Source organism: Nuphar pumila, chromosome 1, assembly GCF_984573655.1.
Source record: "Nuphar pumila chromosome 1, dmNupPumi1.hap1.1, whole genome shotgun sequence".
Lineage (NCBI taxonomy): Eukaryota > Viridiplantae > Streptophyta > Magnoliopsida > Nymphaeales > Nymphaeaceae > Nuphar > Nuphar pumila.
In genome coordinates this window covers 7,227,462-7,299,550 of record NC_143249.1, presented here as the reverse complement: position 1 = coordinate 7,299,550, position 72,089 = coordinate 7,227,462, and the positions used below count along the sequence as shown (strand labels likewise).

The window sequence follows — 72,089 nt, the reverse complement described above, 5'->3', positions numbered from 1 at the left end:
AAATAATACATGCATCACTTTTAACTTTGCAATAAACATATTTATCAGATTCATTGACAACAAAGCCAAATAATAAAATAACCTTATCAAACTTCTCATGCCATTGTTTAGGGGCTTGTTTTAGTCTATATAATGACTTAACAAGTCTACAAACTTTATTTTCATTACCAGGAGCCACAAAACCCCAAGGTTGATCCATATAGATCTCTTCTTCAAGATTGTCATACAAAAAGGCAGCCTTCACGTCCATTTGATGGACCGAGAGATCATAAATGAAGGCCAGTGCAATAAGCACCCTAATTGTGCTTATCAGAGTAACCAGAGAATAGGTGTCAAAATAATTTATTCTTTCCTTTTGTTTGAATGACAACTAGTCTAGTCTTATACTTATCAATAGATCCATCCGGTTTTAACTTCTTCTTAAAGATCCATTTGCACCCAATAGTGGAGCTACCATGAGGGAGGTCAACCAGTTTCTAAGTGCCATTAAAGACAATGGAGTCCATTTCACTCTTTACGACATCTTTCTAATGCCTTGCTTCAGGTGAAGTCATTGCATCTCAGAAAGTGGGAGGATCATCCTCGATCAGGTAAGTGATATAGTCACTTTCCAAATCCTTGGTAATTCGTGATTGCATGTTCCTTCTTGGTTCAACTACTTTCTCGGACTCAATTGGTTTAGAGTGGGAACAAATTGGCTCAACCCCTACATCTGTCAACATTTCCACATATTCGAGAATGGAACCAGAAGTTGAAGGTACATCTGAAGAAGAAAGATTCTGAGGTACACCATCTTTCATGAAAAATACATCCTCAAAGAATGTAGCTTCTCGAAGCTCAACAATAGGGTTTACATCTATGTCAGATATCTTAGACTTAATTACTAAGAACTTATAGGCATATCTGTTCTCTACATAACCCAAAAAGACAACATCTATAATTTTAGGACCCAGCTTCTTCCTGTTGTGCTCTGGGACAAGTACCTTTGCAAGAAACCCCCACACTTTGAGGTATTTTAAGCTAGATTTCTTATTTTTCCAGAATTCAAATAGGCTACTATCCTTATGCTTTCAGAAAACTTTATTTAGAATATGGCAAGCCGTATTCAGAGTATCCCTCCAGATATAGGTAGGTAATTCAAAACTCTCAAGTAAAGCATTTATCATGTCAGTTAGGGTTCTATTCTTTGTTTCTGCAATCCCATTAGATTGAGAAGAATATGGAGTTATAAACTCATGAACTATGCCAACAAATTTGCAATATTCATCAAGTTTGTTAGACGTATATTCTTCTCCTTCTATTATACCTCAATCTTTTAAGTTTTCTACCAGCTTATGTTTTTGCTTCATTCTTAAAAATAAGAAACTTATCAAAAGCTTTATCTTTTGATTTTAGCAGATACACATAATAGTATTTAGTGTCATTATCTATAAAAGTAAAAAATACTTTTTATGATTTTTAGTTAACACTCCAACAAACTCACAGATATCTGTGTGCACCAGATCCTATGTTTCAGAATCTCTAACAACCGTATGGAATGATTTTCTACATTTTTTTGCTTGCACATAAATTCTACATTTTTTAGTTTTATCTATGGAATGTTCAGGAATCATTTTCAAGTTCATAATGCGTTTTACAAAATAAAAATTCACATGACCCAATCTATTATGCCATAAATCAAATAATTATATATTATAAGAAACATTAGACAATGAATCAAAAGAAACATCATTCTCTAATTTATTACTGCAAACATGTTCAACATGAAGTTTAAACAAACCATTATCTAAATACCCCTTGCCAATAAAGGTTCCAGAATATAAAATAACAACTTTATTACATTTGAAATTAAATTTATAACCCTACATAACTAGATATAAACCACTTAAAATATTCTTTCTAACTATAGGCACATTTTGCACTCTATGTAAAGATAGAACTCGTCCTGAAGGAAACTTTAGATCCACAAGTCTAATCCCCAACACCTTTGCAACTGTGGAGTTGCCCATAGTCACGAATCTGCTTGCAGTAGTCTGGTATGAGACAAATACAGACTTATCAGCATAAATGTGCACATTAGCCCCAGTGTCAACCAACCACTCAATTGGCTCATAAGCATGATAGATTTATGGGTTAACAGAAACATACCCAGTACTGGTCCCAATGACCTCAGTCACCATATTGACTTGAGGCGTTCCATCTGTGGTCCAATGAGCCTTGACCTTCTTGGAAGAACATTTTTTAGCCCAGTGCCCAACCTGTTTACAGTTTCAGCATGGTTTATTCTTTGTCTTATTCTGGATTTTGGCCTTAGGTTTAAATTAGTTTTTCATTGCAGGTTTCGCTTTTTGTCCCTTTCCTTTAAAAGATCTAGTCATCATATTCACTTTAGGCTGTTCAGTTGGCATCACAACCTGTTTCTGACTTTTATGCTATTTCTCAATGGCTATGGCTACCATAAGATCATCCAGAGAGATCTTTCCTCTACGGTGCTTGAGAGACATGCCAAAGTCTACACAAGACTTAGGAAATTTTTTCACGATGGTCATGACTTGAAACTTCTCAGGAAGTTTTATATTAGCCTCAACCAAACTATGATGCAACAACAAAAACTCATGTGCCGGTTCAGTGACCGACTTGCCCTCAACATTCTGATATTTCATAAACTTGGCAACCGAATACTTCTCAAGCCCTTGGTCTTCGGTATTGTATTTTTTGTCAAGTTGATCCCATAAGGCTTTAGCATTGGTAGATGAAGAACAATATACATCAAACAAAGTGTTGGACAGGGCCAACAGAATGCAACCACGACATATATCATCCTTCTCTTTCCACTCTATAACTGCATTAACAGCAGCAAGATCAGGATAACATGCCTATAGTTGTGAACCAGATTTTCATGCGCTGATGCCAGCGCTTGAAATTCTGACAGGCAAAATTTTCAGGCATACCAGACATGTCTACTTTCGGTATAAAACCCGATGCAATCGACATGCTTAGAATCTTCTCTAAGATTGTTAGAATAAAAAACAGTATCAGTATCATGTTGTAAATCTGACTTTCATATAACATGATATAGAAATAAAACATTTGATTCAAATTGTAACTAGGTTCAAGCATGTCATATACGGTTTTAAAACAAAATTCAAACAAAATCAACAGATCAAACATATGCATTGAATAGAATAAAAACAACAAAGAAAACATGTTATTATTCTGCAAAAGGGTAAGGCGTATAAAAATACTTCCTTTAGAGAAGATTCACCTCCAGATACGGTGCAAATGGTCTGGCGTCCTTCCCCAAGGATACAATAGCCTCGATGATCTGGATCGGTGCACTCCGATGGTAGATCATCTTTTGAAGACAATATCAGCGAACGAATAATGCAGAACTTTCCTTTCAGGGGAACACCCACAGGGAAAACCGAGAGAGAGATATAGCAGGGAGAGAGAAAACAAAAAATGCGAGAGTCACTTGCGTCTTCGTATCTGAAACCCCAGCCCTCTAACCACATTTTATAACCCCTGAACGGTTACGAAACGAGGAAGAAACCTGTTACAAGTTACGAAGTAACGTGTTCCGATAACGGAATGATCTGTTACCCATTTGTCTTATCCCATTATTTAATCCAAATAAAAACAATAATGCGGGACAAAAAAAAATATTGGACTTAGAATGAATATGGCCCTAAAAGTCCAATTACCTGAACCCGGACCGGCTCCGCACGGTGTGGCAGGCGATCGAGCGCATGCGTGTATGTGTGGTAGCCATCCCATCCCCTTGTTCTTTGGAACAAGTGTTAGAATCTTCATGTAGGTTATAAAGCCCATAACCTTTTTGAGATTCTTCAATATGAGACTATTTCACATCATCAAAGTCTAAAAGCACTCCATAAAAAGAGTGGTCCCCAATTATTTTCTTTATTTGAATTACCTCCTCATCTCTTCCTACATCCAACATTTGAGACTATGCAGAGGATGATTTTGGCTTTCGAGTTAGGTAAGCATTGAACCCTGTGTTTGTTAACAAGGCATCAATCTAATTTTTTTGCTCTAATATTTAGATCCTTTTGGTTGTTTGGGCACTCACAATGACACCACTATTTTGGAACTTCTTTCTTTCTTTGTGTTGTTTTGTATGAAACTGAAACCTATTTATAACAAAACATGTGTATTTCTTTGCAACCTTTCGAGGATACTACACAAACTATACTAACTCTTGCTGAAGTTCATCGCGGGTACCTCTTTCACGTAGTTGGCAAATCTATTACATTACAAAAGTGCTTAAATATATTATTACATGAACGTAATAACAAAAAACACAATAGAGGACAAGGTAGTAGTTTCTTACGTGGTTCCAAAACCAAGTTTAAAAGTTGGCCTTATGAATGAGCTCAAATTTACACGGACCTCAAAAGCGTTGATTTCGAAGCAATAGTAACTGTTGCACATCCAAAAATTTGTCTAAGCTTTAGGAACCTATTTAAAGAAATTGCAAAAAATAATTGAATATTATCGAAGAAGGTCAGTGCAGTGCTTATTGAATACTATGCATTTTTCAAGAAACTGTGCTCGAAGGCTGTGAGAAAGGATGGGCTACAACAACTAAAAGTGTGTATTGTTTTGATAGTGTAATCTAGAGAAGATCTCCCCCCCCCCCCCCCTTATTTTTTTATATCATAGTGCATTTACCCATGCATCTAAAGCGAGAGGTTAAGTTAGGTGGACTAATTCAATAATAATGGATGTATCTCATCGAAAGATACAAAAAACAATACTTTGTAAATTAAATGTACATTATCATTGATTACAACTGATATATATATATATTAGTGACTTAAGTAAGTTGAAAGCATAGGTGTGTAACAAAGTCAGCCTAAAGGTTCAACCGTTAAGAGATACATGGCTTAAGAAAGTTTAACATTTTGCTTTGGTGAGCCCTCCTCCGCCAAATTCCTTCCCTGATCCACTGTTTCCTAGAGAACCATGAAGGGATTCCCCAGTTGTCATTGTGCTTGTCCAATGTGATTCCAACAGGATCGGTGAGTGATCCTAACCTGCGTTTAGCCCTCTTCTGTTTTTTCGACAACGCCTCCTCCACTGTTAGGGTTTTGATGCAACCGCCGGAGGCATGGGTGATCGATCCACAAATTGCACAAAATTGAATGTTGGTTTCATAAACCATTGCTTGAGTAAGAATCTTCTCTTATTTTACTGTGATTTTAACCAATGGTTGGGAAAGAAAGTTGAGCGGCACCTCCATCTGGGATCTCGCAAATCTGCGTCGTTCTTTGGAGCGTGTGTATGAATCAATTCCCAGGTAATCTCACCCTAAGTCCGAAGCAATATCGTCGAACACTTCCTCTCTCCAGAATTTCGAGGAGAGGTCGGAGAGTTGGAACCACAGTGGCACCTTTGTGTCAATCCGGAGGCGGATCAGAGAGCCTGGCTTCCAGCGGTTAGTTACCAAGGTTCTCCTTGCCGCTGCTCTCCAAGCAAAAAGGAGTTAACCGCTACTGCAAGCGAAAAGGGGTAATTAATACTCCCATTCTCATTTACGAGAGCCGCATTTCTTGGCTCCTGATCCATAGGTGCACTTCCCCACGATCCTCTTCTTTCTCGACGTTGTCGTTCTCCTTGCTTTCCATTTTCCCCTTTATTCTCTGGTTTGAGTTGAATTATGGGTTTTTTTTGCAGGACAGCAAAAAAGGGATTTTAGACTTTGAATGCACTCTCTTCTCTTGTTCACAAAACCATGATATATACTTACCAGCTCTTATCCCAGTTTTGTGAACAAGAGGGTGCAGCCAAAACCACCTAAGATTCTTAAAAAAAAAACTGCATTGGATCATGAATTGGCTGCTGCCTTTTCGTAGCTTTGCCAACAAATAAAAAATTGCGTGAGAATTTGAGAGAGAGAGGGATGGGGAAATTTTGGTGCATTAAAAAATAAAACAACAACAACAAACAAACAACAACAACTACGCCTTCATCCCAAAACAATTGGGGTCAGCGATATGAACCAAAAAAGAAATTCATTTTGGGTCTTCCACATGAATCCTTTTCCTCCAATCATTTCTATCCAACGCCATGTCCTCGGTGAGGTTCAAAGCATTCATATCCTTTCCTATCATCTCCATCCAAGTCTTCCTAGGCCTACCCCGACCTCTTTTAACTAATATATTTTTCCATTTCTCCAACCTTCTAACTGGAGCATCATTAGGCCTTCGCCGAATATGTCCAAACCACCGTAAACGATTCTTTCGCATCTTATTTTCAATGGGTGCAACACCTACCTTCTTACGTATCTCTTCGTTCCGAATCTTATCTTTTATTGTATTTCCACACATCCATCTAAGCATCCGCATCTCAGCTACACTCATTTTTTGAATATGATGTCTCTTGGCAGCCCAACATTCCGTACCATATAGTAAAGCGGGTCTAATAGTCGTCCTATAAAACTTTTCCTTCAACCGCAATGGCATTCTACGATCGCACAACACTCCAGTAGCACTTTTCCATTTCATCCACCCAACCTTTATCCTATGATTTACATCTCCATCAATTTCTCCATACTTTTGAATGATGGATCCCAAATATTTGAAATAATCATTCACCGGTATATCTTGCTCACCAAGCTTCACTACACTCCCATCACTACTTCGTTGCTTACTAAACCGACATTCCATATATTCAGTCTTACTCTTACTCAACTTAAAACCTCTAGCTTCTAATGTCTGTCTCCATAATTCTAACTTAGCATTAACCCCAGCTCTAGACTCATCAATCAAAACAATATCATCAGCAAACAACATACACCACGGTACATTTTCTTGAATTGATCTCGTAAGCTCATCCATCACTATCGCAAATAGGAAAGGGCTTAAAGCAGATCCTTGATGTAACCCAACCGTTATCGGAAAATTGGTTGTCACCCCTCCACAAGTGCGAACATTGGTTACTACTCCTTCATACATATCTTTAATTATACTAATGTACTTGAGAGAAACACCTTTCTTCATCATTGTCCACCAGAGAACGTCCCTAGGTACTCTATCGTATGCCTTCTCTAAATCAATAAAAACCATATGCAAATCTTTGTTCCTCTCTCTATATCTTTCAATAAGTTGTCTAAGAAGATGTATAGCTTCCATAGTTGATCTTCCAGGCATAAAACTAAATTGATTCTCCGATATCATGACAACCTTCCTCAACCTAGACTCAATCACCCTCTCCCAAAGTTTCATAGTATGACTCATGAGTTTTATACCACAATAGTTTGTGCAATCTTGTATATCACCCTTATTCTTATATAAAGGCACCAAAGTACTCTTCCTCCACTCATTAGGCATCTTATTTGTTCGCCAAATCAAGTTAAAAAGATTTGTCAACCATTCTAAACCTTTCTCTCTCAAGCATTTCCAAGCCTCGATAGGTATACCATCTGGGCCAACTGCCCTTCTTGATTTCATTTTCTTCAAAGCCTCTGCAATTTCTTTCTTTTGAATCTTGCGCATGAAGTCACGATTTATCTCATGAAAAGGAATGTAGAAGTCTCCAAGATCTTGAACATGACTATCATTAAATAGCTTATCAAAATAATCTTTCCATCTCTCCTTAATCTCCTCATCTTTGACTAAAACCCTTTGCGTTTCATCTTTGATACATCTAACCATACCCAAATCCTTCGATTTCCTATCTCTCATCTTTGCAAGCCTATAAATATCCTTCTCGCCTTCTTTGGTATCCAACTTGTCATAAACCTCCTTATATACCTTAGCCCTCGCGTTTCGAACAACTTTTTTAGCTTCCTTCTTTGCTATCATATACTTCTCCAAATTCTCATTATCACGACTCTTAGATTTCTATAACACTCTCTTTTAACCTTAATAGCTAATTTGACATCCTCGTTCCACCATGATGTATCCTTACCTAGTGGTGCACCGCCTTTAGACTCACCCAATACCTCCTTAGCTACTTTTCTCATACCACCCGCTATCTTATTCCACATTGATTCTGAATCCTCCTCGAGACACCAATCAACTTCCTTAACTACCTGCTCTACAAACATTCCTTGTTTAGCTCCTTTCAGTGCCCACCACTTAATTCTAGGATCTATCCTATGTCTATCCCTTTTGCGGCATTGTCTAATTCTAAGATCTAAAATTAAGACTCTATGTTGTGTAGCTACACTTTCTCCTGGTATAACCTTACAATCGATGCAACAACCCCTATCTCTCTTTCTAAGTAGGAAAAAATTTATCTGACTCGTATTAACCCCACTTTTAAATGTTACTAGGTGAGACTCCCTCTTCCTAAACCAAGTGTTTGCTAAGATCATATCATAGGACAAACAAAAATCTAAAATCCTTTCTCCACTTTCATTTCTTTCTCCTATACCATAGCCTCCATGGATATTCTCAAATCCATCCCTACTAATGCCTACATGTCCATTAAGGTCACCGCCGATGAAAAGCTTTTCTCCATAAGATGTCTCTTGTACTACTCCATCTAAATCTTCCCAAAATTGATGCTTAATGGAATCATCTAAACCTACTTGAGGTGCATAAACACTAATAATATTAATAATATCCGTACCTAATACTAATTTAATAAGTAAAATTCTATCACCCTTCCTACGGACCTCAACTACATTATCTATAAACTGACAACTCAACAATCCCTACTCCATTCCTATTCCTATTTATTCCTGTATACCAAATCTTATATCCCCAAGGTTCTATCACTTTAGCTTTCTCACCTACCCATTTGGTCTCTTGAAGACATAAAATATCAATCTTTCTCTTACACATAACATCTACTAACTCTACCAACTTATCAATTAAAGACCCTATGTTCCAATTGGCTAACCTAATTTTATGGTCTTGGACTAACTTCTTTACCCCCACCCGTCGAACAAAGTGAGGGAACCCTTGCCTATTTGACACCACACCCGGGCGCCGGTGTGACGCGTCGCTTCTGGGCGACGACCTAGCAACCCTTGCACATTTATCACTGCCTCCGGGCCTAGAGAGTACAGCACGTCGCTCAGTAGGGAACGCCCCAACGAAATTCTCATATTGGTTCATTTTCATAGGATATGACAGTTTTTATGCTGGCTGTCACAGGCCTACCGCAACCCTCCTCCTTTATCCGGGCTTGGGACCGGCAGTGTATAACTACACAGGCGGAGTTAAAAAATAAAACAACAATAAGTAAAAATTTAAAGAGAAAATTCCATTTCTAACCTTTTACTGTTGATTCCAAATATGAGCCTCATGTTTCTGAAATTTCAAATACGGGCTTCTGTTTTCGTAAAAACTGCCTAGGGCCTACATTTATTATTGACCTTCAACTCAAGTTAAATCATAAGTCAAATTACAATAACAACCTTCATCATTAAGACTTTGAACTGTTAAATTTCGTTTTTAATGAGCATGAATGAGTATTTTTCAATTTTCAAGGGAGGAAAACAAAAAAGAATCATGTTTTCCAAGATGATAAATGCTGACACGGTTAGAGGGTGCACAACGAGCTGAGATAGCTCGAGTTCGACTCAAGCTTGGTACACATAAAGGCTTGATCAGGAAAAAAAACTTGGTTGAGCTCGATTAGCCCGATTAATCGCAGCTTGTTTAGTTATATAATGCACCGAATATGGTATATGAATAATTTATGTTTGCAAAGTAAACATATTACAAAGCTTTGCTTAAACGGGTAAGGTGTTAACCCTTTTCAAGGATGGTGGGCAGGCTCGAGCCGAGATGAGCCAAGATCGAGTTCAACTTGAGCCGAATTTGGACAACAGTTGTTCAAGCTCAGCTCGTGTTCACCCCTTGACCCTATTTGACTGTTTCACAAAAAGTTTAGATATAAATGAAATTTCAGAAAAGTGTGGCCCATTTGTGGAATTATAGGCAAAAGGTTGACCCCTAAATGAAATTTTCTCAAATTTAAAATGTATCTATAAAGAAAATGTAAAACTAAAATGACATAAAAAGGCAACAAATTGGATTTTAGCAACCGTCAGACTTTGTGAACTTATCGTGATAAATTCAAAATATCAACAATATTTATCAACAATAATTCAAAAGCCAAGGTTATGAATATCCTTTTCCTTTTTCCTCTCACAAGGAACGAGTCCAAAAAAAAGAATATGATGAAGAACAGTAAATAAAAAATGGACAACCCTGGCGGCATGCCAACAAACATGTCCTAAAAAAAAGAGAACAGATCAGGAGATCCGAAAGTGATTTGACATCTTTACCGCCCACTGCTTAATACCACGAGGACCCCATGGCAGGTTAACGGTGAGGATGCCAAATCACCTGAATCTGCTCTCCGGAAAAAAAGAGCAGGGAGGCACTGGTAGCATGACGAGTTGGTAGGTGTGAGAACCAACCTAGATATGAACTTCCCATTCCAAATATGATCTAACATGCTTGGTTTTATACGAATCAGTTTTTAAATCGTTTGAAAGAAAAAACAAATAAATGAGAAAAAAATCAAAAGGATGCTGTTGGCAACTCAAGCCTCATCTCCACTCCCTTTATGCATTTGATAGATACATGGCAAAACTACCTTGGCAGTGGTGTTTGGAAACCGGTAGCTGGGATGAGAGTTTGTGCATTTGGGAGAGGAAGACAGGCCGTCTCCATTTCATATTTGTACTAAATAATGGATTTGGAAGCTACCACTTTTACAAATGCAAAAACTCCCTTGGACTACCAGTTTCCAAAGAGAGCCTAAAACAAAGCAATTGAGGGAGTCGATGCATTTCCGATCCTCACCATAGGGAGACCGCAGGGAGGTGGCAATTTGCAATTGACACATTGCCGCCCACTTCTGACGGTGCCTCCAATTCCCTGACTGTTCTCAGGTGGTAGTTTCTATTTGGTTCCATGGAGGTGGTCCTCGTTTCCCAAACACCATACGAATGGAACTGACAAAGGAGTGGCAGGGAAAAAGGGTGCTCCCGAATGGGGATACTTGGAAGCCTCATATACATAAATTTCACTAATTACGGAGTACACAAAGCTACCAAAAATGGTTAGAGAAGCAGCCCATAAGCAGCCTGGCCTTTGCACTCAAGATGCCAATTTGGCCCTAACTCGGACAAACAATTGTCAGGTCCACAGTCAGACCAGGCTCAGGCCTGATTTTCAGGCTCACCAAGCAAAAGACAACATGTCTATGCAGATCACAGACCATTCCAAAATTAGCCTGTTTCAATGCTTAGCCAGCCAGGTCAAGCCTTCAACTAATAAATCCAATCAAATCTGTAGAAAATGCATAATATATCTAAATACAAAACCTTCGTTGTAGTTTGAATAATTAAGTATCTAACCATCAATTGCAAACCAAAAGATCACAGAATAGCTGACACATAAATGTACCCTAAGTACAAAAGTCTAGTTTCTGAAAGATGAACAAAACCAGGCAGCAAAATTGGAACTTGAGAAAACATCGATGTTGAAGAAAGAAATCCAGACCATATGAAGTGGATTAGTAACCACCTTTGAGATCGTTGACGACATCGTATGGGATTGGGGTCACGGTCTCCAGTGTCGCTCCCTCTACCAAAAACCCAGGCTTCGGACCCTCGGGCTGTCGCTTAGTGCTGATTTTCTCCCCACGAGCTTTGGCCTCTGCCTTCAACTTCTCATTCCTGATTTTCCTTAGCTGAAATTCCTCCCTGCACCGTGATGGCAGCACATGCTCCACTCGGACATGGATCCTCTTTCTTATGATCCTGTTCCCAACCTAGAATTCCACAAACAGATTTTAATCAATAATCAAACTTTTATGCTGCATATCTTCCAACGCCCAATATGATAAAAGTACTGAAGACCCACGTATGCAAAGATAGAACAAGGCATACTATTTGCAAATGAATGTTAAAAAAAAAGAGAGAAATCTAAGATTCTAGAACAACCATTTTTCCAGGCTCAAGCCAACTGGGGCTCCGCTTGTTTGGTAGGAGCAGCTACTGCACGTCACCTTGTGTTGGGAGGTTGCAAGTTCAAATCCCAATGGTTGTTGTATAACTGGTAGGGGTCTACCTAACCCCAGCTTGCCTTTCAACAAAAAAGATAGAACAATATTTCATGCCCGCCAGAAATGTAAGCAAACAGATGATGTGGTTTTGATTTTAGGAGGAATGGGCAGTAGATGACAGTAACCACCACCATTGGGTAGATGATGCCAAATAATTGAAATTAAGCTTGCAGCTCGTTTTCAATTGGCAAGGATGGTATCAATACATCGACAAGATTCACGCCAAACAATAACAAAACTAATTCTAACCAAATTACAGACATGCTTGGGTGAAGCAACCTATCCAACAAACAGGAACAAGTTGCGACATTAGCAAACAATGAAAGATCCCAACTTGCCCAATTTTTCGGGATAAGTGAATGCATCAGTCTTACAAAACTGAAACTAAATAGCGCACCCATACCGAATACTAGGCAATCGGGAGTGTAATTCGAACACATACACCACAACCAAAAACAACAACAGATTCCAACATCGCAAAACCGTCGAAACGAAGAAAAGAAAGCAGTGTGTGTGTGAGAGAGAGAGATGACCTGCTTGTTGATCTCGACGCCGATGGCTCTCTTGTTGATGTCCCAGACACGGCCGGTGCGGCCGTGGTAGAACTTGTGGGGCATCCCCTTGTGGACGGCGCCGTTCACCTTTATGTCAACGTAGTCACCGGTCCGGTAAGTGCGGAGGTAGGTGGTAAGTGGGATGTAACCCTTCTTCCTGAACGGACGAGCGAACAGGTCGCGCGTCCGTGACCGGACACCGTGCCCCGCCGGCATCCTTCTTCCACCGCCGCTGCTGCTCTCTCCACCACCTCCACCTCCACCTCCACCTCCACCTCCTTTTTTCTTCTTCCTCCGCCTCTGGTGGCGTTGTGGCTGCGAGTGTCTCTCTAAATTGAAGGAGAAGAGGGGAGAAGTGCGAAACCCTATAAATAAATTTAGGGTTTTTCGTTTACGCTGTTGCGTTAGTGGGTCGGGTTCGCATTCTTTTGGGGATTTAAATTATCCAAACCGGAATGAGTGACTGAATGTAGCACGAATGTCAATGGGTCGGTCTTGACCCAGATCTGACATGTACCAAATCCATAAGATCAGAATTTGGTGATAAAGAAGGAGGTCCAATTAGAATCTGGGTCGGACAAAAACAGTCTGATTAATATGTGGAGCCGGGTCTGGTTTGTGAAATTTCATCTCAGCTGTGAGCCCAACTTGAGTTTCGACTAAGTTCCATATTTTTTAAATATACAAGAGATAAAATTTATTACTTTACCAGGTATGTTCCGAGTCTGGTTCATGCAATCCTTATAGGGCCCGAGTATGGTTTCTCAAATAGTGGATCTGACTAGATTCGGGTCTGAACCTACCTCAAATCAGAAACAGGTTCGGTCTCACCTGGGTTCAAACTGGATCCAACCCGTTGACACCCCTAGAATGAAGTGAGATCTGAAAACTGAGAACGGAAAGGCTGAGGTGTAAGTGGGGCGGGTCGGATTTCATCAGACGATATTTTGAAATGAGTCTCGAGTTGGACGCATGACTTTGAACCAACGTGAATTTGTTGTGGATACGGGTATGGGTTGGTTTTCTGTTGGATTTTGCGTAAATGGATCAGGTGGACATGGATCATCTGTTTCATGTGTTGGGTCAGGATCAATGATAATGTGATTCGGTTCAAACTCATAGTTTGGTTGAATTGTGTTTCGAATGGATCGGTTCGTGTATAATAATAGTTCACATCCGGTTCAGTTCTGGACTTTACAGATAAAGTGGGTTAAAGAGGGTTATGCTCATACCTGAACATCCATGTTTAGGTTGGATTGGATACTCAACACAATCTCTACCCATTGACAGCCCTCGAGTCTATGGATGTTTGGCAGTTTGGCTACTCCCAAATAAGGGTGTCAACAGGTAGGGTTTGGTTCAGACCCAGGTGGAACCAGACTTGGATCAGATTTTCGGGTATGGTATTGAGTCCGGGCCTGAGTCTAATCGGATCCACTATAAAAAATATATCAGGATCCGATAAAAACTACATGAACCAAACCCGGACCATACCCTGTAAAACCATACTTTTTATCATTTTACATTGAAAATTTGCCTGACATGAGCATCATCTCTAACTGCCTCTGACGGGTATTTAAGAAACTAACCCTAAATCCTTTGGCCCTTTCCTACGCCAATTTAAGGAGATTGGATTCCAATTCACCCTAATATTTAATTATTTATTGGTAACATTATATATATATATATATATATATATATATATATATATATATATATATATATATATATATATTGACTACCCAAGTTGGTTCTAAACCCTTTCATTTAAAGTGATAGAAGGAGAACCTTTTAAACAAATTTGATCAAAATAGCAGGAATTAACCTTTGATCATATTTTTTCAAGTTTTGTTAACTGTTGAAAACATTTTTAAATAAATGATATTTTGAAATAAGTTTTTTTTTAGGACGAAGAACAACCCTCACATAAGTGAGAAAAAGTCCGGATGGGGCCCCACAATCACCCTGCCTTAAGTGGCTCATCTCTGAAAGCCACGGACGCACCCATGCACCAGTGGGGTTTGATCCGGTGCCTTCATCTCAGCACCCTCACAACCACCCCCGCTAACCACGTTCCCAAAACAAAACATCGCGATATTTTCCGTATCATCTCATTGTTTGAAAATATCGGAAAAAGCCGAAATATCTACAAAATATCGGAGATATTATTTACGTACTACTCGGTCTTCTATTTCTCATCGGAAAAAAATCGGTCTTCTGCAAATTACCGATCTGATCTCTCCCGCCTTTCTTGCAAGCCAAGGCTCCTCTCTCTCTCTCAACTCGATCCGAAGAAACCCTAAAACCAGAGAGATCGAAGGGTCCCTAGAAGTAGATGAACCGGGGAACAGGAGCGGGTTACGATCGCCACATCACCATCTTCTCCCCTGAGGGTCGTCTCTACCAAGTTGGTGCGTGAATTTATCTTTTTTCTTTTCTTTTCCTTTCTTCAACTTTTCCCCCTTTTTCATGTTGCCCATCGTTAAAGTAAAAGTACATTGCATTTGTTGATGAAGTATGAGGGTTTTGGTGAATACATTTTGATCAGAATGGGTTCCCCCCCCCCCCCACCACACACACACACACACACATTTGGATCGCCAAAAACGGTTGGGAATTGGGAATTGCCTCAGGTACAACAACGAGGGTTCTCGATAACCAATATATATATATATATATATATATATATATATATATATATATATATATATATATATATATATATATATATATATATATATATATATATATATATTGGTTAGCGGGGCGGATTCCGTCTGCGTAGTGACACAGATAAAGTGAGTTTAATTATTTTTTAACACTTCTTAATTGCAGTGCTATTGGTTCACACTATGGATATAATTGCCTGCTTCTTTAATATTATATCTTGTGGGCTTACTCTTTGACTTTTGGTTACTCATTTACCATATTTCATAGTCATAATTGCAGATTGGATGTCCATGAAATATTTTACAGTTGGACCTTATTTCTAAAATGGCTTGGACTGTTTAACCTTTAAATATTTGTGCAGGATTGCTGACAAATCACAAATTTATACACAACATGCCTGTTAAGTTGTATATATATATATATATATATATATATATATATATATATATATATATATATATATATATAATGATGTAATAGGTAAATACCCTCTAGGGGTATTTTCATCATTTTACTCATGTAACAGTACTGTTCACTAGCAACAGTTTTTCTCTTATTTATTTTTTATCTTTTTATTTAGTGTCTTTTTTGTAAAGAGCATGGGATCTATGGTCAAAAGACCATAGATCCCAACGACTCTATTGAGAGCTCCCCAATAGAGCCCCATGCTCTCCCTTTGTGTATAAATAGGGGTTGAACCCCTCTCTTGTAACCAATGCTTTTTTTTAAGCATTTATGCTCAATAAAGATGAATATTTTTATATTTTGTGTTTTTTTATTTAGTTCCTTAATGTTTTATATGCACTTAGTGCTTGTGTTGTTGCCTCTTGTTGGGTATTGTTTTGTCCTATAGTGGACTTGTGCTTGTGCACATTTTGATCGTGATCTTGTAAGCCCTTAGTGGCATTGGTTTGTGCTTATGAACTTTTGTGATCGTGATCTTGTGAAGCCCTTAGTGGCATTGTTTTTGTATTTTCCGCTATTTCATTACAATGCCTATATGCTGCCTCTTGATGTATGTGTGTTCTTTGCTCTTCTATTCTATTTTTTTGAGCGGGTACTTTCCTGTTATGAATTTCAAGGGTTGTGATAGCAGATTCTTTCATGAATCTCTTAAGAATTTTTTATGCTTGCTTAGCTCATCTGTTTGTTGTTTATTTCTTTTTCATCCAATGTTAAAGTGGCTATGGTTTTGGGGATTGACGAAGAATTGGGGCCTCAACTCTTCAATGCAATCCAGCTGGGAACTATTTTGGTCACAGGGTATGCCAGTGTCAATTTTTAGATTGTTGATTTAATTATGCATTCATGTTTTATTTTTCATGCATATATTTTATGCTAATGCTTATGAGTTACATGATTCCACTTCTATCTGCCTCTTGGATGTTCTGTTGTCATTTCTATATTATACGTCTAGAAAACTAGTTAGTTTCTAATGCTATAAAGCTCTTCTGCTCTTTTTGTGGAAATGAGAGACGTGTTGCAATAAAAGTGTATTGTGAAGCTCATGACATAAACTAAAGAAAATAAGAATTACTTTAAGATAGACTGTCAAAAACTGAAAAAATTATGAAATGCCTCTCCTAACAGTGCAACAATAACAACAACGACCGCAGTAGTAATCATAGTCATTTCACTTCAGGATGTTAATGTATTGGGTTTGTTTGAATATCCGACCAACCGATCACCATTTAGTCAGGTCTGGTAGATGTTACACCTGATTAGGTATTTGGTTTGGAATTCAGATTTATGTAACAAAATCTGGTGGGAGTCTGTTGTGGTTTCATTTTTATTCTGATACCTGATTAGATTCTTGTAAGCCACCAAAATTTATGTAATTCTTGAGTTTTGAACCTTGCACATGGGTGCCAGGTGGGACGTGCACAAGAATTGACAGCCATGTCATCCTTTTTCAAATGAAAAGACAGGGAACCATGCTACTATTAAAGCATGCCTTTTCAAACATGTGACTTAAAAAATATTTAATAATTTAAATATCAAAAAATGACAACCATGTGATTTCTTTTATACATAGTTCACTTTGTTTTTAAATTTTTGCAGGCAACAAGTATAATGAAGTGCCAAATGAAAAGAGGCAAAGTCTTCAAGCGAAAGCACGGAAGCACGCACATACACAAGAGGTACCTATTACATCATTATATATATATATATATATATTACAACAAATATATATATATATATATAATGATGTAATAGGTAAATACCCTCTAGGGGTATTTTCATCATTTTACTCATGTAACAGTACTGTTCACTAGCAACAGTTTTTCTCTTATTTATTTTTTATCTTTTTATTTAGTGTCTTTTTTGTAAAGAGCATGGGATCTATGGTCAAAAGACCATAGATCCCAACGACTCTATTGAGAGCTCCCCAATAGAGCCCCATGCTCTCCCTTTGTGTATAAATAGGGGTTGAACCCCTCTCTTGTAACCAATGCTTTTTTTTAAGCATTTATGCTCAATAAAGATGAATATTTTTATATTTTGTGTTTTTTTATTTAGTTCCTTAATGTTTTATATGCACTTAGTGCTTGTGTTGTTGCCTCTTGTTGGGTATTGTTTTGTCCTATAGTGGACTTGTGCTTGTGCACATTTTGATCGTGATCTTGTAAGCCCTTAGTGGCATTGGTTTGTGCTTATGAACTTTTGTGATCGTGATCTTGTGAAGCCCTTAGTGGCATTGTTTTTGTATTTTCCGCTATTTCATTACAATGCCTATATGCTGCCTCTTGATGTATGTGTGTTCTTTGCTCTTCTATTCTATTTTTTTGAGCGGGTACTTTCCTGTTATGAATTTCAAGGGTTGTGATAGCAGATTCTTTCATGAATCTCTTAAGAATTTTTTATGCTTGCTTAGCTCATCTGTTTGTTGTTTATTTCTTTTTCATCCAATGTTAAAGTGGCTATGGTTTTGGGGATTGACGAAGAATTGGGGCCTCAACTCTTCAATGCAATCCAGCTGGGAACTATTTTGGTCACAGGGTATGCCAGTGTCAATTTTTAGATTGTTGATTTAATTATGCATTCATGTTTTATTTTTCATGCATATATTTTATGCTAATGCTTATGAGTTACATGATTCCACTTCTATCTGCCTCTTGGATGTTCTGTTGTCATTTCTATATTATACGTCTAGAAAACTAGTTAGTTTCTAATGCTATAAAGCTCTTCTGCTCTTTTTGTGGAAATGAGAGACGTGTTGCAATAAAAGTGTATTGTGAAGCTCATGACATAAACTAAAGAAAATAAGAATTACTTTAAGATAGACTGTCAAAAACTGAAAAAATTATGAAATGCCTCTCCTAACAGTGCAACAATAACAACAACGACCGCAGTAGTAATCATAGTCATTTCACTTCAGGATGTTAATGTATTGGGTTTGTTTGAATATCCGACCAACCGATCACCATTTAGTCAGGTCTGGTAGATGTTACACCTGATTAGGTATTTGGTTTGGAATTCAGATTTATGTAACAAAATCTGGTGGGAGTCTGTTGTGGTTTCATTTTTATTCTGATACCTGATTAGATTCTTGTAAGCCACCAAAATTTATGTAATTCTTGAGTTTTGAACCTTGCACATGGGTGCCAGGTGGGACGTGCACAAGAATTGACAGCCATGTCATCCTTTTTCAAATGAAAAGACAGGGAACCATGCTACTATTAAAGCATGCCTTTTCAAACATGTGACTTAAAAAATATTTAATAATTTAAATATCAAAAAATGACAACCATGTGATTTCTTTTATACATAGTTCACTTTGTTTTTAAATTTTTGCAGGCAACAAGTATAATGAAGTGCCAAATGAAAAGAGGCAAAGTCTTCAAGCGAAAGCACGGAAGCACGCACATACACAAGAGGTCACAAATGGGCAAAATAAACCACAAAAGTGGTCAAGCACAAAAAGAGGTAAAAAATATTCTTCACTTCATAGAATGCTTCACAAGAAGCTTAGAAAATACATGGGGCTGTGCCCCTTATTTATACACAGCAAGGGACCCAAGGAGGGGCTCCCATAGAGTCGTTGGAGCCCCTCCAACGGTCATATTTATGACCGTTGGAGGGGTCCAACGACTCTATGTGGACCCCTCTCAAATGTTAAAAAGAAAAAAGTAAAAAATAAAAAAAGGAAAAAGAATAAAGGAAAAAGAAAGAAAAGAAAAAGCATATCAATGATATGCGTGTATAGGTGAAATGATAGAAATACCCCTGTGGGGTTTTACAAAATAAATATATATATATATATTTATATATATAGATAGACACGTAGACATATATATATCATATATATGTATATGTGTCGTAATCTATATATATAGATATATATATATATATAAATATACATCATATTTTAACACCCCCCCTCAAACACATGGTGAAATCACCGAGAGTTTGCTAAGGAGGAAGTAGAAGCGAGGTGAAGGCAAGGCTTTGGTGAAGAAGTCCGCCAACTGATGTTCGGTAGGAACATATGGGAGTTGAATGGTGCCGCGTAGGAACTCATCTCGAACATAATGACAGTCCATCTCAATATGCTTCGTTCGTTCATGAAAAGTGTGATTGCTAGCAATATAGATGGAGCTCTTGTTGTCACAACACAACTTTGAAGGAGTTGCGAATGAGACACCCATATCTTTAAGTAAGCTTCTTAACCATATAATCTCAGTTGTGGTAGTGGCCATCGCACGATATTCTGCTTCGGTAGACGAGAGAGAAACTTTACGCTGCTTCTTACACCTCCAGGAGATAAGCGACTCCCCAAGAAACACACAATAACCTGTGGTAGAAATACGATCATCGGGGTTACCCCCCAATCAGAGTCAGTATACGCAAGTAAAGTAAGAGGTGAAGAAGAGAAGAAGAATACTCCCTTAGTTATGGAATTTTTTTAAGTATCTGATAATCCTCATTACTGCTGCCATGTGAGTAGTGGTAGGAGCAGTCTGAAATTGGCTTGCACTATGAACTGCATGTGAAATGTCTGGCCTGGTGATAGATAAATATGTTAAGGATCCAATTAATTGACGATAAGGCGTGGGGTCTGCTAAAGGAGTGCCATCATTGGCTCTCATCTTAGCATTGATTACTTCTGGAGTCTCCACTCTTTTGTCATCTGTCAACCTAAGTCACATGGGTGCGGGTGCGGGTGCGGATGCGGGTACGGGTGCGGGGATTCGGCACTTCCAAAAAACCCGGGTGCGGGGGTGCGGCAAAAAAAAAAAGTTATATATATATATATATATATATATATATATATATAAGGGGTCCGGGTTCCCCCGACGCGGGTCCTGGGCAAGGCCGTTCTATATCTTATTACCCACAATAGGGATTGTACCGCCTCCAGCCATCTTTTCTACTTTTACATTTTTAGATTTCTTTATGACATATAATAAGATATGTCAGTTCTTTATGACATATAATAAATGTCAGTGCATCACGTGAAGTGGAGGGGATTTTGTGTTTTGCGCTTTTTCCTTCTGGAAGTGGAGGGGAGACTAGTTGGGGGCAATTAGTTAGTGCATCACGTGAAGGAACTTTGGTTAGAGTCCCCAACCCTGGTTGGGTGCAACACTCGAGACATGTAAAGGGTTAATGTGATGTGATTTGAAGTAATAAGGGGCAGCAACGTTAGCTTTACTAATTTGTCCCAAAGGCCGAATGTTGGAAGCATGGGGGGAGATTGGTTGCGCATCAGAGACGGGCAGTAGTAGCGCAGGCACAGCAGGGAGCTTTGCAGGCGCAGCAGCAACAGCCTTGGCCGTGAATGATTCCCTTTAGGTTGGTGGCTTCAAAGGAGAGCTGAAGAGAGGGAAGGTATTAGTCCGGCGCCTCAAAAGTTGTCTCGCACCGACGCGTTCCCCTTTAGGATGCCTCCCTTCTCCCGTTGTGACAACAGCCCCACCTTTTATAACAGTGAGGGCAGGTTGAGCGATTTATACGATGTCCCCGGTGGTGCAGTTGCAGCAGGAGCTACTGCAACAATGACTCTGCAACCTTTTCCTATTGCCTTCAAATCCCCAGGTATCAACTCTAAAACAACACCCCTTCCAAAACACCCTTTGCATTTTTCCGGCACCTCTAATTTGTCCAAAGAATCACCCTTGTACCATTTCATAGGGCAAACTAAAAAAAAAAAAAATCAAAAAAATGTATCAAAATGACCCTGGGTGCGTTGACCGCACCCAGGGTCGTGTTGACCGCACCCGGTGCCGCACCCGCACGCGCACCCGCGTCGAGTCGCGTCGACGCGGGTGCGGCACCTGCTTTGTCGAGTCCCTGTGACATAGCTGTCAACCCAGACTTAGCAATAATGTCAGAGGCAAGCTTCATTTGAGATAGGACATACCCCTTGGGGGAGTATGCAACTTCAATTCCTAAGAAATACCTTAGAAAACCCAGATCAGACATATCAAAATTTTTCTTAAGAATATTTTTAATAAGATCAATACCTTTCTTATCATTACCTGTGATAATCATGTCATCAACATATAATAACAAAATTGTTATGTATTCATTAGAAGATTTAACAAACAAAGCAGTATCTGTGTAACATGAGGAGAAACCATTATCAAGAACTATTTTGCTAAAAAGATCATACCAAGCTTTTGGTGCTTGTTTTAAACCATAGAGAGCTTTGTTTAATTTTAGAATATTACCTTTCCCAATTTCAAGACCCGGCGGAGGGTCCATAAGGACTTCTTCACACAGAGTTCCATTTAAAAACGCATTTTTAACATCAAGTTGATATATTGGCCATTGTTTGATGGATGCTAAAGCAATTAGGGTTCGTACACTAGTCATTCTTGCTACAGGAGCAAAGGTTTCTTCATAATCAATCCCATAGCGTAGCCTTTTGCAACCAAACGAGCTTTGTATCTTTCAAGAGACCCATCACATTTGGTTTTGACCTTATATACCCATCTACACCCAATTGCTTTTTTTCCTAAAGGTTGAGGAATAATGCTCCAGGTTTGGGCCTTCTTAAGAGCCTCTAATTCGATTTTCATAGCTTCAATCCAATGTGGGTGATCTTTAGCTTCCTTGAATGAGGTAGGTTCATGATACAAATGTATTAACATGAGACAAACCCTATAATTCGGCGAAAAAGATTCATAAGACACAAATTTTTGTGGTGGCCTACTAGTACGAGAAGATCTCCTAGGTGGATTGTTATCAATAGATTCTTCTAAAGAGAAGTCTTGAAAGTATCTGTCAATGGCAGGTTGATGTTCATTTCCTATCCGCCGGGTATATACATTTATATCATTAAGGTTTTCATTTTGGGAAGTATTCTCATGTTATGGTTTATCATTATAATGTAAAATTCTATCACAACTAGTATCACAAGTGATTGCCTCAGGAGACTCAATCCTAGGAGCTAAGTCGAATAGAAAAGAATAATCGATGTCTTCCTTAGATGTGTGGATATCAAAACCATTTTGATCTTCAATAAAGTTTACATTTCTCGACACATATAATTTATTGTTTCGAATATTATAGCATCTATAACCTTTTTTATTCTCACCATAGCCAATGAACACACATTCAATAGCTTTAGGTGACAGCTTATCTTGTCCTAGACTAAGTATAAAACATTTGCATCCAAAGATTCTTAGTCTATTAAAATCAGGAGTAATTTTAAAAAGTTTTTCAAAGGGCGAAACATTTTTTAAAGAAGAGGAGGGCATACGATTCACAAGATATGTTGCGGTAAGAAGAGCTTCGGCCCAAAAGTTTTTAGGAACATTTTTAGACACAAGAAGAGTTCTTGTGGTTTCGATTAAATGTCTATGTTTTCTTTCCGCAAGACCATTTTGTTGCGGAGTTTTAGGACAAGATCGTTGGTGCAAAATTCCATTTGTTTTAAAATAATTTTGAAAATCTTTAGACATGTATTCTCCTCCTGAGTTGGACCTAAAAATGGCTATATTGTGTTGGAATTGATTTTGAACAAGAGCGTGAAACTCTTTAAAATTAATGAAGACATCGGATTTATTCTTGATAATGTAAACCCATGTGTATCTAGTAAAATCATCAATAAAAGAAACATAGTAAGAGAAGCCCCCTTTGGACATAACGGGTGCCGGTCCCCATACATCGGAATGCACAAGTTCAAAAGGCCTTTTTGACACAAAATTGCTATGAGAATATGGAAGAGAGTGAATTTTCCCAAGAATACAATCATTGCATGTAAATGTATTTGTATTACAAAATTTTTCCAAAAATGGAAAAAGGTACAACTTGGAAATACTAGGGTGTCCAAGTCTCTTATGCCAAGTCTCAATATCTTTGGATTGAACGTGATTACAAAATGATTTGGATGGCAAAAACAAAAAATCCATATAGTAAAGGTCCCATCTTCTATGGCCTTGCCCAATCCGCTCTGATACCAGTGTTGAAGAGTTTCGGTTAGATGAGCAATGGACTCCTTTATGTCACCATCCTTCTTTGAATCTTCATTGATGATTAGAGGAGTTTCCCCCACAGAAGCCACCTTCTTCTTGAATCTAGGGCAATCGGGACGAATATGGCCCGGTTCATTACAATTATGACAAATAATTTTTCTTCCTCCACCACCATTATTCTTCCAAAAATGTGGTGGTTTATATGTTCTTACATTGTTGTCGGGTCTAGACACGGCATGCACTTCATCAACATCTCTTTTCAAGGCCAAACGGGTTTCTTCTTGACATAAATCGGCCAAAATATCACTTAGAGGGGTAGAGGCCCTATGAAGTAGAGATCCTCTAAGTTGTTCAAATTCGGGACGAAGCCCATGAATAAATTGAAAAAAACTCTCTTTTTCCATTTGCTCTTGTCTCATAGCAATAGCACTTCCTTCCCATTGTGGTTCGAGAAGGACAAGTTCATCCCATAAAGAGGATAGGGCACTATAGTAGTCCCTAATGCTCATATCACCTTGCTTGGTAGCTCTTACCTTTTTTTGTAGAAAAAAATGCCTAGCAAGGTCTCTTTGGGTGTACATGCCTTTCATAAAAAACCATGCTTCATTAGCTTTTTTGAATTTTGCAAGGTTTGCACAAATCTTCAACTCGACATTATTCATGAACCATGCTAAAATTTTAGCATGTTCACTTTCCCAATCTTCCATTTTAGAAGAATAATCAAGAATAGCTTTTTCCTTTTCTTCTTCATTCAAAGCTTTTTCCTCATTTCCTTCAAATTTAGTTAACTTCAATTGTGGTTCCGGAATGGTTCCACATACATAACCCCAAAGCTTTTTACCTTTGAGATTATTCTCCATAGCGGCGGCCCACATGCGGTAATTGGTCCCATCCAATTTGAATGATAGATCGATTTTTGCATCTTTGTTGGCCATTTAGAAAAACAAATTAATAAGACAAGAGAGAGGAGAGGTATTACTTGTCAAGGTAGAATCCGATGAAGCCTTCTTAACCAAGGCTTTGATACCATGTAATGAAGTGCCAAATGAAAAGAGGCAATGTCTTCAAGCGAAAGCACGGAAGCACGCACATACACAAGAGGCCACAAAGGGGCAAAATAAACCACAAAAGTGGTCAAGCACAAAAAGAGGTAAAAAATATTCTTCACTTCATAGAATGCTTCACAAGAAGCTTAGAAAATACATGGGGCTGTGCCCCTTATTTATACACAGCAAGGGACCCAAGGAGGGGCTCCCATAGAGTCGTTGGAGCCCCTCCAACGGTCATATTTATGACCGTTGGAGGGGTCCACCGACTCTATGTGGACCCCTCTCAAATGTTAAAAAGAAAAAAGTAAAAAATAAATAAAGGAAAAAGAATAAAGGAAAAAGAAAGAAAAGAAAAAGCATATCAATGATATGCGTGTACAGGTGAAATGACAGAAATACCCCTGTGGGGTTTTACAAAATAAATATATATATATATATATATATATATACACATACATACATCATATCTTAACAAGTGCTGGCTTGAAAGAGAAAGAAGCAATTAACTTTTTAGAAAAGAAAATGAAGAACAATCCTTCATTCACCAATGAGGAGACAGTACAGGTAAATATTTCTAGATACTGTCTGTTTGACTTTTGTATTTTGACTCATTAACTATTTTTATTCAAAAGCTGCATCTGTTGAAGTGCATGGTTTGTCAGCCACAAAAAAAGGCTCTGATCGGAATGCATGTGTTGCATGTTGTCATGAGATTATATGAAGGGCTGTTATAATCATTAAAGATTGGATCATCTTGATAGGAAAATGAAGCAAAAACCATGTGATTCATAAAACGCTGACACTAAACCAAATTTTTGTAAATGGAGTTTTGGTGCTTTCATGCCAGCTCTTACTGTCATAAGTTCTGCTTGATTTCTTTCCTAAGGTTCTCATAGCTGTATAATGCATGCATATAAATTGTATCTGTAAATTACTTGGCACCTAGGAAATCCATTTAACCAAAATAACAATTTTTAGTTTGCACCAATTCATCTCAACAAGATCAAGACTTGCTCTTTGGGTTGCTTTTCATGACGTGCCCATGAGGCTTGGCTCTCAGCTGCAAAGGCCCCAAAGAAGTCTCTCATGGGCATTGGCACACGGCTTGCTTTGAGGCATGCCTCTCATTAGGTGGTGGTCCATGGGAAGCCCATTGACAAAGGTTTTTAAGAGCATTTTGTTAGCAATGTTTTTCTTCGGATATTTTGAACATTTATATAAATTTTGCATTTTGTTGAGGAAATCTTGATGAATATAAATAAATTTAAATTTTGAAAGTAAGTAGGAAATAAAGTTTTTTCTTGAGACATTGCCGATATTGTGCTATATTTGTCTTGATGATAAAGTCAGTAGTATCAATATATCATGATTTTTAACATTTTAAAATGTAGAAAATATCATGACTTTTTCACAATATTTTCATAATAACTTGCAATATTTGTGATATATAGGGGCTGGGTGAGGGCACAAAAGAAGAGAGAGAGAGAGGTGTTACCATTTCACTGTAAACTCTCCACCCTGTGGTAATTACATTAGGAGTGTGGTAAGGCAGGTTAGACTTTGGATCAACCATTTTTACTCATGAAATATGTTAATTTATTATCGTTGATATGTTTCAATTGCCATCAACTGCTGAGTTTATTCTTTAGGTTTTGACTATTTTTGTCAAATGTCTAATTTTTCCACTACCATTGTCTTATGTAGACTGCAATATCTGCTCTTCAATCCGTTCTTCAGGAAGATTTCAAGGCTAATGAAATTGAGGTACCTCTCTTTCTTCCCCTTTTTCATGTGGTCCATAATTTTATAATTCAGAAAAGGAGCCTCAGTTCCATGGGTTTACTAGGCCAGATGCTTCTTAAACTCAATCATTAAGACCAATATCTTGGGGTCTAGATCCACTTGGTATGGCAGATCAAGTTTCATAATGTTGTTTCTGTGCAGGCAAGAAGCAATGCTGATCCCAGTTTTTGTTGATGAAGTCCTGAGAAAATTAAACAGGGCCATCAAAATAGCGAGGCACTCAATTGGAATAGAATCTCATGTTAAAGATGTGTCAAAGTTGTTGGACGTGGGTGATGAGAGCATCCACATAGTTGGAATCCACTATCACGTTCTTATTAAATTTTAACACAAAAAACATGTATTAATGAGTTTCTTTTGCAAATGGGAGGTGTCCGGTTCAATTTCTCTTCCTTTGATAAAGTTGAGAAAAATAGAAGTATTTATTTTACTATCAGCTTGAGCTTGACCATGCTGGCCGAGTGAGCTACCAAGCTGAGGTTGTACAGCCCGGCTTAGGCTTGGCTCGGGTCTTGTGTAACCTTGCTGACTGACCACATCAATTCCTGTATTTGAGATGTGGGATACTTCACCAATGGTTTAAATCATCTGGTCATTTCAGATGCACACAAACATGCACGGGTCACTGTTAAAGATTTTTGTTTTGTCCTCATGGTAACATAAAGGTTTCTCTGTGAAACTTCATCTGTCTACATTAGGTTTAACATTACTTGAGTATTTTTCATATATTTTTATTGATGAAAGATATTTACTTGATGACCATAATTCCAGTCTCAGTTACCTTTCTTTTCAACCTTTTTTTCCCCTTGTCTTTGTTAATTTGTAAATGACATGCAATTTATGATAAATACAGGTTGGAGTTGTGACAAAGGAGAAGCCTGTTTTCGGAGTGTTGACGACTAAAGAGATTGATGAACATCTCACAGCCATTAGCGAATGTGATTGATCACTGCCATCGCCCTCCATGTTGAGGTTCACCTGTAAGTGATTTGCCTCGTTCTGGGGACAGGGGCCTGGTTGCCAGTACCCTTTCCATGGTCTAACACAACACCTCTTATGTCCGCTTATTGAGGAGTATCTGAAAGTTGTTGGAATCACCTTGGCATGTTTTTTCCTGATTCAAATTGTAGTTTAAAGTCTTTCATCTATCTTAACGTAGTTGCCAGATCAAGGAGCAGGTATGAGAAGTGATGTGCAAAGCATGAAGTTAAGACCTTTGAATTTTGATTTTAAATGAATTTTAAGTATTTCTTATGAAAAATATTGATATGTAGTTTTTATAGTGAAAAAATTGATTTTGAAATTGGTATTTTTTTAACATTAAATAACATTTTTAGCACCAAGGAAATTCATTTTCATGACAGGACCTTTTTTTTTGTCTGGAAGCAATCTTCTAAAAAACTTGAAATTTTGAGGTCAATGAAAATAGTGTTTAATTTCATGCTTCTGCTTCCTGAAAAGTTGTCTTCCAAATTTTTAATAAGCATTCAGTAACCGAGTCATAACCACTTGTTGCCCTTCAAAAACTTTATAAGATCAAGAATGGTCGAGGAAATTAAACTGAAAAGGAAAAAAATTGATAGCTGGCACTCGGTAGTGATTCGGTTACTAACAAAGAGCAATTTATGAACACCTGCCTAGCATTTGATGATTTTACAAAGGCTCTGATTGGGAGCCGGAGATGAGAGGAGATGATAGTGGCGATGGTATTTAATGGGGTGTAATTAATACCACCTACCCCCACAGGTATTTGAGAACACTGTTTTGGGATATGAAAATGTTGGGAGTGGAGATGGGCCATTTTCAACTAGGGACCTGTTTGGAATCTAGGAACTGGGAGAGGAGTTAATGCATTTGGCAAAAAGTTGATCACACTACTGTTTGGAAACTGGTAGCTATGATGGGAGTTAATGCATTTGGGAAGGGAAGTGGCATTGTATTTACACTAAAACATGTAGCTGCCAAATCCATGATTTGGCAGCTGCCACTTCCCATCCCAGCTACTAGTTTTCAAACAGAGATGCTGCTGACAACTCCAGCCTCATCTCCATTCTGTCACCCCTCTTATCTCTTCTCCAACACTGGCTCCAAAACAGAGTCTAAACTTCACTCTCAATGGAGATAAGTCTTTCACCTCATCACCCCTCTTAGTGGAGATAAGTCTTTCACCTCCAAACTTCTTATGGTATAAGAGTGTGGAGTCTGATCCATCGTTTGGTGAGCACTTGTGGTCCGTGTGGTTATGATCTGACAAAGTCAACCTTGAATTGTTGCGGCTCGCGAGGGTGCTGCCACTGCTATTGCGTTGTTGACCACCTGCTGATCTTCTTTTTAGGCAATTTAAACCATCATTCTTGATCTCAATCCATGGCAGACCAACAATAATCAGTTTGGTGGAGAGGAGAAGGTGACTGGCTCGCTATTTTATCTGCATTACATGGACAACCCAAGATCGATGTTGGTCTCGTCATCGTTAACCGGTGACAACTATTTGACTTGGATGGCATGCTCATGGCCTTGAGTGCCAAGAACAAATTTGCGTTTGTGGATGGGTCCCTACCACCACCAACCAGTAGCTCAGTGAAGGGAGCCACTTGGGACAGGTGCAACGATATGGTTTTGTTGTTGATCTTGAATACACTATCGAAAGAACTCAGTAAACAACATCATACACGCTCAGAAAGCTCAGGATATGTGGGTCAACCTTGAGTATTGTTTGTCCAAGGTAATGCTTCCCGAACCTACCAATTAAAGAAGTTGATTTCAGATCTTAGACAAGAGCACTTTCCCCTAGTCACTTTGCTGTGCATTTAAGGAGTTCGATGAATGTTAACAGAGGAAGGTCTACCAAGTTTTGATTGGCCTTAACGACTCACTTGGATATCTTCCAAGTCAAATTCTGACCATTGAACCCTTGCCACATTATCCAGGTGTATTTAATGGTGTCTCAGGATGAGATGCAACGACTTTTAATGTCGTCTAGTCAAAATCAAAGTGATACTACTCATGATCAAGGCCAACGTCACCTCTCATAGTCACTTTAGTGCCGCCATTCCTAGTCATGGCATGGGCAGAGGAAAGCCTTACCCAAATTGTGACCATTGTGGTATGGCTGGACATGTGAGAGCACGTTGTTACGTGCCTCACGGTTACCTGCCTAATCACCCAAAAAAGTGGCAACAAGGGAAACATGAAATCTAGAAGAGTAACAACCAACACCACGTCAAGTGAAGTTAGTTCACAATCAAAATCATCCTCTTCCACCGTTATCCCAACTTTTTGAGGATCAACTAATTAAGCTAACTTGTATCATGGCTTAATGTTGATGCTAAACATGTCGAAGCTAACCTAGCAAGTAAATCATCTTATTTTTCAATTTGTTCTTCTTGGATTATTGACACCGGGGCGTCCTCACATGATGCCATACCTTGAGAATCTTTTTGACATCGTTCCTCTCACAAAACCATGACCTGCAAAGCTTTCAAATAGCCAAGATATGTTGGCCACTCATGTGGGCAACATCCATCGATCTGACCAATGTTTTATATATTTCAAATATCCGATACAACTTACTTTTTGTTAGAAAACAAACCAACTCTATGAGCTGTAATGTTTTTTTCTTTCTTATATTTTGTCTTTCAGGATCTTTTAACGATTGGAGTAGGAGAACTACGAGATGGGCTCTACCATTTTACTCAAACATAAACCACCCATCAAGCCCTATATATTGAAGGTTAGGTTAGGTCAATTCCTGAATTTGGCATATGAAGCTTGGTCATCCATCTTATGACTGTCTTTCTCTTTTGAATAAAGACACTGCTAAAATGTATTTTCATTTCATAGATTTTTGTGATGTTTCAGTATTAATAATGAACCATTTGCTCTTGTTTATTGCGATATCTGAGGTGAGTATGCTACACCTTCACACACGGGAGCACATTATTTTTTAATTATTATTGATGATTGTTCACAGAGCATGTGGGTATATCTCATGAGATTCAAACAAAAAACCTTTTCCTTTTTATGCAAGTTTTGTGCTATGGTTAAGATTCGATACAAAAGCAAAGTCCAACAATTTTGGATGGACAACAAGGATGAATTCATGACACAAAACATGCAGACATTTTTTCACCAAAATGGGATAGATCAACGATTATTATTGAAACACTTTAACAAAATAGAAGGGTTGAACACAAACATAAGCATCTTCTTGAAGTTGCTCGTGCATTGCAATTTTAAGCTAGTTTACCTGTTTCATTTGGGAAGAGTGTGTCCTCACAACAACATATTTAATAAATTGTATACCAACTTCGGTGTTACAAAACAAATCGGTCTTGTTCCAAACCAAACCTGACTACAAACACCTATGTACATTTAAGTATATATGATATACATGAAACCATTCTCTCATTCATAACAAGTTTGCCTCTAGATCTAGATGTTGTGTTTTTTGTGACTTATCCATTTGGATATAAAGGATATCGGGTCTATGACCTTGAAAGTCATACCTTGTTCGCTAGTCCGGATGTCATTTTTCATGAAACACATTTTTCTTTCTATAATAAGATACATGATATTAATGTTCTCACCTTGCCCCAACCTCTGGATTCTTTTACAGGAAAGAACAACCCTTGTCCCCTAGTTCCACCCATTGAAGGACTTGAGTTTGTCCAATCCCCTTCTCAAACTAGTTCCACTTATCCATACCCAAACCCTGATGGTGAGTCCACCAATCCTCCCCTTGACAGTGAGTCCACCAATCCTCCCCTTGACAGTTATGTTACCCTGTGTCGTTCGGCTAGGCACTCCTCTAAACCCACTTACCTAACAGACTATGTGTGCACCTTCGTCGATACCCAACCCCCTCACAGTTCATTGATGACTTCTGATCGCCATTCTTCAAGTACATCATATCCCATAGCAAAGTTTATACCTCTATCCAAATTTTCATCTCCCCATAATGCCTTTTTGTTATCTGATGATGTACCTCAAAGTTTCAGTGAGGCTATGAAACATTGTCATTGATGAGATGCAATGTTGGTTGAAATTAGAGTTTTAAAAACTAATAACATTTGGACAATCATGCCCCTACCTTCAGACCAACATTTCATTGGGTGTAAATGGGTCTACAAAATGAAACACCGATGGTATAAGGCACACCTTGTGCCTAATGACTATACTCAAATCGAAGAGTTTGATTATCATGAGATGTTCGCCCCGATTGCCAACTTGACCACTATGCGATGCCTTTTAGCTCTTCAATTCGTGGTTGGTCAATTTATCAATTAACATGGAGACCTCCATAAAGAGGTATGTATGCAACTTCCCCTGAGATTTCATATTCAAGGAAAACATCGGGTGTGTCGACTCAATAAGTCCATTTATGGACTCAAGAAATCTTCTAAGAACTAGCTCAACAAATTGTCATCGACCCTTAAAGAAGCAAATTTGGTCCAGTCTAATGCGGACTACACTACCAAATGGACCGGATCCTAATTATTATATTGATATACATTGATGACATTTTGGTTGCTGAAAATGATGAAAATGAAATTTCATCAACTAAAGATTTTTTGAACTTGCATTTTCATCTCAAAGATTTGAGGCGATTGAAATATTTTTTGGGTATTGAGGTCGCAAGGTCGCCGATAGGGGTGTTTCTAAATCAAAGGAAATGCATCATAGACATGTCACCGGCTATCGGTGTTTGATAGGATGTCTCATGTACCTAACAGTTACATGTCCAGATATTGTGTATCCAATTCACATTTTCATCCAATTCTTGCAAGAGCCATAGGTTCCATATTATGAAGTTGCCCTAGGTGTTCTTAGATATTTGAAGTCCTCACCTGAGAAAGGAATTCTTCTGCCAGCTAATACTAAGTTGTTGCTAAAAGCATATTGTGATTCAGATTGGGCAAGTTTCCCTATGACCCGACGATTGGTAACTGAATACTTTATCTTATTGGGTCACAACCTCCTGTCGTGGAGAAGCAGACCATGATATCACTGTCTTCCACTAAGACTGAATATCGTGCAATGGCAATTGCCACATGTGAACTCATTTGGTTCAAAGCTTTTTTGAGAGATCTTAGACACAATAGTAAAGTTCCCATGAAACGACTTTATGATAATCAAGCAGCAATTCATATTGCATCCAATCCCGTATTCTATGAAGGACAAACACATCAAATTAGATTGCCATCTTGTTTAAGAAAAGATTCAAGCAGGTATAATAGCTAATACGCATGTATCTACCTACTTGCAACTCTAGCATATTTATTCACCAAGGTTCCGGGCAGAAATCAATTTCATTCCATCATATCCAAGTTGGGGGTTACTGACCTTCATGCTCCAACCTGAGGGAAAGCATCACGAGTCTATTCAGGATAATTGAATATAGTGGGATCCATGGATATCGATTGCCTCTTTTGTACAACTGTAGATTTACACTATCTTTGGATATAGATTGCCTCGTTTCTACGACTATAGATTTACACTATCTTTTCTTATTTTTCTTTCCTTTTCATCCTTTCCCACAAATGGTGGGATACACACTTTCCTTGGAACCAATCCCATAAACAGTGGGATATACATGCATCATGTATTTATTGCTAAGGCTCACGCTAATGGAGATAAATCTTTCAGCTCCAAACCTCTTAGAAAAAGAAAATCCTGTATTGTGCATTACTTTTTGAACCCAGTTCTTCCTCTGAGAACTTCAATCATTTGGACCATAGTTATCAGGGAACAAAATGGATACAATAAGCCATACATGAGTTAGAGATGAGGAAACGAGTGCCAAAAATAGTATGAAGCTAGAACTGACATACCATTGTGAAGCGATTAAGGAAGTACATGAGAAATGAAAATGAAACGCATAGGACAATATTAAGTGAGAACAGAAGAGAACTAGAGATTACATGAAATAAGTAAAAAGCGATATAAAAAATATTATTATTTAATATAAAAAACATAAGAAATAAAGAGGAAGAGTGAGAAGTGACGAGGAGTGAGAGGAAATAAATACTAAGAACATGAGAGAGAATTGGCTTGAGAAGCAAGGGGAGGGAGCTTCCCATTAAAGGGAAACATGTTTCTTATCTTTTGGAAACCAGTTTCTCAAAGCTTCTTCTTGAAGAAAATGAGAAATTTCCACTTTTAAAGCATACTTTTGGGAAAATGAGTTTTCCCATGTAGCAAGAAGGACATGCCATTCTCAATCAATTCTTGGTTTTGAGCTAAGTGTCTTTTATACAAAAGGAATGTTTTCTCACCAACGAGGTCTCTGCTTGTCTGACAGGAGCAGTTAGTGCACGTCACCTTGGGACGTTGCAAATTCAAATCCCAATGGTATGATTTTATAACTGGTAGGAGTCTGCCTAACCCCAACTTTCTCTGTCGAAGAAGAAGAAGAAGAAAGGAATGTTTTCTCAAAACCTACCACAGTAAAGTGGGAAAGCACTTACGTAAATGGAGAGGTGCAAAGGAGTTTTCGTAGAAAACACATGGACAGTACACAAACAATTGGGACCACCATAGGAGTGTTTTTTTTACGCAGTGTTATCAGTATTAAAGTGAATGGGTCTGATATCAGCTCAAAATCGATTCACAACGATCCAATTCAGATTTATTTTTTAATATTTTAAAAAGGGTTTAAAATAATTGTAATAATATTATTTTTAAAATTTTACTGATGTGTTATCTACCGGTAGGGATGGCAGTGGATCGGGAAAAAATGGGCCCTGCCCTGTCTCGTTTTAGGGATGACATTGGACCAGGATAAATGGGTCCTGCCCCGGCTCACCCCATTTGGACCTAGAATGGAAAACATAAAACGGGGAATGGAGGGCAGAATTTTGAGACAGGGCAGAGGTGGAGACATTGTCCCTTGCCTCCACCCCTGTCCACTGCCATCCCTATCTACCGGTTAAAAATTGGCCGATTCAGCTTGATTTTTTTACAAGTCTGGATCGGCTAATCTTTGAATCATTTTGAAAATCGATCCAGGCCCATACCGATTCTGCCTTTTTCGGACTTTCCCCCTTCCACTTCCACTTTGTTGGGAGGATAGTGACAAAAGTTAAAAAAAAGGGCAAAATTTCGGCAGCCAAAAACTCGCAAAAAATAATTGCAATCTTATTATCCCTAAAATCCCCACAAGCTTTCCTCAAAAACTCAAAAATACCCCTCCATCAGTCCATCCCAAAACAGTCAAACGCGAAGAATTATTTTTCTTCGTCGACAGACTCGACACCTCACTGCTCGCCAAGCTAAACTGCAACGTCACAGGGATACTTCGATATTCTTCGTGTCGTGTTCACTGGTACACTCTTTTCAATGGAAACCACACACAAAAGGTAGTATCCCCGTGTCCTCAGGGGCGTATCCATGTGACATGGCTAAGCTGAGATGAGCAGAGCAAGCCCAAGCCCAAGCCCATCCCCATCCCTGCAAAAAATAAAGGAGAGAGAAGGAGAGGGAGAGCGGGAGCAGAGCGAGTGAGCCTTGGGGCGCTCTACCCCTCCCTCCGCCTTCCCTCCGAGCGATGGAAGCTTCGTTTCTCACCAAAATAGGAGCAAAGCGACCGTTCTCACTCACCACCACCACCAAGCAGGGGCTCCTCTTTCACTCAAACGGCGAGTCCGCCCCCTCCGGCATGCGCCACCGCCAGACGCCGCCGCCCGTCGTGATGCTCCCCGGCCAGACCGCCTTCCGCTTGCTCTGCCCCGCCGCCCTCGTCGGGGGCGTCATCGGCAAGTCCGGCAGCATCATCCGGCTCTTCCGCCAGGAGACCGGCGCCCTCATCCGCGTCGAGGAGCCGGTCGCTGGCTGCGACGAGCGTGTCATTCTCATCGTCGCCTCCGCAAATAAGAAGGAGGGCGGCGGCTGGGAGATCTCACTGGCCCAAGACGCCCTCGTCCGGGTATTCGAAAGGGTTTTGGAGGTGGACGATGAGAAACCGGCGGCTGGTGCCGGGTCGACGGTGACTTGCCGGCTGCTCGCGTCTTCCGGCCAGGTTGGCGCGGTCATGGGGAAGGGCGGCAAGGTCGTCGAAAGGATCAAGAAGGAGAGCGGCGCCAAGATTAGGGTTTTTCCCGTCGAGCAGCTCCCGGCTTGCGCTTCTCCCACGGATGAGTTGATCCAGGTTAGGGTTTCCCCAGAACGCGTTTCGATTCTTTTCTCTCTTGTTCCCTTTCTGTCATTGTGGAACTCTTAGCCTAGGTTGCGTCGTCGAGCATGCTGCATGTTTCGATTCTTTCCACTCCTTAAAGCTCTTATTTGCAACAAATTATGCTTGTTTTCTTTTTGTTTGGTATGGTATTTAATTGCATCGGAAGGATCAATTTATTTGCATTGCTGTCTCGTCCTTTGATTGGAATGGTTTTACACAGACTGGCATTTCTACGAGTTCTGCTTAATTGAACGCTGCCTGTGGATTGTTGGAAGCTTCATGTTATCAAGAGAGCTGTTCTTGACTTGTGATTATATTGTATGGATGAATCATTCTGTTGCTGGAGTGAGTAAGTTAGTATATGCTACTGTACTGCCAATTCTATAGCCGTGAACAAAATGGTTACATAACCATTGTTGACAGCACTGTTGGAGAACTTATAATGCACTACAAAGGACAAGAGAGTGTATAAATGGCTTCTAAATTACTCAAAAGACATGTTTTGATCTTCATAAACATGATGGAATGATGAGGAAATCTGTTTTTGATTAAGTAGGATATCTTAGTGTTGTTGGAGTAGGGTTGGTGAGGTATGTTGCCAGTGGATCTCGGGATACAGTTGGGTTGGGGGGATGTGAATTGTGGCAGGATGTTTTAGTTTGTACTGAGGTGTCAAGTTCAGGTAAGTTAAGTATCTTGGTGCAGCTCGAGAGCCAAGGAACTTTAGCCGTAGTCTATAGGTCAAGTCAGCTTCATCTGGTTCTGGTTAGGTTTAGATTGAGGGTTTGAGCTAGTAGGCTTTGGCTAGTGTGTTTTTCCGAAATGTGTTTTGTACGGACTTGCAATGTGATTTAAATTTGCCTTATGTGAAGACACTTTTAGATAATGTCTTATATTAAACACGATTGTTGAAGATTCAATATGCTTGAACCATTGGATCTATATTTTATTTGCATCGACTGTTATCTAGACATGAATACAGATGTCGGAATTAGGTGTAGGGGTGGATTTTATCTTGCGAGAAACTGACTTTTAGCGCTCAGATTAGGGCGAATTCATGAAAATACTCAAATTTTAGGGTACAATGATCCAAATTTGGTGGAAAAGGTGCCTTTTGTGTTTTGGGTGTAAAATAGGGTAAAAAAGAATCCTTTTATGCTAAAAGGGATGGCTGAAAATGGCTAGACAAGCTAAAAGAGGTTGCCAAGAACTTTTAAGTTTTCGTCGAGTGTCAACAATACAGTATGATATAAACCTATACATATGATACAGGTTGATATGGTCTGATAATCATGATATTAGGAATTAGGATTTTAGGATATGTATCATATCGCTTTGGGGTTCGATACTGCGTACATCATTAATGTCGTATAATTTGATATGATTTTTACAACATTGGTTTCTAGAGATCGTCCTACTTTCTTTATTCACATGTGAAGCTATGTGATTGACTTAAATAGGCTTCACTTTGGTCTTCAGTATTTTTAGAGTCATTACTTCATGACCATGTTCATCATATTATGCATCAACCTAAAAATTCTCATTGACACAAGTCTATTTCTTTGCTTAATGTTATTTATCTCGAAAGTGCTTCAATTCCCTTCACAAGCTGAAGTACTACTTGGCATCTTGATTGCAATACTGTGCACTATACGAAGAGAACCCTCCAACATTTCCCATTATTCTTCTCAAAGTACTATAGAGATTACATTGTAATGTTACAAAATCAAATTATTAATAATATGGTGCATAACCATACAAAGGAGCCAACCAAAAAAAGAAGATAGAAAGTGAGGGAAAGACATGTCTGTGTGCTAAATGCAAGGTTGTAAGTATTGTATAGTTACCCGTATCGGTCGAGCCCAAAGCAACACCTTATCGTATCGTAATTTTTTAATAAAACTTTTTCATAAAATCTAAAAAAAATCAAGAAAAATCAGAAAAAATAGCAAAAATTCTAAAAAAATCATATCACATGAAACAATGATGAATTGCACAAAATACAACCATAAAATCACATATGAATTATTTATGTATCTATGAGCCGCATAAGACATCATCAAACATCAACTAATATAGAATCATAGATAATATTGCATGCATATCTCACAAAAACAATGCAAAATATTAAATATCTTGTAATTGAGAACATGCCACAAGACTCATACTTTCATATTACATAAACAAAAACAAAATTACCAAGTTTATGAATAATTAAGTGTTAAATAACCAAGTTTTTTCAAACATATTACATAAAACCTTAATAATCATAATCATCTTTTTCATCGTCATTATCTTCTTCTTCTCCTCCTTCTTTGACATTCACATAGTCTCCAAGATACGTGGGGTCTTCATTATCGACCTCCTTTGCTCTTTCCACGTTAATCCACTAAATGTCATCTTCATTCAAAAGTATCCCTGCTTTTTTTTCCAACCCTTGCATCTAATTCATCAAAATGTTTCAAACTAATGGGATCAAATTGCTCTTTGTGCCTCATTGATGACAATCTTTTGATTTGCCTAAAAATATGACATGAAAAAATTAAAATTAGTTGGGTTTTGAATGATATAAAAAAAACTTTAAATAAACACATGAAAATGACAAATAAACTTTATAATTTTATATACTTCTACCTCAGTTATAAGTTATAGCGAACGTAGTTGAGGTCATTGAGTCTTTTATGCTTCAATCTATTTTTTTTTTGTATGGATTTGTTTAAAGACACTCTGATTTCTCTCGCATCCACTTGCACTACATGTTTGGCTAAGAATGTAAATGTCAAAAGCTCTCAAATTTGGAATATCGCTTCTAAATCTGACCTACCACATGTCTGAAAAAAGTAAGAAAATGAGAAATCAGTAAGACAATAAAAAATATACAATCATACAAAACATCGTAACTAAATAAAAATATGAAATAGACAAAATAAATTACCTGGACGCATCGTGGCACAGTTTTGCACAGCTGCAGGTCTTCCCATATCATACAGTGCATTATCATAAGTTTTCATTTCCTTATGCATTTGATATTGAATGATATAATTAGGGTTCAACCTTTTGATGCAATCCAAAAATCCCTTATTGACTTCCCTGTCTATTTTAAACGTAGGGTAGTATCTAAATGCAAAATTTAAATAATATGCTGCAACATGAAGAGGTTGATGAAGTTGCCTAGTCCACCTATGATCAATGATGTTCCATATAGGTATGTACGATTTTTTTTCCTCTTCAAATTATTTCTAATGACTTCTTTTGCCTTATCCATGGCCTCATAGGGATAACCCATAACTAGTTTGTCTTCATTGTCAACTAATTAAAGCACCTCCACCAAAGGTATAGTTATTCTCAACAACTTCGGCCTCCAAATGAATCTCATGAATCCTGAGGTGCGTGGGTTCCCTTCTAACAGTCTCCAGGAAAATAGAGAAGTCAAGCCCTCAAGAGTCCTTTAAAACCCAAAACTTAAAAAGTAAGTTTCATGTCCTTTTTAATTGCGCCACACTCGTATCGTACGATACACTAGAGTTGCCAGAAATGCCTAGGCAAGTGGGGAATCACGCTTCCCCGAAGCGCGTTTCGAAAGTGCAAAACGGTGCTGGGAAGCGCCAATTTTTTTTTGGGAAGCGCGCTTCTCTCTTGTTTCTCCCTTTTTTTTATATTTTTTTGTATTTTTATTTTTATATTTTTTTTGTATTTTTATTTTTATTTTTTATCTCTTTTTTCGCTTCCCCCTCGCTTACTAGGTTGCTTCCGGTTCACTTTCTAGGTCGCTTCCAGTTCGCTTCCTAAGTCGCTTCCGAGACGATTCCTGATTCGCTTCTAAGTCATCCCACGCTTCTCGCTTCCTAAAATTTTGAAAGGGCCTCACTTCACGCTTCCGCTTTCGCTTCCCGTATCGCTTGCCGCTCCCGCTTCCTCGACTGACAACCATGCGATAAGCCCTGTATCGTACGATACAACCGATATAGGTACGATGCATACTCGTATCGCGATACGAGTGGGTATCGTATCGTATTTCCCAAAAGTAATTATACATATCGTACGATACATACAACACTAGCTAAATGAATGAGATCCATGGCCAACCCATCATGAAACAAGTTAGGTCCAAAAGTGATACGAGTGTGTATTATATCGTATTTTCCAAAAGTAATGATGCGTATCTATACGGTACGTTACGTACAACACTGGCTAAATGAATGAGATCCATGGCCAACCCATCATGAAACAAGTCAGGTCCAAAAGCACTTTCTCCATCAACTTGCCATTTTATATGAAAGAAGTATATTCTCAACTTTAGTAAGGTCTTCATGAACTTGATCATCCATCTTAACCAACTTATTCTAAAATAGATGGAGAGTCAAGTAAGCAGCTGCTGCTTGTATGAGGTTATGCAAATTATAGTTCCATTTGTTATAAATGATGTTTAGTTATGGCAATTGTTTCCCTCTTTTTTATTTCCTTTAACACACTTTTAAGCCTCTTTAACTTTGTTAAGCTTCTCATACAAGTATCTCATGACAGCCTCTTCTCCATCTATTGTTGTTAATTTTATTTAATGGCTCAATAGACATAACGGCTTTCCTCTAATCTTCCAAAAGTAATCTCTTTAACTTATTCTTTTATTCTTCTTTTCTCCATATCAAAAAGTTTTAAATTCCCTTTATTCTTGGGGCCAACTATCTGCTTGAAACTTTATTTTTGTTTTAAGTCATTTTGAAATTTGAAAACAGAAATTGCAAAGCAAATCTTTGATATGAGCTATCCAAATCTTGTCTCTTGTTATGCATAAGTTTATAGCATTTTCTCATTACATTCGGTGCATGCTCTAAGGTTTTGGTGTCTTCAAGCATAAAATTAATGCCGTACAGATATTTCAATAAATTTTTTCAAGAATGTCAGCTTTTCTATAATTACTTCCATTATCTGTAACAATCTAGACCACATTTTCAGGACTAATTTTGTATATAGCAACAGATATAGAGTCAGCTGCATGTTATGGGTGAACTCGCCAATTGGTTTGTATATGACCTATGTCTGGTGGTTTCCTTCCAAATATTAGACATAACTGTACACTTCAATTTCAGACCATGTTTATTCTACTTAGGCTCCAACCTTTTTCTTTGTTGCTTTAAACAAATTTTGTTCTTATTGTTTCTCTAGCCGAAAAATATCTCAGATAGTGATCTAAAATGACAATCACAAAATTTGTGTAAAATGGATTGTACAATAATCTCAAATAGAAGTGAATCAATGCATTAATGTTGCTTCTTTCTGGACCTTCTATCCTTGGACCTCTAACAAAGGAAAGCCCCTGCCGAGCTAGAAATGGGTCTTTCAAATCCTTACTGTAGTTAACCCATGATTGTCCTTTTACAAATATTTCAGAATCCCGTTTCTGTTTACTAGGAGAGAAAGCATACTAGCATCTGTAGAATATGTGCTTATTTGATGGTTTGAGTGGCTAAAATAGCTATTGGTTTTCCCTTTCTTGATGAGTCAATTCTGTAGATCGTGAAGTATTGCTAGTGCCATCTAGTTACTGTTTGGGACTCAATTATTTGACACCACATTATTCTTGGCCACTCCAGCTCTAGCTGAGCCCGAGCTCATTATGAGCCGAGTTTGGCGAAGATCAATGATGAGCTAGCTTGTTTTCTTAAAAGAATATTTTTAAGTGTTTCTAATCTTGTTAATATAAAAAAAATATTTAATTTGTAAAATGCATATAATATATATGTAATAAATGTATAAAGCACATACAATATGTATATAATGTGATATATATATATATATATATAAAATATAATATTGATATATAAGTATATAATATGTAAAATGAGCCTATACAAGCCGAGCCGAGCTTGCCATGTTCATGCTCGGATCATTTACCTAAACGAGCTAACTCATAGGTCGCCAAGCCGAGCTTCTCAAGAGCTGAGTTGAGCCGAATGATGAGCTGATCGTCTCGTTTCTTAGCCCTAGATGCGGGTACGGGATACGATGCAGACTGGATTGGTACAATACGGCAATTTTAAAAAATTTGGATTCAAGGACACGATCGTACATATATTATTATTATATATATTATCCATTATAATAAAAAATATATATATTTATAAGCATATTTTTATTGTGTCAATATTGAATTGTTAGACACTGTGTTGCGGCATGTCAGACATCGTGTCTACATGTCGGATATGTATCGTATATCGTGTCAATGTGTCGGACATGGTGTTGACCATGTCCGACACGTTGACACCATGTCCCGTGTCTTGTGGTACCCCCCTCCTGTGACATAGATACAACTAAATGATACTAGAATTGCTTAATCCCGTATAAGGGATTTTTGGCAATAACTACAAACTAATTTCTGTTCATCATTCAAATTGGATTGACCTCAAAGTTCACCTTTTATTCTATACATCATCTTTCCTTTTTCTTAATTTTCTCTTATCTTCTGCTCTTTTCCTTTCTTTTTTTCTTTCTCCCTTTTTTCTTTCTTTGCCCTTTTTCTTTTCCTTTCCTCTTTTCTCCTTCTTTGGTTTTTGCCTTTCTTTCATTCTTCCCTCGTCCTTTCTCCTTTTATGAGTTCATTCTTTGCTTCCCTCTTCCTCCTTCCTTTCTATTTCTTCTTGCTCTTCCTTCTCCCTTTTTTTCCTTTGTCTCTTCTTTTTTCCTCTTTCTTCACTTCTTTTTTCCTATGCCTTACTTTTCATTCTTCTTTCTTTGTCCTTTCTCTCGTTTGGTTGAGAAGCCCTAGTTTAGCAATTGAAGTTGAGAAATCTGGTTGAGAACATGTTTTATTTAAACATTTTTTCCATCTTGTGTATGTGTTTTTTTTTTGGAATAAAAGCTTTCAAAAGATTTTGAAAAACAACATGATTGGCCCTGTTTCCAAAAGAAACCCCTGCATTAACCAAATTGGGCCTTCTCACGTGTCCTTCAAAACAAAAAGATGTAGTCCAATGTTTTGAAAAAATTCTATTAATATATAATAGACCACATTTTTCCAAGTTCCTAAAGTTCTGTTTGTTGGCAAACAGATTGAAGTAAGAAAAAAGTTTCAAACACTTGACGAGTTTTTTTAAGAAAATCTTGATTTGATTTGGTTATTGGACCAAATCAGACAATATTATGCGACTTTGGTTGTTTTTTTATTTAGAAAGATTTGTGGTTATTTTTTGCACTTTTGTGTCCCCTACCTTTTTTATTTAGGAAAAGTTGGGGGATTACGCCCCCCTCCATATATTTATCATGAAGAAAAATTGCATATGATTTTCACAAACCAGAAGCCAATCCAGTAGCTTATGCTTCCAATATATAAACCAGGGTTACCAGAAGCGCCTAGCTAAAAGGGGAAGCGCGCTTCGGAAGCGCGAAACGTCGCGCTTCCGAAGCGTGGGGGGAAGCGTCCCCCTTTTTTGGGAAGCGCGCTTCCCTTTAATGGGGGACGTGTTTCTTTTTAATGGGGGACGCGCTTCCCATCACGCTTCCCCCTCACTTCCTCTGTTTTTTTTCAATTTTTTGTATTTTTTATTTTTTATTTTTATTTTTTTTCGCTTCCCCCCCCCGCTTCCGAGACGCTTCCTAGGTCGCTTCCAAGACACTTCCCGAATCGGTCCTAAGTGGTCCCCCGCTTCCCCGCTTCCTAAAATTTTGAAAGTGCCTCGCTTCCCGCTTCCCGTATCGCTTCCCGCTCCCGCTTCCTCAACTGGCAACCATGATATAAACCCTTTATCTCTACAAAGAAGAAAAAGTGCATGGTTGAGTGCAAGATGAGGGTCTTACATGTCCCGTTTTCACAATTTAATTTTTCCAAGAAATCATAAAGCAAATCCAAATGTCTTCCTCAATGTTTCTTGGAAGCCTTGATCATAGCGATCTACAGCTTAGAATTGGGGTGGATAAGAAGATGATAACCAGCAATCAGCTTTGATAAATTTAAGGTAAGATGTTCAACCTTGGTCATGAGTACACATGCCTCCAATAGCCCTCTTTGTTATTGTGAATAACTGAAAAAGCGACATTATCAGACGGACCATGGCTCCAAGAAGAAAATGCAATAATAAACTCTCTTGTCGGTGCACATATATTGGGTTCTGCTATTGGACCCCCAGAAATCCACGGCTTAATGATTGGAAACACCACACTTGACCAACCCTCGATAATTTCAAACCATGCCTTCTAGATAGGCTTTCTGACTGACCACATTGAAGATTAAATCCCAACACTTTTTAACCAACATCTAGCTAAATTTGGAATACCACCTCTTCAATTCAGAAATCATCGAGGAATGTGGATATCTCCTCTCACCAAATTTTGAAATAATGTCGGATTCTCCATCCGTGCTGCGAAAACCAACGTTTAAAAACTCGCCGAGTCAACTCGTTGACTCGGCTTGGCTCGGCCCTCCAGCGAGTCAACCTATTTGGCAAGGATATGCCAAATTTTTTTAGTTTGTCCTGCACTGCAGGAGTAGATCTGCATAAGATGGCAAAAAAAAGAATCGATTTTGCTCTTGGAATCACCCTTTTAGCCCAGCAAATTTTCCTCCAACCTTCTATATCAAAATCCTCTATAGAGTTCCAAATCATCTTTCTAGTAACTGAACTAATCTTCATATTCTCATCCACATATACTCGTCCAGATTATCTTGAACCTGCACATCTTGAGCTTGTTGCCAAACTGGTGCCAACGAATGAAAAGTGGATCCCAACATTGAGCAAAGAGCTGAAAACCTTTTCCAACCATGCATTTCTTGATATTTGTAAGGTATCTTTTCTCATAAACCTGCAGGTAGGAGTTCAGAGCTGGTCCTTGCCAAGTACAAGTCCAAAATCTAATCATTTTACCATTACACACTGCACGAAACATGTTCCACTGCTGCATCCCGACACATAAGAGTACCTCTCCACAACAAAGAACCTGCATAAATATTTTTAACCTCCAAAGGCTGTTATTTCTCAAGTATGACTATGACTTACATAAAAATGAGTTTTAAAATTTCAAAAAACACAAATTAATAGTTTCCTTTCATGATACTATTCATAGTAATGTTTCTCAGTATCATTTGTTTTAATATCAGAATATTTCATTTTTGTTTTGTTTAAACATCAAAGCACAATATTTTTGAAATGTCAGATATGGTCCTAATTTTCAGTCTGAATGATATCAGAAAGTGGTTGAATTTTTGTTAAGATTCAGGTGCCAAAGGCAATGTTTATGGCTAAGAGGTTTCTTGAGAGATTGTGTGCAGGTTTGCACATGTGTGTGTGCATGTGTATGTTTCATCATCATCAATAAAAGTACATATACGATGCGATGTTCTTTAACCAAGGATCCAAATTAAGGGGAAGGAACCTTCATAGTTTGACAAACATTGTGATCCTCCCAAGGTTACCAGATTAGGGAGCAGAAACGGGAAGCGAAACGAGAAGCGGAAGCGAAGCATTTTAAAATCCATAAGAAGCGGGAAGCGAATAATCAATTTGTAAGCGAAGTAGGAATAAAAAATGAAGTGATATGTGATCAAATTGAGAGTGAATACTAATTGAACAGGAAGGGAATAAAAACTAAAATAAAATGATTATCCTTAAAATTCTTGATTTTGTAGTGTAAGAATTAAATTCTTTTCAAAATTTAAAAATGATGGTTACCAATTTAAAGAAAGTACATGAGAAGTGAGTGAGAAGCGTGAAAGGAAGCACATGAAAAATATGAAAATAAGCTGTGAGAGAAGCCCATATGAAGCATGTAGCGAAGCAGGGAAGAAACGTGTGGGAAGCATATAACAAGCATGGGAAAATCGAGATTCTCATCAAGTTTCGGAAGCGAGGAGTATCGCGCTTTTGAAGCGAGTTTTCGATTGTCATATGGGTACGGGTATGAGTGCATAGGGTATGCCATGACGATTTAAAAATTTGCAGGTACAAAGACACGACTATATATATAGTTTAGATTTTGGATTGGGTTGGACCCAATTCATCTTGTATATCTATCTATATATATAGATATAAAGAGAGAGAGAGAGAGAGAGAGAGAGAGAGAAAAGGAACCCGTCTTTCTCTCTCTCCCCCCATTTCTTGCTCCAGCGCACTCACTCCAGCACACAAAGAATGAAAGAAAAAGAGAAAGGAGAAAAGGTATGCCTCCTCCCCGTCCAACTCCTCCTCCTCTCTCCCCACCACTTTTTTCCTCCTCCTTCAGTTCTTCTTCCTCTCTCACTGTTTCCTCCTCCTTCTCCTCCTTCTTCTTCTTCTCTCTCTCTCTCATCTCCTCCTCCCTGCTCGTTTCTTCTTCACTCTCCTCCTTTCTCTCTCTCAAACCAGAGAAAGAAGGAGAGATGAGAGAGAAAGGGGGAATGCGATAGCGAGACCAAGGAGAAAGAGAGAGAGGAGGGAAGTCGAGTGAGGGGAGAAAGATGAGGGAGGGAGAAGGGGAAAGAACGAGACCGAGAGAGAAGAAAGGGCCAATGGTTTGAGGGTTTCAGAAGAGCAAAGAGAGAGAGAGGGGTTGTGTCGGTGGGGTTTTAAGAAAAAAGGTCGGGTCTACGTTGGACCTGACCCAGTGCAGTGCAGGACCTGAACTGCGGCGTACCCACACTGCGCTCGGTACCCACCCCCGTGTCGATGTGTGTCGACATGGGTACACGGCATCTTGGTTTTCGAGATGCGTGCTTCCCACCTATCTATGAAGCTTCAGGTAACTCTGAATCCTCTCACTCCCTGATGAATGCAGCTTGCTTGACTACATTCCTAGGTGTTTGTGCATACATCCATGTGGCCACATATGTCAAGTATACAAATTCATACCCAATGGATTGGCAAGTACGCTCCTGACAATGCTGAGAGGGATGTAAATCTTCATCTATTGGCGCATGAGAACCACACACACACACACACGTACTAGCTTGTTATTTATTAATAATAAAAATGTATGAGACTATTAAGTTTTCAACTGGAAAAAAAAGAAAAAAATGGTATGTTTTATGCTGCTGTATCAACAATTGATGACACTAAATGCATTTATTTCGAAGTTATTCATGTGTTGTAGACAGAAATTCTCTAATCTTGTGAACCAAATAATTTCTACTAATAGGCAGATGAATTTAATGCACCTGCTGTTTCAATTTATTGACATTAGTTTCTAGCCATCAACTTTTTGAAAATTTGTTTATGAGAAAGTTTATAAAGATGGCTGTTTCAAGCTTTATAAAATTATAATGGTAATTCTGCAAGGTTAAAGAAAGTAAATGGTCACAAATTTGTAGCGTGGGAGCTATTTATATGATTTTATAAAACAAATATGGATGCTTGAATTATTTAAAAGTCTCATATCTTTGCCACATCATGTATTGTCTGCAAATTTCATATTATATATTAGGCTTAGGTTGGACAACCTGCACGCTTCTGCTTTGGCATGCTTGGTTCTTGATGATAGTCAGAAGTCTATTAATTAGGGTACTGTGGTCCCTGGTTCTGCGTCTATTTATGGACAGCTGCATCCTGAAGAGATTGGTTTCACAGCCAGGTAGGCTGTGGAGGTTTCATAGTTGAAAAGCTGTCACATGGGTGTGGGTGCGGGTGTGGTGATGCGGCACTTTAAAAAAAACTTGGGTGTGGGGGTGCGGGAGGGAAAAAATATAAAAAATTATATTATATATATATATATATTTTAAGTTTTAACCGTTAAGAACAATAACACTAATGAACTAAAAAACAATTATTATAATATCATCAAATCAATTCATCATCATGCATGCAATAAATCAAATTAACAATCTACAATTCTATTCTACATCATAAAAGCTAACACTACAATTGTCAACCTAAATATATTATAGAAACAATCAAATAAGTAAAGTAGAAAAGAAGTAAATGATAAAGTATACTAACAAAAGAAGTAAACAATGCATAATTACATACCAAAAGTATAGCCTACACAATGTATATGACGATTAGGTAATGGATCTTAATAATTTTTTGCTTCATCATCAAATGCATTATAAGAAGGAAAACTAGGCTCAGATAAATCCATGTTTGTAATGTTGAAATCAGGCTCTCCCTTTAAGTCACATTCTTCTGGGTTTACATCCCAAAATTTGAATGATTCTTGTCTGCATTACAAACCCAATTTAAAAATGTTAAATGCAAGTATATTTAAATGAAAAAGCTAAGAAATAGTCAAATAACTAAGAGAGCAATTAATACCTGTATTCATCATTGGTTCGCGAAAGTAGTCGAAGATTAAAATGGATATACTAAATCCTCTGCACGCTTGCTGTGAGTTTGTTTCTCTTCATGTTGTGGATTTGAGAACATGTGCTCCAATTTCTTTCACAACAGGATGAACTAGCAGGCTGAGATAGCAATCTCAATGCAAGGCGTTGGAGAAAAGGTGTTTCTGATCCAAATGTTGACCACCATGTGATAAGATCTATATTTTACTCCTCTCTCGCTAGTAATGTCTGTCCATATAATCTCGAAGATGCAAATTTTTCAAACTCTTGTGTGACTTGATTTAGAATATCTGATTCTGGATAAAGTCTTGTCATATACATATTTCTATGCCCTGATAGCTCTAGGTCTAAATTTGGAAGGACACGACCAATACCACATTCCTGACACTTTTTTGCATAATATTTTGGATTAAGAGAATGTGCCATGCAATGCAAAAGAATGTTGCTCTTCTCTCTTTTTCTGACTAAAATTGAATGAATATGGTTAAAAAATTCTGAATCATCCAGTGCAGGATTTTTTCTTCATGCTTGAAAACTATAACTTGTATTTTTTTCAATCATATTATTCCATATTTCATAAACTTTGTGAAGCATGAGCTCATCCTTATCAACTTCTCAATATTTTTCAAATAGGTTGCGTAAATTGAAGGAAGTATATGATTGTCCTAAAACTCATCATCAACAATGAATGTTTAATTTCTTAAGACTTGACAACATCATCAGCACGATAGAATGTTCAATTCTCATCCAAAACCATGTTAACTAAAACATTTTTTACTTTCTTAATCCTCTTCACCATCACAATGATGAACGCAAAACTTGTTTCAGCGACCTTCAACAATTTCAATTTGCCAAAGAAGTAATTAAATCATTCTAATAAGGATTTCTAGCTGCATTAAATGAGAGTGAACTAGAATAAAAATACTTTCTTACTTTTCTATCTGTCTCCTCCCTTCCATGTCTCATCTCTTTCATATATATTGAATGATGCTTGTATCGTTCCTCTTCCTCTACCTCCTACATTCACTTTTCTTTTTTTTGAGCATCTTCTTAGTGGCTTAAAAAAAATACACTAATTGCACAAGATCACTCATTGTCTTCCTCTTCTCATATTCATCTTGTATATTCTTATATTGTCTTCGCATTGCCTCATCAACTTTTTTGCATTCTGAAATGATATGTCCTGGTATCTTCAACAAATGAGCCTTAACTCTTGTGTAAGACCCAACAAAATCTCTTTCAGAGAGCTTGCATTGAAATCTCTTGTTTCCACCACCTCCTTCAGTTTTTGTAAGCTTATCTACATGTGCCCTCATAGTGGCTCCCCATCATCACATGTTGCAGCTAAAGAACTAGCACTACAACTACAACTACTAGCAATACTAGCACTAGCAACAGAACTCACATGTGGTGATGAGGATGGCGCGAGTCCTATCCCTTTATCCTGGAAACAAAAAAATGTTATATTAAAATCAATTATGTACATAATCAAGATTGAAAATATTGAGTGCAAGGTCAATAACTTATACAATAATAGTCTAGTAGTAGTACATATCGAAAGGTACGAGAAAAATATATAACAATAACATTAATGCAACTTGATCTATCTAAGTATTTAACTAGTAAGTTAGTAACAAAATTGTAACAAATTTTAGGTATGTTACTAAAATTTTAACTCGTAACAATAACAAATGTTAAAAATATCTAAGTATTTAACAATAACAATAGAATAGTAGACTATTAATAAAAATACGAACATTCAACCAAATTTTAAGTAACAAAATCAGTAATAACAATCAAATTACCCAACATCAAGTTATCAACAAATAATACACAGTATAAGCAACCATATGTTTTATAGGACGACAATTAGGCCCGCTTTACTATATGGTACGGAATGTTGGGTTGCCAAGAGACATCATATTCAAAAAATGAGTGTAACTGAGATGCGTATGCTTAGATGGATGTGTGGAAATACAATAAAAGATAAGATTCAAAATGAGGAGATACGTAAGAAGGTAGGTGTTGCATCCATTGAAAATAAGATGAGAGAGAATCGTTTACCGTGGTTTGAACATATTTGGCGAAGGCCTAGTGATGCTCCAGTTAGAAGGATGGAGAAATAGAAAAATATATTAGTTAAAAGAGGTCGGGGTAGGCCTAAGAAGACTTGGATGGAGATAATAGGAAAGAATATGAATGCTTTGAACCTCAACGAGGACATGGCATTGGATAGAAATGATTGGAGGAGAAGGATTCATGTGGAAGACCCAGAATGCTTTTCTTTTTTGGTTCATATCACTGACCCCAATTGTTTTGGGATGAAGGTGTAGTTGTTGTTGTATAAGCAACCATATGTCACAGGAAAAACTCGGTTCGGCTTGTCTGGGTTTGTGAAAACTCAGTTCGGGCTTGGTTGGGCTTTTGGAAATTGAGTTCGGCTTGGCTGAGCTTGTGAAAACTCAGTTCGGCCAGCATGTTTTGCAAAATGGCTGCTTAAAGCAGCACTTTTTTTTTGGACAGACCCCTATACGGGCCATACGATTAAGATTCGAACTTGCAACGTCCCAACAGATATATTATGTATAATATATCTATGTATATTATGTATATTATGTATAATGTTAAAAACTCTTAAAAGATAGGTTTTTAAGAAAATGAGTCAGCCGAACTGAGTTTTCCCTAAAATGGGTAAGTTTTTTTTTCAAAAATGGGTTTGTTTACCCAAGATTGAGAGAGAGAGAGAGGTACAAAGAAAGGGGGAAAGAGATTGAGTTGAGAGAGAGAGGCACACCGTATGAAAATGGGGAAAAAATATAGAGAGAGAGGTAGCTGAGAGATTGAGAGACAAGTGGAGAGAGAGATTGAAGGAGAGAAACTACCTTGGAGATGGAGAGGAAGTCGCGCTCACCGGACGGTAGCAGCTGGTAGGCGTCGTCGACGTCGGAGTGTCGCAGCTCAGTAGTATTGGGAGACAAAAGAGAGTGGGCAAAATTGTTTTGCCCTAATCCTCAAGCCCATTTCATCGGGGGATTTTTTTTAAGTCCAAAAGTTGGACATGTATGACCCTGGGTGTGTTGACCGCACCCGCGTCGACGCGGGTGCGGCACCTGGTTGGCCGAATCCCTGTGACATAGTTGAAAAGCCTTGTCCATATCTTCATTCTTTGAGCATGTCTTCTCTAAATTTTGTTTTGGGATCATGTCCTATTGCAGCAGCATGGGCCTTTCACCTTTAATTTAGAGTTGATGTGGGGTCACTTCCTCAGAACCACCACCTGATAGAGTCTGTTTCTGTCAACATTAGGCAGGTTAAGGCAAGGCATTGGGGGAGCACATCTGCGTGGTGGAGCTCCTGTCCTTTCTTTTACTGCAAAATATGTAGTGTTGTGTATTTGGCATTTTTCTGTTGCCTTTTTTTATGACCTATCCCTGAATTCTTTTCCCTGCTGCTTGTCTTGCTCCATATTTTTTTACTACAATGACAGTAAGGCTATTCATGTTTATTAAATGCTTATTAATTTTTTTTGCTTAAACCATTTAAGCTGTGACCTCGTAGAAGGGTAAAAATGGTTGGTTAAAATGAAGAAATTCAAACAAGCTTGGTGCCTTAGCAGCATTACTTATGTAGAATCAACATAAGCAGTGTTATTTACATTGTTCAGGATGCTAGAATTCAGTAATTACCAAACCCTTAGTCAACATATACATAAACATACCCATGCAAATAACCATTTAAAGGTTTATTGTGCTAAGCTCTTTCTGGATATCATTTTTGGCAGATTGTAGGAGATGCTTCAGCAGTAAAGAAAGCTCTTCTAGCTGTGTCACGCTGCCTTCAAGACAATCCACCATCAGATAAACTTCAAATGGTTGCAAATAGACCTCTTGGGTCACTTCCTCGTGGTAGCTTTCCAGACATGCGAGGTGAGCCATTCTCTAGAAAGAGTTCTTTGCTCATGAAGGCTGCACCTGCTTCTGTTCCATCTTCTGGCACTGCTGGTGATCATCTTCCAAGAGGTCATCCATCCATATTAGAAGGAGCTGATGGTATTTCATCCCTGGGTCAGAGAAGCAGTCAACAAGAGGTTGCGTTTAGATTGGTTTGTTCTGATAATATGGTTGGTGGCATAATTGGCAAAGGGGGAGCTATTGTCAAAGCATTGGAGAATGAGACTGGGGCCTCTATAAGTGTTGCTTTGCGTAATCCAGACTCTGAGGACCGTGTCATCACCATTTCTGCAATGGAGGTTTGTGATGCAGTTCATAATTTGGAACCATTGCTTTTCCTTATCTGTTTTGCAACTGTCTATGTTTTTTCATTTTTATTTTCCTATTATATAGTATCCAGAATCGCGATTCTCTCGTGCACAAAATGCTGTTGCTCGTGTTTATTCTAGATCTATAGAAGCAGGGATGGAGAATGGTTTAGTGCAAGGTCCAGAAAAGGGTGAATCTGTTTCTGCTCGGGTTCTAGTAGCGTCAGACCGAATTGGGTGCTTGCTTGGTAAAGGAGGCACAATCATTGCAGAGATGAGGAAAGCAACGGGAGCAGCTATCCGGATTTTCAGACAGGATCAGGTCCCAAAATGTGCTTCAGAAAATGATGAATTAGTACAGGTGTGTTCTTTGTGTCCGTTAAGTGGCATTTTTAGAATTGAGAGACACCATGAAGTGATTTGTTTTTCAACAGCCAAGAATTGCAAAATTTTAGTGACAACTACGTATTGGCAAATCACGCACAACATTCTTTCCTGTCTAACACTTGGATCCCTTTATAAACAACATTTGTTTAATCCTGTTGGAATGTGCAAAGACTGGATCCTCTATTGAAAATTGGTCTCTACCACGGAAAGGGTTGTAGGTGCTTCAGATGTTACTGATTTTTCTTTGTTCCATAATATCTTTCCCATCATGAATATTTTCCATGGCAAGGGCAAGTCTTCTTTCTGCCAACTTTTTCACTGACAAGCATGGATTTTTGTGTTTGCAGATAACCGGCAGCCTTCATAGTGTTAGGGAAGCTTTACTTCTTGTGACATCTAGACTTAGAGATAACATGTTCCCAAACAGAACACCTGGTTCAGGATCTGGGTCCTTATCTTCATCTGTATCAGATTTTGGTTCTTACAGTGGAGCCCATGAAGCAACCACCCGTGGACCATACTCGTCTTACAATTTTGAGAATCCTTCTTCTTTAACTCTCAGTGTTGACAGATTATCCTTGCCAGGCAGCGATAAAGCTGGACTTTCACATGGATTTGTTCGCCCATCATCCCCAAAGTTATGGGAATCACAGGTAACAGTTTTGTTGTTTTCTTATAAATGACATTGCCTCTCTTAGACACATTCATGAACATTGACTTGTGAACAATATTTCATAAGCCTTTCATCACATCACCTCATTGTCATGATAGTTATATGAATTTATTGGCATACACAATACAAGGACTGTATATCATTAATATGCAGTTTGTCATGTCACAATTGGACAAGTAATGTGAACATGATAATCCACGGACCCCTTTGTTCAATTATAGGATAAAATGTCTTTTAATCCCGTAAAATAAGTTTTAATCAGTACAGCTGGCTGTCTTCGCACAAATATTTCCTAGTAAGAATATTTTTGATCTCTATTGGTATGAAGACCAAAATGTCCAACACCGGGAGAAATAATCTTCAAAAGATGATAAAAAGGATAAATGCTCCTAGCCTCTGTAAGCTCTTCTAAAATCTAGGCAATGCAGACTCTTGTTCATTTAGACTTGAAAAATTTATTATTCCATAAGCCAGGCACTAGTCTAGTGTGCTGGGCAAATTCTTGTACAGCAAACAGCAATGTAAAACACCAGATCACCATCTATGTCTAAAAACTGTTATCCAAAAGATGATGGAAAGTATCTGCTGCCATAGGCACTAAAGTTTATAGTCTTACAAAATTTTAGTTGATGGCTACATACCACTACAAGTGAGGGAAAATATCTCTTGCTGAGGGTTCTCTAGGCAAGAAAGGTGATCATCTTAAGAGAAATCATGAAACAGGGGGGGCTAGAAAAAGAGAAGTAGCAACCTTGGCTGCAAAATAAATGTAGTTATCTTGTGACTTGTGGCATTTTCTTCAATATATCAAAAAATAGGGGTAGGCACTGAGTTGGGCAGCCTGACGAGCCATGATCCGCAGTAACAGAAATATGAACATGAATGAATGATATTTTCTTTGCAAAAATAATTTGGACTGTAATTTGGTTCAACCCAGATCAGTTATCCTTTTTACTTGGCTGAATGCATGGGTGATGAGCTGTCTCTAGGACCAGGGTCCATTAAGAACTGGGACAAAACTGGGCCCTCTTATTAACGGTTCAAGTCACCCTAGATAGCTCAGTGGACCAAGTATAAATATACTTGGTTTGGGTCAGTTTGGCCCGTTGCCTTAATAAAAAATAAAAGTAAACATTTCTCTATGCAGTTTATAAGATGAGGATCCATTCATCCTGTGTCACGTAGACACTCTTTGCTGCTTTGAGCTTTAGATTAGGATTGCTTGACACAGTACACACACAGAGACACACTCGCAGTGGAAATTAGAGACTCTAGATGACCCTCTGGTTTGTACTTCCGAATATTTTTCTAGTGCATGTGGAAGGTTGAAATCCTTATGCCTGGAGTATTGCAAACAATTGGTGTCCCTATGGGTTTGCTCTTCATTAATTGCATTCTGTTTTGTATATATGACATCTTTGTAAGGAAATAGGCGGGAGTGTAACCCAAGAATGCACAAACATTCACAAAGTCCAATAATGGACAAACACTATGGCATTCAAACAAGAAATCCACAAAGGGACAATATGAAAGCCTAAAAAGGCTATAAGGCTATACAAACATAAAAATAATGAAATATTTATTGGATGAAGCCTTGAAGGGCATAAGAAATACAAGGGGGAATCACCTCTATTTATACAACAAGAGGGCAAAAAGGAGAGCCATTGGGGGCTCCCCATAGAGACGTTGGGAGCCCCCAACGGTCACATTGTGACCGTTGGGTGTCTATGTGGGACCCTCAATGCGTGTTAAAAAAAGGGATTTAAAAAGGAAAAATACAAAAATAAAAAAGATAAACTAACCTAATTAATAAATAATTGTTTCAATAAACAACTATGTAAAAAGACAAAAATACCCCTATCGAGTAATTACATATATATATATATATTTAACACTCCCCCTAAAACTTGACGGGGAAAGTTATTTCGAAAGTTTGGAAATACAAAACGAATCTTGGGAAGAAGTCCAAGTCTTCAAGAGTCTTCAAGGGAAATCTCGCATCTCAATTTTTTTTTGCAAATATAAGTCTTCAAAATGCCTTTATTGGTGATCATCCCCAAGCACCTTCATTGGATATCTCCATGATATATCGAAGGTATCACATCTTAAAGATCCTGCATAGAAAGAACAAACCAAAGGAAGACTCCAAGTACACAAGAAAAAATATTCTAGCCGAAGAGTTGCAAAATTTTCAACAACAATATATTGTAAAGCAAGAATAAAATGGTTTAAACAAAATAGTAATAACTTTTTTAATAATTAAATATTAAGAAAGACAAGAGGAGCATCTCTCAAAGATAAATTGAATCATAATCAACTTATTTTTTTTCAAGAAACCATAACATTGATCATAAGAAGATTTGATTATTTAAAGGACATATGATTCATTAAGAAGAAATAAACAATTATGCAAAAAAAGTTATCTTAAATGAAATGGTGATCTTAAAAAAAAACGTACAAATCTCTCAAACGAGTGTCTATTAGAGACACTTCAAACAAAACCCATAAAAGTGTACAAATGGAAGAACCCAATAAAAACAAGTAGATCTTTATTTATGACAAAAATGTTTAAGAAGCATTGAATATGCACCATGTGAAAATGTCTTCAAGATTAAAAGAATATCAAGTTCGAAAAATGACTTTTATGTGAAAATATCTTCAATAAAATCAAGTCCAAAGATGACTTGGTTAACCCACAAGAATCACAAAGAGGCTAAGTGCACAAAGGCACAATGAAATACTCACAAAGGAGTACAAATGTATGGAAGTCTTCAAAGAGACTATATGCACAAGAACACTGAGTTCTCAGTGTGTGAAGTGTGCACAAAGGCATAAGAAGAACACTTGGAACAGGTGTGCACAAAGGCACAACACATTCAATGGATCACAAATGCACAATGGCATAAAAATAATATAGAATCTTTATTTAGAGAACTCAAAATCTTTAGAAAGAGCTAATGAACTTTATGCATGCAATTATGTGAATCATGCACATGAAACAACAAATGAAAAGATAACAACTTTTATCAAAGATGAGTTAATTAAATTTATGCATACCATAATGACACAATAATCAATTAAAAGCGTAATTCACTCACCCATCCTAGAGTGATTTTAAGTATAGAGGACCAAATATACACACACATATATATTATCAATAAAATGCATGAATTTTATCGATAAATATTTTTCCATACAAGGAAGGAACAAGTAGTAAAGAATTTCAAAAGATTCATTAAAGAATTTAAAAGATCCTATATGACAAAGGGAATGATATAAGCAAGTCAAAACCAATTTGCGGAAGATGACAAATTTAAAAAATCCCATAATATCAAGAAATGGTATTTTGCAAACTTTAATAATGCAATGCAAGATGCATGAAATTATTTCAATCAATCATTTCTCATAGAAGAGAAGGTGAGTTTGACAATTTTAAAAAAATTCTCAAACATATGAGTATACAAAGATATCCACGATATTAAAGAAAACATGATGACATAAGGTGTACTTCATACAATTTTCTAAAATTTTAAGGAAATCATAAAATTCATAATGATTACCGTTAATTATTATGATAAAACCAAATACATATAATAAGGGAATTAGTAATATGAAAAGCATAATCTTTAAGATTTAAAGCAAAACCATATATTTTTGTAAAATATAATTTATATGACAATATGCATAATTAAAACAAATATTTTATGGAGATATGCTTACGCACAAGATTTAATAATTTTTTTAAAGAACTATTCATTTTTAACATATTTAGCAAGATGCTACTATATTTTAAATGCATTTTCAAATGCATACCATAAATATTTAAAGTAGAGAATCCAAAGAAAATAGCAAAAGTATCCATATATATAAAAATAATAATCAAGAAAATAAGTGTTTTCTCATGCACAATGCATGAGATAAATAATACAAGAGACACCTTTTAAAAAGTATGCGATACATACCAGGTAAATTCTTTCTTTGAATCCAAACTTTGAGTGGCACATTTTTTGAGGCGACTACCGTGATGAAGCAACACACAAGCTATTCTTCTAGAGACCAATCTCTGATACTATGTAAGGAAATAGGCGGAAGTGTAACCCAAGAATGCACAAGCATTCACAAAGTCTAATAATGGACAAGCACTATGACATTCAAACAAGAAGTCCACAAAGGGACAATATGAAAGCCTAAAAAAGCTATACAAGCATAAAAACAATGAAATATTTATTGGATGAAGCCTTGAAAGGCATAAGAAATACAAGGGGGAATCACCTCTATTTATACAACAAGAGGGCAAAAAGGAGAGCCATTGGGGGCTCCCCATAGAGACGTTGGGAGCCCCCAACGGTCATATTTGTGATCGTTGGGGTCCCAACGACTCTATGTGGGACCTCCAATGCGTGTTCAAAAAGGGGATTTAAAAAGGAAAAATACAAAAATAAAAAAGATAAACCAACCTAATTAATAAATAGTTGTTTCAATAAACAACTATGTAAAAAGAAAAAAATACCCCTATCAGGTAATTATATATATATATATATATATATATATATTTTTTTTTTTTTTAACAATCTTGACCATCATCAAGGACATATTCATAGTCACAACTATCATACTTTGAAGTCAAATCTATAAGAAATGAATACTCGGTTACTTCCTTAGCATTTTCAGAATAAAAAAAACTTTTCTTTTTCAAGAAGGATACATTTCTTGATACATACAATTTTCCATTTTGAATATCAAAACGCCTATAGCCTTTTTGGTTATCTACATAACCTATGAAGGCACAAAGAATGACATGGGGAGAGAGTTTATCATTCTTATTAGTGAAAATGAAACATTTTCATCCAAAAACTCTTAATCTAGCGTAATCATAAATTAATTTAACAAGTTTTTCAATTGGAGATATTTTTTAAAGAAGACGAGCAAGATACTACACCAACTCACAGCGTGCAGAGAAACTTGGCTCATAACCTCGCAGTCCGACCCACTCTATGGATTGAAGCACATGCACACGCGCAAACCAGCATAGGCGCAACACAAAACGTGTGTGCCTCACTTATTGAGGCATGCACACACTACGTGTGTGTGCACATGTCAGCAACTTGCGCAACACACATGTAGTGTTGTGCGCATGCCTCAATAGGTGCATCACACACTCGCGCGATGCGCAAGCCATCTTAGGCGCAACACACTACGTGTGTGCACGCGTCAGCAACTCGCAGAACACACATGGTCCGCATAGGTGCAACAACCACTCGCGTGATGCGCACACGCGCAAGCCGGCATAGACCCAACAATCTCTTCATTTTACTAAGAATACAATCTTTACAGGCAAAATTTTCAGAATTACAAAATTTTTCTAAACTTGGAAAAGTTGGATTTTGGATATATGAGGATGACAGTCTTTTGTGCCACAAATCCAAGTCTAATTTTTGAACACTATATCCAAAAATATTCTTGGGTAATTCCAAAAAATCTATATAGTAGAGACCTCCTTCTCTATGGCCTTCCCCCTTAGCTTCCCTGATTGGCGATCCTATACCCAACAACCATTAGAAGAGAAAGAGATGTTACATCTATAATTAGATATTTGAGAGACAGATAAAAGATTTAAATTTAATTTCAGAATATATCTACCTTTTGGGATAAATAATCTTTTGGAGTTTTAAAATTTTTTGAAATTTTCTATTCCTTTTATTTCAAGAGATGTACCATCGACTGTTAAAACATTTGACACACTTGAGTTATTATGACATTTAGACAAAATATTACTATTTGGGGTCATATGAAAAAAAGCACCAGAGTCAAGAAGCCAAGTAGATTTATCGGGATCAGAAAAATATGAAACAACTGCTCCAGTTGAGGCTTCATTTGAGGAAGATGCTCATTTGAGAAGATGTTGAAGTATTTTCGTTAGTTGCGCTATAGATATGGGTGCATCTTGATTGCTTTGGTCTTTTGATTCTTGTGATGAGCTAACCAAAGCTACTTTCTTTTTGTCTTTTCTTTTTAATTTGGGGCATTGAGGCCTATAATGTCCTGGTTCATGGCAATGGTGACAAATCACTCTTTTTTTGTCATAATCATTGCCTTGTCTCCCGAAATGGGGTGGCCTATAGGTGCTTTTATAATTGCCCGTTCTAGACATGGCTAGAACAAAATCATTTTCATTCTTTGAAGTATGTTTTTTTAGCCTATTCTCCTCCATAGTTAATTCCTCAATAGTGTCAACAATAGAGAGAATGTTTCCTCTACGTAGAAGGGCCGATTTGGTGGTTTCAAATTCCGACCTCAAACCATTCACAAATTAGTAAAAGTGTTTCATATCAAGTTGTTTTTTACGAAGCTCGATATCTTCGAAACAATGCCACTTTAGCTCAAGAAGAGCCAACTCTTCCCAAAGTTCAGACAACTCATTATAGTATTCTCTAATACTTTTGTGTCTTTGGGTCATAGTTCACACTTTGTCTTGTAGATTGCACACATGTGCAATATCTTTAAGAGAATACATATTTTTATGATATTCTCAAGCTTTATTGGCATGCCCAAACTTTGCAAGACTAGAACATTTCTTTATATCTACACTATTAATTAGCCAAGACATGATCTTGGCATACCCTATCTTCCATTCTTTCCATTTTTTCTTATATGTAGCTAATACATTAATTTTCCCTCCTTCCGTGAGAGGTACCTTTTTCTCATTTTCTATTTTTGTGAGGATTAGTTTTGGTTCCGAATCGAAACCACATACTAACCCCAACAACTCCTTTCCCCAAATGTGATGCTTTATAATTGAATCCCACTTTATATAATTGATATCATTTAGTTTAATGGGCATGATGGTGACTTTATTGTTGTCATCCATTCTTACAAGGGTGAGAGAGAGAAAATAGATGAGAGAGAAAAGAAAGCAGAGAAAGAAGAATGAGAAAGAGAAGAAAGAAGAGTACAATCACAATTCCACGATCTTTGAGTAGAGTCAACGAACCACTTCTTTCTTCAACTATTTTGACACAAGAATACTTGAATCATCGAAAAGGAAAAGGGAACTTTTTGCTTCAATGGCGCGGAAGTCGAGGTAGAAACTTTCCAAGATCGAAGAGTTTGCTAGCTCTGATACCATGTAATTAAATGGAGACCTTCAACAAAAGCACAAATGCTCACAACAAGTTTCTATTAAAGACACATTAATCAAAACCCACAAAAGGGTACAAATGAGAAGGCTCAAACGTAAAAAATAATAATCTTTATTTCAATCACAGAAAATGCTTAAAAAACATTGATACAAAGAGAGAGGAGTTACCCTTATTTATACACATTAGAGAGAGGAAGAGAGAGGCCTTGAATGGACTCAAAGAGAGCTGGTCCAACGACTCTATTTGTAGCCATTGGACTAGCTCCAACGACTCTTTAAACTAGTTAACAACAAAGTGTCGACTAGTTTTGAGTCTAGTTCAAAATGAACTAGACGAACTAAAAAAAAGGAAAAAGAAAAGAAAAGAGAATATATATATATATATATGTAAATGGGATAACTGGAATATGTAAACCAACAAAATATGTAAACTGCTATGCATCGAGATTTTCATAGTTTTTTTTACTTTTTTCTAAAATTTTACCATACGGATGCAATCTAGATGTTTGGTTTTATAAAAATGACTCTTAGATCATCCAATTATGATGTATAAGAAGGATCTTTCAAGTCTTGAAAATCAACGACTCAAAATTTTTGTAAGTATTCAAGCATACAAAATCACAATTCTTGATCCGATTATGATGATCCAATGGTTGATTCCAAGCAAATGGACCACGCCGAATGCATCTGCAAGGTTAGATTTGCAAAAAACTCTATGAAAATCTCGGTTCAAACTAGTTTTCCTATATATATAAAGATACATATAATTTAATACTTTTCCTCAAACTTACGATGTGATCACTAAACCTCTCCAAGAGCATCATCAAGAGAGGTTCCAGTGGTCCTATGCAAATGTTGGACCTAATTTGCTCAAATTCGAGTCAGCCCGTATAGAAAGGTAAACAAATGCTCTTTATCAAGTTGCTTTTGCCTCATTTAAATAGAGGAGCTTCCCCTCTTAGGCTCAAGCACCGATAACTCATCCAAAAGAGGTGAGAGAGTACCATAGTAATCTCTCATGCTCTTATCTCCTTTTTTGGTGGTTTGAATTTTCTCTTGGAGAAAATATTGTCGTGCCCAATCTTTTTGCTCGAGCATGTTCTTTAAGAAAATCCAAGCTTCATGTGCCTTTTTGAATTTCACTATGCTTGCTGCAATTTTTTGTTCCATGCTATTTAGGAACCAAAAAAGAATTTGGACATGATTGGCTTCCCAATCTTCGAATTTATCATTGTATTCGTCGATTGCTTTCTCCTTTTCTTAGTTAATAGCTTTGATTTGATCATCAACCTTTTTGGTGAGTATGAGTTGTGGTTCACATATCGAACCACTCACATACCCCAATAAATTTTTGCCTTTGATATGATATTCCATGGCTCCGGCCCGCATCAAATAATTGGAGTCGTTTAGCTTGAATGCAACCACCATCATGGATTTTTTTTCGCCCATCTTGATTTGAGACAAACTCGGCTTGTAATGATCCTTTAGCAATCACAAACTTTGAAGAAGCTTTGCACAATCCCAAGAGCCTTAGGCTATGATACCATGTAAGAAAACAAGCGAAAAGTGAAAAATACAAGTGCACAAGCACAAATACAAGTCCACTAAGGGACAACACAAGACATCAAAGCACTACACAAGCACAAAGTGCAAATACAAGTTTCAAAGAGTCAAGATAGAGAACAAGATTTAAAAAATAACTATTATTGAAGGTCAAATACTTAGAACAAGAATTGAAAAATCCAAGGGAGGCACTCCAAGATATAAGGGGCTGGTCCAACTAGCTGTTGGACCAGCTCATAGCCGTTGGGACTGATCCATCAGTTAGTTGGACCATTCCAACAGCTATATTACAAAAAAAATATAAAAAAAAAGAAAAACAAAAAGAATAAGGAAACAAAAAAACAAGTCATTCCCTGGAGGACTGACACCTATTACATGAGAAATGACTGAAATATCCCTAATGGGTATTTCAGTTTACACAACAGATAAAACAGATATATATATATATATATATATATATATATAATTTAACAAGATAACATTGTTAAAATTGGTTTCAAACTTTCAAGGGACTACTGTAGATTGTGTGTGTGTGTGGTTGGATGTGCATTTATGCATAACCCTACATGGCGTGCTGCGACAAGTGATTGGACATAGGACATGCCTCTGCTCGGGCGCGACATGACACAGTCAAAGCTCTGCCAGACATAGTTAATTGTGCATCAGGTGTAACATTGCCTATTTTTGGTTATTTTATTTGTTAAAAACTAGATTATTAACCTTGTCATATTTTGGTTTAGGCATAATTGGAAAACTCATGACTCAGGCTCGGATCGCCCAATCCTTGACTCATGAGTCAGTGGGTTGACCTGGTAACTCGGACTAGTCAGGACTCTGTATTTTATAGTGTAAGCACATGAATAAGACATGAAAATAACTATACTTCAAGATAATATGTCAACAGCCAAGTTGCAAAAACATAGAATTATACATGATTAATTGATTATTAACTTTTTTCATTGAACAATATTAGATTCTTCATAACAGGTGACTTTATATCTATGTTACTGGGACACGGCTGATAAGGCCACGTACCCGTGTCAACACGGCCCGACATGCGTACGGGTACCGGTTGCGGCACGGGTATGTGGGCCTGTGGGTCGGGTCGGGTCGGGTCCAACTAAGACCCAACCCAAAACCCACTCATTTTTTTTTGTTTTTCCTGTGAAACCCCTCTCCCTTCCCACCCTTGGCAGGAGAGAGAGAGAGAGAGAGAGAGAGAGAGAGAGAGAGAGAGAGAGAGAGAGGTGGTTACGAGGAACCTTTCCCCATCCCTCATAAATAAAAGCATATTAAAAGGGGAATGAGTGGGGCAGAGGTTCTCAATTATACCCCTTATCTTTCTCTTTTAAAAGAAAAAAAATAGGGGTATTTTCGAGAACCCTCCCTGCCCCCACATAAATGAAAAAAGGCTGGGGGCAGGGGGTTCTGGAAAATACCCTTCATAAATGAAAACTTTTCATTTCCCCTCATTTTTTTAAAAATTACACAAATACAAAAACTATAGTTTTTTAAATTTTCATTCCCCTCTTCTTTTTTTTCGAAAATTACATATAGACCTTAATATGGATCCACAAATGATCCAGACCCAAACCTTATATATATATATATATATATATATAAACCCGCACCCGTACCAAGGTGACATAACTTCATGTAGGAATTGTGCATTAAAATCATAAAATACATGATAAAAAAATTACAATCGGCATTAGCATCAGTAACCTGAATCGGTGACCCATTAGGGGTCCGATCCGAGTCGACTCAGGCAATTCCCGAGTCGACTCTCGGGGTTTGCCAACTATGGGTTCAGGCATTTGTTTAGATAGTTTAGATAGCCATTTTCATTGTTACTGTATCAGCTATTAAAACAAGGCTGACTTTCCTATGACTTGACCTTGGCACCAGTACGTAACGATCAAAGTCGAATTAAAAGACTATTAATGAAGCAAATTTAATGAACCAACTACCAGGGCCGGCTGGCCTCTTTGATATTTGAGGCCACCGCCTAGGGATTCAAATGAAAAACAAATATATCGCCTATATTTCACATGCTGAGGGCCTCCAATGAAACATGGCACATGCATGTGCCGCATGCTGAGGGCCTCCAATGAAAAAAAAATATGGAGAAATATGGGCATCCAATGAAATATGCCTAGGGCCTCAACATCTCTTGAGCCGCACCTGCCAACTACTAATACCATAGAGAAGCAGCCATAAACTGGAAAGCCTTGGTCAGTTTGAAAAAGAGTAGGTCAGGTTGGAACTACTGAGTTGGTGTTTTCGGCGGCCATTCCTGGCAACCAAGAACTCTTTAATAAACCTTTATTTTGATGGAGAGAGAGGGGTGGTATTTACATAGTTGGTAAATAGTTGGTTTTATGACATATATCGTCCCATCCTCCCATTTAAGAGCTCTGAGAAAAGATGTTTCCATGATTTTGAAATAGGGTTTTTTGGTGTTGTAGAATGACAAGTATACCCTTGGTTTGAGGATCTTGTTGCATAATGTACCTTGCTGTAATTCATAATGTTTGTGTGTGCGTGTATGTTTGTGTGGGTGGGTGCATGTATTGTGTGTATGGTGTTCCTGCATGGGTGGGTGTTGTGTGTGTGCGTGTATGTTTGTGTGGGTGGGTGCATGTATTGTGTGTATGGTGTTCCTGCATGGGTGGGTGTTGTGTGTGTGCGTGTATGTTTGTGTGGGTGGGTGCATGTATTGTGTGTATGGTGTTCCTGCATGGGTGGGTGTTGTGTGTGTGCAAGCTCACATCCTGGCGTTTTACAGAAATCTTGAATGTACTTCATATCCTTGCCCTGTCTCTCTCTGTGTCCTTTGTTACATTTCAATTCTAATGATGCTTGTAATATAATTTAAAGTCTAATGTCTATCCTGAATGCATCAGCACTTTAAACAATGCTGTTCCAGGAATGAAACAGTTCTCTTCTCATAATGTGTAATGTTGATCTTGTGAATCAATATCAGACAGATTTCAGTTAGTCCTAGGTATCTGTAAAAGCATGGGCCATCTAGTGCATGACGCCTATTTATGTGTATGTGCTTGCTTGAGTTCTGAATTTAGCAATTTTCTGCCTTGTAGAGTTTTGAATTTGCTCTATCTGTTTGTCTTTGAATTTGGCAGCCGTTATACACCTGAGTTTTTGTAGTCACTTTCCAGTACTGGCCCTTGTAAACATTGTATAAAGTTTTTCTATAGCAGGCGTTAACAGCTGGGAGTAATAGGAGCATTGCAGATATTGGAAGAGGTTTACCTACAGTGAGAGGTGGAATAGAAATTGGGAGGTTTGTATTCAGTTCATCCATTTCTCATGTTTCCAGCTCGTGCATGACATTCAACCTTCATTTATAATGCCAAGAAACTCATAATCAGTTTGATCTTCTGATAACTTGTGAGCGAATTGCCTTTTGTTTCATAGTTCTACATGACTTTGATTAATAATAAACTAGCAAATTGGTCTGTTCAAAATATTGCTGTCTTCAAAGAAAGATCTGGCTTAAGAAACACTGTCTCTGTCGAGATGGATGGTGGTCAACAATGATAGTGTATGCCCAAGATACAGTGTTGCGTGCTTCCATAAAGTTTCTACTTTTTCATGTCAATAACAACAAAATTACAGTTTCAAAGTATTCAAACATTTTTGCCTAGTGATATCCAAATGTATGTAAATATCCTGATGTAGCAATAAGTAGATAGTACAATATGTTTAATTCCAAACTAACAATAGCATAAAATCATCCAAAGAAATGCTCACTCGAAAAGAAAATATGATTACTGAATTCTAAATTGGGTAACTGTTGAAAATGTGCAAATTTTCATCAATTTTTTTGAACAGCAGCAGGGGATTTTGTTACTTTCTTCTAGCAAGAAATGTATAACAATGTGGTACTTTGATATGTAAAACGTGTGCATGATTAGTATATTCTCAGGTTTGGAGTCGAAGTTTGATCTTTTGTTCAAGTATGAAGTCGTTCTAGTGGAAAAACCAACTGTTAAATGATTTAGAAAATTTATTATGAAAGTTTCATATTCATTAGTTCCAAATGTGTTTTTGGTAAGGCCTTCAAAATGTGGGTTTTCTGTGTAAATGAGTGGGGATTTAATTGTTAAAGAAACTAGCAAGCCAATCATTTCCAGGACTTCGAAAATTACATGCTTTAAGTGAAAAAGGAAACGTCCAAGGGTCTCTGCTGGCCTAGGCAAGCTCTATTTTGCATGTCAGCACATGCTACTTAATAGTAAACTGCTCTGGTTTCTTGTCAAGTTTGTTGAGCAGTCTTGTTTGTTTCACTTCATGAGTTTTTTTTTTTTCCATTTGATTGCTAAGTGGAAAGCTGTCAACTTTTGTGTATTAAGTGAGCCTGTTAATATGGATCATTGTATTTGTTTATCTTGAGAATATTTCTGTGAACTAAAGTATTCTGCATACTTTCAGAATGTACTGCTGGTTAATTTAAATACAGTTGGTCCTCTCACACAGTTCTCAGGACACTTACAGTACTTTGCTGTATGCAGCGGAAGCAAATCTGCAGTTGTAACTAACACGACAATAGAGATCCAAGTTCCAGAGCATGTTTTTGGGTCTGTTCATGGAGAGAATGGGAGTAATCTGAGCATTATCAGACAAGTGAGTTTACTTTTCATAAATTTTCTGATGCATTAGGAAAGAGAATATGCATCATGAAGATGCACAGATTATAGAGGGATTTCTTGTTTGGATTCTATGCTTTATGGGTTGACAGTTGATTGATTATTCACCATAATCAGATTTCTGGCGCAAAAGTCACAGCACATGACCCCCTTCCCGGCGCCACAGCAGGCACTGTCGTCATATCTGGAACTCCAGGTCAAACACAAGCAGCACAGAACCTTCTTCAGGCTTTCATTCTTAGTGGACCAGCAAGGGCAGATCTTCGGAAATTATGATGCTGCGAGTTGAAGCGTTGATTAGTGTGGCATGGTGCCGCACTCGCAATGTCGTAGGCTCTGTATGCCGAGAAAATTTTTCCCTTTTTGTTTTTGTATACTATGACAATTTAGATAAATATTACAGTTTGCGAATTGAAAATTTAAATTTCCAGACGGGTTTTCCAATGATACTGTATTAATCCAAATGGATCTTCACCTCTGATATCTAAAATCAATGGCAGAGGGCGGCTGCTTTGCAGTAGCAATAAATTGAAAAAACATATAAACTAACTGTTTCTATTCAAAGCCCACAAGGGCCCTGCTCATCTGATAGGGGCGACTTGTGAATGTCACCAAGTTGATGGGATGTTCGAAACCCACGGGTGGTGTCCCTTGCAGCAAGGTGTATGCCCGGTGGTCAGGGGGACCTAAGGGTTTTACCAACCGGAGGCTAGCCAATGTGCGGTTGCTGATGGGTTTTTTTCCCCGTGGATTATCCCAAGAAAAAAAAACTGATTCTATCCAAAAGAAATTATTCACAGTTAAAAAAGAGTGACAATATTGCTTGGAATTCTTGAAACCAAAATCCAAAAGAGATTATTCAGGTACAAAAGAACAAAACTATTGCTTGGAATTCTTGAAACCAAAATCCAAAAGAGATTATTCCAGTACAAAAGAACAAAACTATTGCTTGGAATTCTTGAAACCAAGATATTTAAAGTCATTCTAAGAGGCTTTAGTAGAATTGCATTCCATAAACCAACGGGGGCTCCACTTGTTTGGCAGGAGCAGTTAGTGCACATCACCATGTGTTGGGACGTTACAAGTTCGAACCCCAAATGGTATGATTGTATAACTGGTAGGTATCTGGCTGTTCCCTTGCGAGCGTCTAGCGTCTGTTTTGCTTTTGTTGAGTCTGATGTAAGTTGTCCGGTTCAGGTGAATCAATACTCCGAAAGGGCAGCCCGTATACTTGAACTGTAAATGTCTGCGAGCAAAATTGTGAATGAATTAAATGTGTTGAGCTTTCTTTTGTTCATACTCGTTGTGATTTCAATTCTTCTCCTTCTATTCTCTCTTGCTCTCTTATTACAAGCTTCCGCGACTGGCAAGCGAGCTGACGAGTAGGCTTGCGGCGATAAGGAAGGACCATCGTGCCGATCTGACCTATTGAAGGAAATAGGCCTGGTGTGAGTTTTATGAAAATAATTTTTTAAATGATATTTTATGTAAAAACAATATGAAAGCCAGACACCAAAAATATAAAAATCGACTGGCACGAGTGGTGAAGTCCAAGTCGATCGCAGGGAACATGAAATACTCGTATTCAAACACACAACTATGCTACTCTTTATTGCCAAAATAAAGAAAAAGAATTAAATAAATAAATAAATCACTAAAGAGTACTGCCCTACGCAGAGGGCTTAAACGAAATAAATAAATGATTTTATTATAGACCCAATTAATAAAATAAAATAAAACCCTAAAAAAGAAAAGAAAAGAAAAGAAAAGGCTTCAGTGCTTCGAGTCTTCATGTCTCTTCTTGAGGTAATGTATGCTTTCTTGAACTTTTGCTTTTTTGAATGCACTTCTGAGGGCACTTCTGAGGGGCCTGATGAGACCTCAGAGGGTACTTTTAAGGCACAAAAAAGGCTCCACTGCACTTTTTAATGCTTCCATGCAAGAATTAAAAACACAAAACACAAAACACAACAAAACAAAGAAAACTAAACTAATTCTAAACTTAAAAATCAGTAAAAACAAGAATCAAACTACTATTCTAACATAACACTATGCACTAAAAGACAAAATAGCGTAACTACTTACAAACATAAAACAAATTCAGAAACTAAAGTACAACAACTATTGACAACTTAACTAATTTAAAACAACTAAATCAAGAACAACCGAAGTGAAACACTAAGAAAAATTAATACTCCTAATTAGACTACGACTACTTCTGAATCACAACAACTGAAATTAATTATTAAAACCTATAACTAATGAAATCAAATATGGCTAATAAATTCAACGTCTAATGCTATAACTAAGACAAATGACATTCTAATGAAATCATGGCTAATACAATAACTAAAACAATTAACGTCTATTGCTGGATCAAATAAATAAATCAAATAACTAACAAAGATTAACTAAAACAAATAATTATGAGTGTTGAAATTAATGTTTAATGTCACCACGGTATTGAAATAACCTAACGTCTAATATAAATAAACTAAATAAGCAATGCAATGGATAGCTACTGCAAATGAAATAAATAAGAAAAAAAAACAAACAATGACTATGTTAATCAGAAAATGCTGATGCTAACCTATATGATAATGTTATTTACTAACCTATTAAAATCCATTAACCTAACTATTAACCTACAGCTATTCTAACTAATAAATCGTACTGCTAACTAATATATCACACAAAAATTTTAAATGTTAACTATTAGATACCTCTGTTACTTACCTATATGCTGAACCGACTGGACCTTATCATTTGCTGAGTACCTAAATCAATTAACTATCACTACATCACGTAAGACACCATGCGTTAAATAACTAGTAAATAAAAAGTAAAATGACTATCTATTTAATTTGACTAACATGCTAAACTATAGAAATCATAACACTTAAACGTTGCAGGTTCAACCACGGTTCAACATCTATTACGTTGAACCGTGTTTTATGTTGCTGATGGAGGATGCCAGGTATTACCGCATGAGTTGAAATTCCCTGTTACGATTTAGTCGAAGATGAACAACACAGCTTGCTGATCACTTGAATCAAATTTTAACAATCAAGCGAAACAAGGTAAATTTTTGTGATCTTAAATCTGCTCCTTCAGACTATATGCGTTCCTCTAAAATATTGGGCATTCTATCAGATCAAACAACCCTGCAAGAATATTTCATTCACGCAGGTTCGTTGCACGCCCACATCAGGCTGCTGAAAAATATTATTCTCTATTGATTAAACTTGAATTAAAAACACACAAACTACTGCTTACGATTTATATAAGCTATTCTAGAATGCTAGAACGCAGTAAATAAAATCCAGATTACACTAGATGCAAAAGAATCAACTATGATGCATGTAATGATATGATCCTAAGCTACGAAGATGGGGGAGAAAGATACAAACCAAACGATTTGCATCTGATGGAGGAGTTGAGAAGAAGATGGTGGTGATTCCAACTCCGTGCACACGATCCTGACAAAGAAGAAGAGGCTGTTGATGAAGAGAGGATCCGAAGCTTGATGAAAAGAAGGGAGAAAAAGAAGAGGAGAAAAAGAGATAAGGAGAAATCAACTTTCAGAGAGAGGGCAAGAGAGAGAAAAGAGGGAGGCAGATGCAAGGAGAGCTTAAGGCTGCTGTAAAAACATGTTTTCAGCCCTTGACATGACTATTTATATTAGAATATTAGGTTAAAACATATTTTTTAAAATAAGTCCGATAATTTTTTAATAATTTCTAAAAAGGGTCTTTTGAAAAATGTGTTTCATAAAACCAAACTTCCTAAACTAACTAGGACTTCTACTTGATATCTTCTAAATTAATTAAAACACTAATTAAAAATTTTTAAATTAAATAAAACACTGAAAAATGCAGGGCAAGTTTTGAAATACACATTTTTTTGATAGATTCGATTTCAATGCAGTTTTTCAAAACTAACGATAGAAATAGGTTTTTAAAGCAATTTTAACATGAATAATGCATAAATAAAGATGAATAAAATGCCAAATGTATGCATGATCAAGGCCCGTGACAAGTGGTACCAAAGCCCGTTCTCGTGCTGGAGAAGGGACTCCAGAGTCGGTGTCGACAGACAAGTCGACAGGCTTCGATTTGTGAGCAAGACATCGTGGCGCCTTATCAAAACTTTTGCAACACCAAAGGTAAGCCAGTTGTCAAAGCTGAGGAGATGGGTTTACCTCGAGGCCAAGAAGAGTTGACTGCAACTGTCAACAGGTTGGTGGAAGATGTGACTTCGCACAAGGAAGCAATTTCATGCGCAGCTGAATCATTTGATGGACTAAATGATGTGGTAGCGAGCCTGCAAGAGCAGGTGAACTTACTAATGGGGCAGGTCACTTCGTTGACAACTATAGTGGCCGACTTGTAGACTGAAGTAGGGGAGCTTCAGTTGAAGAACCACACATTACAATGGTCAGTGACCCTAAATGGCATAAATGGTGAGAGGCCATCAATGATTGATGTGCCAAGACCTGCAAAGTTCAATGGTTCTCGAGACAGCAAGGCCATTGAAAACTTTTTGCTCAAAGTAGAAGACTACTTGGATATTCAAAATGTGATGCTTGAAGATCTCCGGATTAAGGCTGCAACAACGTTATTGGATGGAGATGTTATCGCTTGGTGGAGGCAGAAGCACAGCGACATGAAGATGAGTCAATGCGTGATAGACACCTTTGACAACTTTAAAATAGAGTTGCGCAACTAATTTATGCTGAGAAATGCGCAGAGGCAGGCGTACCAGATGGTTCGTGAGCTTAAACATACTGGTTCGTTACAAGACTATGTCAGAATATTCCAGAAGCTTATGTTGAAGTTGTATAACATGCCAGAAGAGGATAAGCTCAACTGGTTCATTGTGGGACTTCAGCCATGGGCACAGTCTGAAGTGGAAAGGAGCAACCCCCGTATTTTGGAAGATGCATATATGGCGACCGAGCACTTAGTTGACACTCAATGCAAGCCTTTCACCCCATCAACCAAAGTCGGGAAGAAGCCTGACCACGGAGGAAAGAAGGATGAGAAATGCGACAATAAATGTGAGGCATTGATATGACATCAATTCGACAAGAAACAGAACTGCACAAAGCATAGCAACAACAACATGGGTACAATTGTGACATGTTGGTTCTATGGCGATAGGCATATTGTCAGACAATGCCCCAAACGCTTCGTAAAGGATGATGGGCAAGCCAATGTAATGCAAAAAGAATACACTGATACTGAATACAGTGACACTAAGACCATGCAACCAAGGATAAAGGCCATGCAATCGATTAACGCAGCTAGAAGTTGCGCAACTAAAAACATGCAGGTCAGTAAGGAACTTATGTACTTGAAAGTCATTATGAATGAAAAAGTCTACTACAACAATGATAGACTCCGGGGCCACACACAACTTTGTCTCG

The 72,089-nt window shown here is 37.7% G+C and overlaps 2 protein-coding genes across 3 annotated transcripts; one reads left to right on the top strand and one right to left on the bottom strand.

Annotated features, from left to right (window-relative positions):
- Positions 1-11,298: 11,298 nt before the first annotated feature.
- Positions 11,299-12,948, bottom strand: LOC149847839 (large ribosomal subunit protein eL21x/eL21w-like). Its single transcript, XM_090003945.1, has 2 exons — positions 12,591-12,948; positions 11,299-11,763 (listed from the first exon to the last, which is right to left on the bottom strand). The coding sequence occupies exons 1-2, from the start codon at positions 12,825-12,827 to the stop codon at positions 11,506-11,508; spliced, it is 495 nt and encodes a 164-aa protein (XP_089860071.1). The 5' UTR covers positions 12,828-12,948; the 3' UTR covers positions 11,299-11,505.
- Positions 12,949-35,030: 22,082 nt separating this feature from the next.
- LOC149847838 (KH domain-containing protein HEN4-like) lies at positions 35,031-67,151 on the top strand. 2 transcript variants are annotated; one of them, XM_090003871.1, is made up of 7 exons: positions 35,031-35,704; positions 51,754-52,221; positions 52,316-52,591; positions 52,965-53,270; positions 65,213-65,295; positions 66,527-66,638; positions 66,779-67,151. In XM_090003871.1, exons 1-7 carry the CDS (start codon positions 35,105-35,107, stop codon positions 66,935-66,937), a joined length of 2,004 nt encoding a protein of 667 aa, XP_089859997.1. In that variant the 5' UTR covers positions 35,031-35,104; the 3' UTR covers positions 66,938-67,151. The 2 variants fall into 2 exon arrangements, with proteins under 2 accessions (XP_089859997.1, XP_089859918.1); XM_090003792.1 differs by having other exon boundaries at positions 65,210-65,295.
- Positions 67,152-72,089: the final 4,938 nt, after the last annotated feature.

Excerpts from the sequence above, each read along its gene's own strand:
- LOC149847839 (XM_090003945.1), bottom strand. The coding sequence starts at position 12,827 with ATGCCGGCGGGGCACGGTGTCCGGTCACGGACGCGCGACCTGTTCGCT. Across the intron at positions 11,764-12,590 it reads GCGTCGAGATCAACAAGCAG|GTTGGGAACAGGATCATAAG; the intron begins GTCATCTCTCTC and ends GTGGAATTCTAG.
- LOC149847838 (XM_090003792.1), top strand. The coding sequence starts at position 35,105 with ATGGAAGCTTCGTTTCTCACCAAAATAGGAGCAAAGCGACCGTTCTCA. Across the intron at positions 52,592-52,964 it reads AAAATGATGAATTAGTACAG|ATAACCGGCAGCCTTCATAG; the intron begins GTGTGTTCTTTG and ends TTGTGTTTGCAG. Across the intron at positions 65,296-66,526 it reads GGTGGAATAGAAATTGGGAG|CGGAAGCAAATCTGCAGTTG; the intron begins GTTTGTATTCAG and ends TGCTGTATGCAG.